Raw genomic sequence first — 72,089 nt, forward strand, 5'->3', positions numbered from 1 at the left:
TTCATTCATTTGAATTAGGTGATAACGGATCCTTCACATTCACCCATCATTACACGATCAAGGGCTAAAATGGCTGACCAAAATGAAATGCGTGATCGTATGTCCGCTGTGGAGACTCAACTCCAACAAGTACTCGCCTCTATACAGCTTGTGATGGATCAACTCCAATTCCTCCAAGCAAATCCAACAACTGCACCCGCTCTTCCTGAAGTGGTTATCCCGAAGCAAGCGAGCAAGATTCAAATGATTGATGATGACATGCCTGGGCTGGAAGATGACCCAGTCATTGTTGGAAAGGCCAAGCTTGACGACGTTCCCAAGACAGATCAGGATGAGCGTGTTGCGAAGCTGGAAGAGAAGTTGAAACAATTGCAGGAGTCACAGAGTTCACTCCCGTTCGACTTGTCTGTGTACGAGAAAGTCAAGATGCCAAAGAAATTCAAAATGCCGGATTTTGAGAAATACGATGGTACTTCCTGCCCAAAAGCTCATTTGCAGATGTACCACGTACGCATGGCCCAGTATGTCAAGAATGAGCCTCTCATGATCCAATCTTTTCATGCAAGTTTGACTGGGCCCGCTCTTAATTGGTATGTGATGAAGAATGTGAACCTCCTCGACACATGGAACGAAGTGGCCGACGCGTTCCTCAAACAGTACAAGTTCAACATGGACATCGCACCTTCTCGAGAATACCTGGAGCGGATGGAAAAGAAAAGGAGCGAATCATTTAAGGAATATGCTGTGAGATGGAGAAACCTGGCGGCTCAAATTACTCCTGAGCCTACCAACAAAGAGCTGATGAAGTTGTTCGTGAAAACCCTCCCGTTCGAGTTTCGTAACAGAATGGCCAGTACATACGTCGAAAGCTTCAATCAGCTTATTCCTGTAGGAGAACAAATCGAGATGGGGATAAGAGAAGGGTGGTTTACTGAGCCATCTAACAAGAGGTTTTCTACCAAGAAGGATAGGGACCCTGAAGCTGAGATTAATATGGCCTACTCTCAACTGAATCATGATACATCCAATCGCGCTCCGGTAATTAAGATTTCTACTGAGCAACAAGGTGGAGGATACCAGTTCTCGGGTCAATGACGTAATGTTAGGAGGCATATTACACCTCTTCCTGGACCCCTATCCAAAGTTTTGCATGTTCTCCAAAAGAAGGGATTACTCTCTACTGAGCCGAAGCGACCAAATCCCGAGCGTTATCCTGCATATAATCCCTCCGAGAAGTGTGACTATCACATGGGAGAGATTGGTCACTCTACCGATGATTGCTATATTTTGAAGCATAAGGTCCAAGACCTCTTGGATACAAAAGCGTTCTCTTTCAGCAGTAATCCGAAAAATCCTTTGCCCAACCATGATGAAGGCGCAAACACTGTCACTAAGTGAATAAGTTCTTATCTCCTAGGATTTCAAGTTTTGTTTAGGATTCTCTGCTTTTTGAAATTTCAATTATCGCTTTTGCTTTTAGGGTTTGGCTTGTTTGCATTTTCCATTCCAATAATGTAATTTATTTGATTCTATGAAATTACAATTTTATTTCAAATTTTGAGGACATGATGGAGTATACCAAACCAGTCCAATGACGATATCCAACCATGAAAAAGAAAAATATCATCCACGGAGAAATCCTGAGGGCTGGACTTTCTCATGCTTCCTCCCAAAAACTTTTTTAAACAAAAGCTTTTCACTGCTAAAAAAAAGGAACAAAAAAAAAAAACATTTTCCCAAAGCTTGTAGCAGATTAAACCTGTTTGTTTGTCTGACTCATTTGCTTTTTATCTTAGTGCATGATTCTATAACTTGTTATGACAAGGGACATCTGAGAATGGCGTATCAAGTTTCAATGATCATAAACTTGACTTGTGATCAACAGGTTTAGAGCGCATTTGTAATGAAAAGATTTGGGGCAAGTAAAAGAGGACCATCATTCCCTGGTGGAAGAGTTGACAAATTGGGGGGCATGATAGGTTTTGGTAGTGACCCGACTGGGATAAAGTCTTCACCCAAGCCAAAATGGATGTGCAATTTGAATTTACTTTGATGTTCCATAGTATCATACTGATGCACATTCTCTTGTGCAGGGGCAAAAGTGGATTTTCAGTCTTGAATGATAAGGACAATCCAAAGACATCAACTACTGAGGCAATTCCCATTGTAGAGGAATCCTTGAATGAATGCTTAAAACCATTTTGCAGTATAGAAATCTGTTTGAAGTTAACATGCTTAAAGCTGTTGAGTTTTTTTTTTTTTTTAAAAAGGGTTTTGCATGATGACTCTTACATGTTTTATCCACCAATTACACTAAAGAACATCAAGGTGATCCGTTGCTTAACCCTTTTGAGCCCATACACTTATGAATATTCTTTTCAAATCACCCCTGTCAAGAATCACCCCACATCGGGGCAACTAAGAGATCAAATGGCACCATGAGGTGAGGAAAATGAATTGAAATTTTCTTGCTCTCACTTGCATCAATCTTCAAGTCATGCTATTACATTGAATTCATGTGTTAATTTAAGTGCCTTAGGATGATGAAGAGCATTCCTTTCTCTATCCCATACACTTATATCCTTTGCATAGCCCACTTGAGCCTGCAATTTCATTTCTTTAAACCCAATTGGTGATCATCCCCCACACTGGGGCAAGGCAAAAGGCAGATGAGAACCTTTGAAAGTTCAAGTGCCATTCAAAGTGTAATTTCTTGACGTACATTGTGCGCAAGAATTGAATTCAAAAGTGAATGAAAACTAGGGGGCATAAAAAGCGGTGTGCCTGGTAAAAGCAAGGCCAATGCCCATAGATAATAATAATAAAAAAAAAAGTCAAGATAGGTGACTGTCAATTGCAAGAATTGAATTCCAATTGAACAAATACTCAAAGAACTCAAATGATGAGTTTTTACCATCAATGGGGCATTTCATGAAGACAATCCCCGATGATGAAAAAGAAAAGTGGTGGCAATGCCAAGATGATCATCAACTCTCACATTTTACACACATTTCGAGCCTAATGATCCTTTCATCTCTCAACTCATGAACCCAACCTACGTTACGTCCCTTACAAAGTCTCTTCAGATTAGGGCATTTGAATTAACGTAAGAGTTCATATGTTTATAAGCATCGCTCGAAGAAGTGCGAGCAAGATTATTTCTTTTTCATTTTGCAGGGTTCTTGACTTGTAAACCCGGAGATGATTACAAGACAGTTCATTCAATAGCTTTGACTCAAAGAGTCCTTTTGTTAAGCCGTTGACCAAGCCCTCATTATGGTCCCTATTAAAGACCTCTCAGATTGGTAAGATCGTACCGCTTGTGAGAATACTCGGACCCATGTCGATATGATAAAATTGAGTGATTCTCATAAAATAGCCATTCTAAATGAGAGTGAGTGAAAGTCCTTTCTAACCGAAAGTCTCTCATTTAGTATTTTTAAGAAATCCATGTCGTGAGTGAAGATTGTCTTGAATGATAATTCTCTCCAGTGGAAATTTGGGTGATACAAATGTCATTATGCATAAACCCTGATTGAGTTGATGAAAACCTCACTGAATTTTGAAATGTGCATTCTAGAGTAGCTTAGATTGTCCATCTCTTTGATGAATGCATATCAGTTTTTGCTCTAAAATCATGTCTGACAGGTAATTCAAGTTCCTTTCAGAATGTTTCATGATATGAAAGACCTCCACAGGATATCTAAATTCCAAAAGACATATCCCCAAGAATTAGAGATATCACCAGGTAAGTATATCTCTACCATACTCTAAAATACTTGTCATTGTGCAGGTATTCTCTCTCAAGTGCATCGACACTTGACTTAGTCAAGCTGTCCAGTTATATTGATCTGGTGTGCTTTCGTAGCCCAGAGTCATTTTTATCGACTCGGCGTGCTTCTGTAGCCCGATGTCCCTTTCTTGACCTGGCGTGCTTTCATAGCCCAGTGTCCCTTTTAATAGACTCGGCGTGCTTCCGTAGCCCGATGTCGCCTTTAATAGACCCGGCGTGCTTCCGTAGCCCGGAGTTCTTGACCTGGCGTGCTTTCGTAGCCCAGAGTCTCTTTCATTAACCCGGCGTGCTTTTGTAGCCCGGTGTCCTTTATATCGACCTGGCGTGCTTTTGTAGCCCAGAGTCCCTTTTAGTCGACACTTGACTGAGTTATCCCCCAAAGATTTTCCTCTAGATTCAATCTGATTAAGGCGACCGAAGAACGGTTCGAGTCATGGTTAGTTGATCTCTATTGCAAGGCTGGGCGACCGAAGAATGGTTCGGGTCCTAGCCAAGCAAAACCCCGTTTAGGCGACCGTAGAATGGTACGGGTCCTAGACAAAACCTATTTCCCTATTCAGGCGACCGTAGAATGGTACGAGTCTTGGAAGGTAAATCCTCGTTTAGGCGATCGTAGAATGGTACGGGTCCTGGAAGGTAAACCCCCATTTAGGCGACCGTAGAAAGGTATGGGTCCTAGACAAAACCTATTTCCCTATTCAGGCGACCGTAGAATGGTACGGGTCCTGGAAGGTAAACCCCCATTTAGGTGACCGTAGAAAGGTACGGGTCCTAGAAAAGTAGTCTCTTCGTTACTATTTTAGGCGACCGTAGAAAGGTACGGGTCCTGAACATGTAACACCAACTATTTTGAATCACTCTACCCTCCTTGAAGGTAAGATATTCCAGGTAAGTTCCTTTACCATTTGCATACAAATTGCATTCCAAAATTTTGACATCTCAGTCTGGATTTGGATGTCTCAATCTATTGCCTGTTACACTTTTCAAGGAACCTGAGTGAGAGTCGGGTACTTGTGGAGTAAATAAGGATTTATCATGTACCTCAAGATGCTTTACTGCACTAATTGGGAAGTAATTGTAGGTACGTTATTTCCTTTGACATCATGCATTTGCATTAGCATTTCCATGCATCATATAAATTGCATTAAAAAATGGAATTCATTTTTCCGACAAAAAAAAAATCATTCAGTGCATTTGCATGGTCGAAATTTAGATCTCAATTTGTCTTTGAATGCAACCTCTTCGAGCTCACCTTCAAAGAGGGGCAGTTGTTGACACTTAAATTTTGGCGATCCATTTAGTCATTTATTGCATAAAAAATTGGGGGTTAATTTTTATCCCTAAAAAAAATATTAATTGCATAGCTACATTTAGTTTGCATATTTTGCATTTTATTTACTGGATCGGTGGCGGATGGGTCGAATTGGTGTTTTTGAGTTTTAAATTGACAGGTCGGACTAAGCTCATGAAGAGTACAAATTGGCCCAAACCCATTTTCTGAAATTGAGATTTGAAATGAGTATTTTCGGAATTTAAGAAAATCGGGGTTATGATCTTGTCTTTAAAAATCAGTAGAAAATATTTAGGAGATAAGGAGAATAAAATATTTTGGTGATTAGGAGGTTATAGACAATCTTTCCGTCAAATGAAATATTCACAAAAGGATTGCATTTTGTCTTGGCCGATAAAAGAGTGTGTACGTAGGGTTTTGAAGGGGGGCTCTTTCTCGGTTTTCGAAGGAAAATTTCACAAAAAGAAGCTAGAGTTTTTGAGCTCTAGAGAGTAGAAAAGTCAAACAGAATTTTTAGGGTTTATGCTGAAAAGCAGAAAAATAAAAGAAAGAGAGAGAGTACGGAGGCAGAGGAGAGTGTGCGGCTGCAGAGGAGAAAAGAAAACAAAACAAAAAGTGAAGAAAAGTGAAAAGGGAAAGGAAAAAGCCAAAGCAGCAGAGGGGAGGAAGTGATTGGACATTTACCGTTCATCTTCTTCCCCACGTTCGCCGCCCCAATCGCCAGTTTCTCTTCACCCGCGCTGCGCTTGCACCGCCGGTCTCCACCAGCCATGGTCGCGCCGACCCACGACGACCCAAGCGCCAACCAATAGCTCGCCCGGCCCACCGTCGGTCCCTGCTTGCGCCTCCACCTCGGCATCCCCGTAGCCGAAGTCCACCGTGCCTGCCGCTCGTCGCAACACCAACAGCCGCGACTCCTGACGCCGTTGCCCTGAGCTCTGTAGTGCCTCGCCTGCAAACTGCACTGATTGAGCCGTCCGCAACTCGTGACGCCTCGGCCTCCGCCTACGCATCCGCTCGGAGCCTGGTGTCGCTGCGCCTCTGCAACCAGCCAGCCCCTGCTCGACGACCGCTGCTGTCCCGATCTCACCGCTCGGGCGTCTAACACCGGCAGATCTGAGCCTGCCTCCACCCGCGATCCGGCAACCTCCACGTCTCTGTGCCCACACCAGCAGCACCGGACGCCAGAAGTCCCGACTCCAACGCCTCTGTTCAGGAAATCTCCATCGCCCGCGACACTGCACCGGGCCCTCTTCCGTGTAGACGCTAAGCCACCCCTGCCAAGCCGCTCCATCCGTTGCTGCCTTTCGCCGGAGCTCCGATCGACGGCAACCCCTTGCCCGGCGCCGACGAATTTGCTACCCCCAATTTTCCTTAGGTTGCCCATTTTTTCTTTTATTTTTATTTTTCTTATTTTATATTATTTTACTTTACTTTTAGTTAGTTTTATTATTATTGTTTAAGTTTGAATATTGTGAGGTGACTTTTAGGTTATGGATATTGTAGCCATTAGTCACAAGAGTTATCCCTAAAATTATTATAATTATTAATTTGACTCGTAAGATGTCGGGTCATTTTTTTAATTATATTAATTCTTAGGGATTTGTTGATAGCGTATTAATTGTTGAATCAATATAATTATTAATTTGATCCGTAATATTTCGGATCAGATTTTTAATTATTTTGATTTCTTATCGTGATGTTCTGGGTTAAAAGTAATCGTTAATTTGACCTGTGAGATAACAGGTTATCTTTTCGTTTATTTTAATCATTTATTTGTTGAATATCTTGTTTGTTTAGATTTAAGGTTTAGTTGATAATCGCTTGTTTTGGAAAACCACTAAGAAAAATCAAAAAAAATATTTGAATTAAGATTCATTTTGTTTTAGAATATTTCTTGTTATATTGCATATCTAGGATAGGGATTTTAGTTCGGAAAATATTAAAAAAAAAAAAAAATGCATTGATTTAGGATTTTAGTTTTTGTTTAATTTAAGTTGCATGTTTAATTACGTGGCAATTTTAAATTTCGAATTTTATAAAAAAAATAAAAAATAAAAAATGTCATTTGCATGTCATGTAAGATTAGATTCATGAAATGCACGTCATTTAGAGGTTGCTATTAGGTTCATTTAATTAAAAATTCCCTGTCATTAGGTTAGGTCATATAATAAATGTCATAGCTTGCATATTAAATTGCATGTTGCATGTCATTTTAGTTGAAATAATTTTGTACGACATTGCATTGCATTCCACGTCATTAGAATGAAGTCATTTTGGTTAATTTAGATTGCATATTTAACAATTGCATGTTCATTAAGATATCACAAAATTTTTATTCATATTTTTTAAGACGTGTTGCCATGCCATATCATTTCATATTAGATTAAAAGCATTGCATTGCATATGGATTATAGTCTCATTAAATAAAGTGAAAACAAAAATTGAGTAATTGTTTGTTAATTAGAAACCGTATTTAGGGTTGTTGATATGGATTTTAATTTAACATTGCAGATGCTTTCGTTGGGTAAGTTCTGCATTATTTAACTGCTTTCTTGAGTGTTAAATTGGTGGTATGCACACACGTATGATCACCTCACATGTTAGGAAGTTAGATTAAAATCAATTCAATTGCCAAACATTTTTTTTGAAAATGAAATAAAAAGGTACCGAAAGGGCACTAGGATAGTCTGGTGTAACCAAGTCCTCGAACTCATGAATCTCTGGTTCGTAGGAGTAAAGTAAATCTCCCATTACTTTACTTGGGTTTCTAATCAACCCACCAAAAATAGATTAGTGGCGACTCCTAGATATTAATCATTTGCATGTTAAATAATTGAACATTAAGTCGCGATTTGGTATGGGCTTGGGAGAGCCTGAGCTAAGTTTAAAAAAACTCAGTAGTCCATTAACCTAGTTTTAGGTGGTGCACCCGAAAAATTTTGGTCGCGACAAACATCATGACATGGAAGAGACGACGTGGGAAACTGAGGACGACATGAGGACCTAGTATCCAGACCATTTTCAAGGAACGGGTAAAGTTCTAAATTTCGAGTAAAAATTTTTTCTAGAGGGGAAGAATTGTGACGCCCCAAATTTCGCCCAACTAATTAATTAGTCATGATGAATCTTATTAGTATAAAGGATTTAATCTAATGGGTGAACTTAGTACCCAAGACAATTAATTTATGCCTCGTATGACTATTTCATGTATCTAAGTTTTACTATAGTACCTAATTTAATCTCTAATGTGCATGAATTTACATGGCCAGCCACCAAGGTCATATTTACGTAAAATTAAGACACATTTACTCATTTAGTTTAATATTGCCGTCCCCCCATAGCCAATTACAAGCCATGCTAAATAGCCTAAAATTAGGGCCCTGATGAAGCGATCTTCCTTCAGCCACTAAGATTTCATGCAAGAAGAGTCTTGGACAAGCTAAGACTCCCCCCTCATCATTTCATATCAGTCGGTAGCCCCCTCTTCTTTGTTTTTTTAATTTTCTTTTCTTCCTCTCTTGTTTCTCTCACTCTCTCGCCGAACATCTCTCTTTCCCTCTCTGCGTTTCTCCCACCTGTAAGCTCTCTTTCTTTCCCATTCCCTCCTTCTCACCGAAGTTAACCAGCAAACTTAGGACCTCCTCCAGCTTACCGTGAGCCTAGGAGGAGGAGATCAAAGTGCTAGGATAAAAAAGCAAGGAGAAACGGTGTTCTCCAACTCCCTTTGATCTTCTTGGGGCTTGGTTTTGATAGAATAGGAAGATTTATTGTTGTTCTTGGTGTTTGCCTGTTTTTGTGGCTTTACATGTGTGCTGTGATGATGACATAGAGATGTTAAGATGCTGTGAAAGTGTGATTTTAAGGAAAGAAAGACATGCATGTTGGCTTTGAGTTCCGGATGGCATTGCATGTGGTTTTGCTGCTTTTGTTTAGCTTGTAGGAGCTTTTTGATGATCTATATGTTGCACATGCTCTGTATTGTCTGCTGTGGTGGTATGGTTGAGCTATGAGTTCGTGGGATCCATGTAGTGCAAGAATCTGTGAACTATAGATTGTTTTTTCTAGAACCGTCGATTTTATGCAGCTTATTGTGTCATAATCTAGGGGAAACTCCCTTCATCAAAGCTGTGCTAAATAGCCTGAACTATAACATATATTTATTTTGGATTTTTCTAGGTTGATATGGTTGGTACGAGGGCATGATTGTTCTGTGATATTAATTGCCAAAATTGTTAAATCGATGACCCCAGTGTGTTCTTGGATTTTTATAAAATTTTTGAGACTGAATCTGGTCATACTTCCTCCATGAAAGTTGTGGAGACATCTTGTAGCACAACATATTAAAATTTCGTAGCAAATTGTGAAGTTTTAGATACTGGTACGTATTCCTCTTGGTATGCGTTGTTTCTAGAAAATAGACTAATCCGTGAGTTTTATTCGTTGAATTACTGCTCTTTGTACAAGTCAAACTAGGCTTAGTGCCCTCCATGAAATTTTTTTGTTAAGATCTTTATAACATATTAAAATTTTAGAATTGCTCAAGTTTAATTACTATGGTTTTGGCTTTGATTCCTTCGACTGCACAAATGTGTTCGTTTATGTCTTTGGTTGGAATTGTATTAAATTCTTTAGGTAGGTGATGGAATCTTGTTTGGTGACCTACTGAGGATAGTAAAGGCATGCAATAGACTTTCACATTGTGTATTTTGATTGCCATGTGATATCATTTACTTGTGGAAATCGAGTTAAAACATAAGAGGACAGAATTTGGAATTTTGGGTTATATGTGGTTCAGTGTACCATGAAGGTAGTGAATCGTGCATGGTGACATAGTGTCCATCCTAGTGTTGTGTGAATTCCATGTCACTACATGAGTATGCTATGCCTACGAAACATGAGATGGATGGTGATATGTGATCCCAAGGCCGATTGACCTTAGATGCCTGACCTTTGCCCGGAGAGGATGTTAGGGGTGAATGACTTGGCTAACAACCCAGATGCCTCGGTTGTAAGTAGGGATGCCTGAACACAAACCCCGGAAGTCTTGACGTTCAACTCAAGAGACCAACGATGGGCCAAGGTGAATGTTGGAGACGAATGCCATGGCTAACAACCAAGATGCCCCGGAGTAGGGATGCCTATGGTATGGGAACTGTGGATGCCCAGTTAGTGAACCGAAAGTCATTGTTAGAGCCACCTACATGGACTGGTAGAACAATTGAAACAGGGTTGGTCCCCAGTGACACTGTTAATGATAAGTGTGAAATGTGATGCATCCATTGCATAATAGTATGATCCGTGTGATTTAATATGATGTGCATTGCATTAAATGCATGCTGACACTATTTGTGAGACTGGAATTGGTCCAAGGTATGTCGTGTGCTCAAACTTGTATGCTTGCTTGCTTGGGTATTAGTTGTGTGATAGGAATCAAGAGTCAATTAAATCGAATGGTTTATGAGTTTATTGTTTCTTCTGCTGAGCATCAGCTCACTCCTGTTGTTATTTTTTAGATTGGTAGCTATGCCACCACTCCCCGCATCCCCATCTCCTGTTATGGAGCACCCATCATGTTAAAGGGTGAGCACCACGAGTTTACGAACCTAAACTTTCTGGGCATGGTCTTTGTTCTGCACAGTTTGTCTTGCAAGTGAATAGAGGATATCCTGATCTGATTACATACCATTTTGTTGCTATATTTGCGCTAGTGGGCGGTCGCTAATAAGACCAATTCCATTCCCGAATGCTCCTAGTGCAGGTGATGGTGGTGAGAGTGATGTAGAGAATTAGGAGCTGGTGTAAGGCAAAGCGCAAAGGAGTCGTGCTTGCATTTTGACACGATCGTAACTTTTTGGGATGTAAGATCATGTAGTCAAGTCAGGTCGGGTGGATTGATAAATGGTGGCGAGGAGTTTAATAGGGTATAGGGAGACAAGCATCTTTTTTATTTCTCCTAGTTATGTTTTCCTTTTGATGTGTAATCCATTACCCGATGAAAATAGAGGCTTGGTAAATAATGGAAGCATGATTCCCTTTACTGTTGGTGTTTTAGAGGCATGTATATAATTTATGTTATAAATGCTAACCTTTAGAAAAGACTTCTGCTTACGTGACAAACTAAAAGCAGAGAAAGAACAAGGATTGGTAAGTGGTGGACTGGACGTTACACCAGAGATCCTTTTTGCCAATTGAATGACCATGTTTGTTCGTTGATTTTAATTGTTTGTTGTGAAATGTGGTGTATCCGTTGTTTGGTTAATACTCTAAGTAGTTCAAGTTTAGATGATGATTTTTGTCGAAGCATTTTAAAGAGGAGATGGTTGATGTCTAATCAAGCCTTTTTGACTTGTATACATTTGATCCCCACATGCCTTGGGTTTTCAATTTAAATTATAATAATACCCAATGGATTGCAGTTTTTTTACTTTTCATGCCCTTAGAGTAGCTTGCTTATTACTTGCTTTGAGTATTTATTTTCTCCAAATTTAATTTCATTACTTGTCTATTTTATTTCATATCAAGTCTTGTATTTTAGATCGCCCGACCGAGCCATCCATGTGTGGTCATTTAGGTAGTGCATGGTAACGCTCATGTTTCTCTCAATTTTTGTTCTTTTGTTCCCCGGGAAAAACAAAGAATAGAAACCTGTTTAGTAAAACATTTGTTCTCGGAACAATTTCTCTAATTTTTTGTTCCCGGGAACAGTTTTGAGAAGCAAAAAAAAGTTGTTTCTTGTTCCCGGGAACAATTTATAGAAATAAGCTGATTTTCTTTTTTTATTTTTCCTTTATTTCTTTTCTTGCCGCGGCCACCATCAACCGCCCGAAGCTATCGCCGGTCGTCGGCCGCCATTGCCGCCGCCGCCGCCGCCGCCCGGCGATGGCGATCCGTAAGCAAGAATAAAAAATGAATAAATACAAAAAAGAAATTGTTGCGTTATCAAACACATTTCTAATCTTTTTCTATTCCAAGAGTAGAAATTTTGTGTAGTTACCAAACAGGTTCTTTTACTTAGAAAGTGTTCCCCGAAATAGAAATAGAAAAGAACTATTTCTGAAAGAAAAAAAAAACTCTTCCTTGGAATAGAAGCGTTGTCATGCATAGCCTTAGTGTTTTTTTAGACTTAAATTTGTATGAAAATGTAAAAATGAATGTATGATTAGCATAGGTAACAACCAAACTCATTCCATACCAAACATACGCTCATAAAAATCATTAGCATAACTTGTGACATCCTGATTTTTCAATTCTATTTTCAATTGAATGAGTTGTGATTTTCATCGATGCGCCTATAGTTCTTTTCTCTGAACTGATCACTCACAAGATAACTAGTCTATCTAGTGAAGCCGTTAAGAGATTTAAATGCAATAAACTTAAGAATTCTACTAGAAATCAATTACTCGACCGTGCTAATCTACAATAGTTAATATGACACTATCAAAATCAATCAGAGATCGGAGATAGGTTGTTTCAATAGAGGTATGTGATTAGAGTGTGGGTGATTCCACCTAATTACAAAATTCTCGTCGAACGGCACTAGACCAATTTTTCTGCCATTTTTGTATCTTATGCCCAAATTTGAAATCTTGAGATTTTTACGACAATCAAGAGTCGCCAATGAGTTGAAGATGCACAATGTGGCTCGAAAATAATCGACTACGGGTTAATTGCACTATAAAAGCTACCCGGTAGGTTAGGTCACGTTAAAATCATGCCCAGTTGAAATTAACCATGAATTTAAACCCAAATTAAGTTATGTCATGTCACAATTCATTTTAGGAATGTCGACTTATCCTCTGAAAATTTTTCTGCAAACCCGAGATTTCAGCGGAAATTCAAAGGCTATTTTGGACTAGGAAAATTAGAGGGCCGTTCTTGCCCGCATTTTTGGCCGATGAGTTGGTTCAATTGATGAGGAAAAATCATGAGATGGATGATGGCACCTTGGCTGATTTTATGGGGGCCAAATTGAGCTCAATTGGAGATGGAATTAAGTCCAATTGGAGGGAAATTGTCCAAAATTCGTAGGCCAAAGGGAGCAACATTTTGGGCTGTTTGAGAAGCTTCTTGAGGAAGCTTGGATGCTGCAAATTGGCTGAGGATGACAGCCAAGGCTAGTGGGGCATGAACTTGAGAGTTATGGATATTTTGGTGGCCCCTCCTTAGCAACTAGCTTCTTCTTCCTCTTCTCCTCTCCTTTATCCATTATTGAAGCCTTTTGTGAGCTCAAAGAACCAAAGAACAACTAGCACTCCCTCCCCCTACCCGTCAACCCCATTTGCTGCCCATTCAACAGCCATCTAGCGCTTGCACACTGCTCGCGAGCCATGCTGTTCCCCCACGCACATGTCCGTCCATCCTCACCATCTTGTGTCGCGTGCCATTTCCACGAGCCCAGCCCACCATCCCAAGCTCACCCCAATCGCTGTCCAACCGCTGGAGCCACCGTTGTTGCCTGCTGCAACCGCTGTCCCCCCACTTGGCCCTTTCCGCGTGAAGTCGAGCCTCGACCAGCCCCCTTCAACCCAAGGATAGAGGCCAAAGTTTAGCAAGAGCTGAGGACTTCTAGGCCCATTTTTAGGCCCGTCCAAACCTTTGTTGGTGTCTCTCTAGTCTTGTTTATCACTCACCTCTACGTCGTCATCGCCGTGGACTCACCAGCCCACTAAACTAGTGAGTTTACTTGCTAAACTCTGCTTATGGAGTTAATGACACTTAATAGATAATTAGTTTAGACTAAGTATGGATTAGGTGGTTAGTTAGTTTAGATTACTAATTTAATTGCTTAATTATGCATGTTAGGTGATTAGAACAAATTAATTAAGGGCTAAATATATTATACTATTTATGTGGATAGGTACATTATTTTTCTAGGCCCGTTTAGGTGTTTAGATTAGCATTTCTAGCCTAGGTTAGCATTTATTGGATTTAATTGCAATATTCAATTATTTTTGTAATTTATTTAATTATTTAATATTTTCTAGAAATTATACCAGATAACCGGTGACCAGAATTTTGTGCTGATTGTAGTGGTGTGCTTTTATGCAATTGAGTGTTATTTTGTGCAAATTGAGTGATGATTGTGATTTTGAGTATTTATTTCAAAATAACAAATTTTTTGTACTTAATTAGAAAATACCAAGTGTTGGGTTTTGAAACCGAAAATGGTTTTAAGTACTATATCAAACAATGAGATTTTAAAAGGAATGATAGTAATTTTTCTAGTTCAAATTGATCATGTATCCACACATAATTATTTTTACCAAGTGTTTTTAATACAAAGAAAATAAGCCAAGCACATTATCTTAATTGAGACATTTGTGTGCAATGCACGGTGTCCTTGGCTGGAATTGAATGATCGTGTGTTGGTTAAGAGAACCCGTCCCCAATGTGCGTCAGGTGGATGTTGCCCTTAAATGGTATGCCCTAGTAATGGATGCCGGATCGCGGTAGAGGCCGGACTGAAGCTCCTTCCGAAATGTCATCCCTGATGTGTGTCGGGTGGATATTGCCGCGCTCAAGGAATGAGGTGAAGCCTGGCTATGCCAGAAGACCGATGTGCGTTAGGTAAAATTGCCTATGCGGGTAGTAATCAATTGGCATGTGTGATTGTTTGAGATAGATGTATCGGATTATGAAACAAAATTGTGTGGCATAAAGTGGGACGTGTCATAACGATTTGACCCTATAATCAGGACCCCTGTGATTGATTGAGATGTTTCAATTGATGTGTGAAATTGCTATATGCATCTGTAATTTGAATTGTACTAACGTGCAAGAAGGAATTGAGGTGAGGTGAGGTGAGTTTTTCTATGATATGTGGTTAAACCACCTCTAGGCGTATTTCCTTCCTAATCGGGGTTTAGGGGGTGAACTTGCCGAGATGTTGTCTCACCCCGTCATGGGCTAAATTCCTTTTAGGTCCATAGATGGCAGTCCCGCTAGTGCGTTTTGGGCAGCCGAGGGGGTTTAGTGAGCAAAGTATGTTTTTCCTTATCCTCGGGACTTCCTAGCTTCGTGAGCTTGTGGTGTCTACGATCTTGGTCGATGAGGGCCTACCTGATTTGTACCTAATCAATTTAGGGTGTGGTATTGTCATGGGCCTAACAGAGAACATGAGGACTGCTTGGATGGTTTTGACGCACCTGCTGTTGAGGGTGGGGAGATGGTTAGTGTAGCACCCCGAACCCTTCGTAGGTTGCCACAAGCACCAATGTTACTCCTTATTACCTTTCCCCTCAGAAGAGGCGTCGTAGTTCACAGGCATTTTTTTTAAGCGGTCCCAGCGCGATTCATTAGCGGAAGCAAAATAAAGCATCACCATCTCTCCCCCTAGCAACCATGATACAAATAGACACCACTAATCATCATGATTTTTATAAACAAGTCACGACACTTTATTTACATATATTTTCAAGATGGGACTTCTTTTGGGTCGATACATCAAAAAGGAAAAGCTAGGACTCAGCCATGTCCAGTTTAAAACCCCAAAAAGAACCCTTGACCCCCTACATCTCACATGCACAACCCCCATCATAAGTGTCGGCTAACTATCCAAAAAAAAAAAAAAACAACTCCTACTCGTCATGCACGGGCCTCACACCCAATCCGGTGCATCAGGCGGTGGCGGTGGCAACATCCCTCTCATCACCCCGTCGCGACGAACGTGGACGGAGACGAACTCTTGGACAATCGAGCCCCCAGCTAGGCCTATGTCGTACATGACAAAACAACGCACACGTATATATGTCAGTCCAGGCACAGAAGGACAGTTGAACTCCTCGCACTCAACCTCGACGTCGGATGGTAAACCGTAAAATGCACCCCGCGCGACGGCAGGAAGCGGCATGCTGCTAATCTGAAATGTTGGTCCCCAAAGGGGTGAGTACAACTACTCAGCAAGTAAATGAATCCAATAACCACTCAATGCATCATACAAATCATACATGCATTGCAGGCGTTACTTACCTTGAAGCCATGCGCATACTATCATGCATCATCACCATAATCATAATACATACATGTGTATCATCAAGTCATACTCATATCATCGTCATCATGACATTACTATATTACACACATGTCATCCTCATCATATACATGACATCATCACACCCTACACATGTCATCATCATCATGGCAATCATCATATCATACATGTCATCATTATCATGGCATCATCATATCATACATGTCATATCATATATCATCACCATCATCATCATGCATCATGCCATATCATATATCATCATCATCATCATATCATCATGCCATATCATATATCATCACCATCATCATCATCATATCATCATGCCATATCATATATCATCACCATCATCATCATGCATCATGCCATATCATATATCATCATCATCATCATCATGCATCATGCCATATCATATATCATCATCATCATCATCATCATCATCATGCATCATGCCATATCATATATCATGGTTTGATTTCCACTTTTAACTTTCAATTTGATCACTACATCATCCTTCCTCGGATCATCAATTTCATCTCATATTATACCCTCGCATCACATGCGAGAAAAACCTCAGGCATTCAACCATTCTAGGCCACCGAGCATCCGACCCCCCACATTCCGGGCATCTCGCATCTCAACTGGCATCACGAGGCATTCCCCTCGGGCAAAGACCTCCGACAGGGCTTCCGGCATTTACACTCCCTGGCCGGGCATCCCTTACCCCAATCCTGGCATCGCGAGGCATTCCTTTCGGGCAAAGACCTCCGACAAGGCTTTCGGCCCCCCCACATTCCAGGCATCCTGAATCTCCCAGGGTCATCCGGCCTTGTATCTCAATACAATCCGGGCATCATCCTCCACCACAACCATCTCCTCATTTAACATTATCCATGTTTACCAATTTCGGTCTTAATTTAGCATGGCATATGATGTGACATCAAACAAGTCATATTCGGCATGGAATTCACACATGCATCTCAATTCAATGTCATGCATACATCAAGACCTCATCATACATACTACATGGTATAATTATCAATGAAATAAAATTTAATGGAATTTATGGTCAATAAAATAATCCATTTTTCATGCCATTTTTAATTTATTTAAATTCCAGCTTTTATCATTTTCAAAAATATTAAATTTAATATCTATAAATTCCCAAAAATTATAAAAATTAAGGCAAGTGATAAACAAGACAATAGAATAATAATTTCATGCAAAACATATGACCAAATAGAATTTCACACAATTTCACAATTCTCACAAAATGGCATGTCATTTTCGGGTGAAATCAGAATGCACAGTTTCTGAAGAAATTCGATTAAAATATTCATACGACCTCCAAAAATTACGAAATTTTACCGAGTTATAGCCAAGACATTAAAGTACATTTTTCATGAGACTTCCAAGTCAGATTCTTTTTAGATAAATTTCTACAGTCTCACGAAGCTTCTGGATCCCTTACCGAATCGTCCAGTGTATGCTTCTCCGAAATACTGAGTTTTCACCTACCTATTCTCTTTCGTTTCCTCTGAAATTTGGATATGTTATACATCAAGATGTTCTCTACAGGTTTCATGAAGAGATCTAAGTCATATAACCAGATTATAGTCGTCATTTAGGTCCATGATGTCTCGGGTGTCCCGTAATACATCTCCAGAATTTCCGTCTTCAAGATCTAGTCTATTTACTAGGTTATACTTGTTAATTTCACTTCAAATTTGAGTATGTTGTATTTTAAGATGTCTCCTACAACTTTCATGAAGAAATCGAAGTCAAAATCGGACACTAAACATGCATGCAAGCTCACACAACATTCTGACTCATACAGATTCAAGCGAAAACATCCCAGATCTAGCATCTCTGTAGGATGAGAGTTTGACCCCCCAAATATCAATCATTGTCCACCAAATTTTAGTATGTTGTAGATTAAGATGTTAGCTACAACTTTCATGAAGATATAGAAGCCAAAATCGGACTCTAAACATGCATGCAAGCTCACACAAAATTCTGATTCAAACTGTTCAAGCGAAAACAGTCACACCACTTAAGAACAAGCCATCCATACTTCGGTTTTCCTCACCTAATCACTCAATTTCGACACTACATCAAACATACATGTAACAAACACACATGCACGAGCAGCTAGAGGACTCCAACTTGCCTCTAGACCGGACGGACGATGGCACACGGCGGCGAACACGTTGGACGGACGGTGGCTCCTCCTCGGCTCCTCCTCTCTCTCGGTCACTCTCCCTCTCTCTCGAAATCTCTCTCTCTCTCTCTCTCTCTCTCTCTCTCTCTCTCTCTCTCTCACTCTCTTGGCCGAATGAACCGGGCACCCCTCTCTCTCTTCCCTTTTATCCCCCCTAATCCTCATCATTAGTAATCATTGTTTGCCTTCAAATTAGCCAATGCATGGCATCCTCCTTTGTGCCACTTGTCTCATTGCATGCATAATGGGCTTGGGCCTTTGGGCTTGGGCTTTGGGCCATCCGGCCACTTCTTGGGCCTCCTCTTGGGCTGGTCGACAACCCACTTGTGGGCTTCAATGGGCCAGCCAACTTGGCCCATTAAAGTTCCACTCTTGGGCTTAAGGCCCAATCAAATTTTTTTACCCCCTTTTTTTTTTGAATTTCTTCTATAAGTTTTTAAATTTTAATTTTCACATGGCCAAAGTCTTGTGACATTTTATTTAATTCATAAGGTGCATGGCCAAGCATAGATTATTATTATTAATCTATCTAATTTAAAATCTCATAATCACAAGCACAAATCACTTAATCTTAAAAGAAGACTAATGGCTAAATCATAAGCCATAGGTAATTTCATTACCTAATTAGAGGCTTTAACACACCTTATAACTTGACTTTGAATTTTGGGATGCCACAGTCAGCCTCGTCGACACCTACATTCCTGACAGTGTCGTGGAAGACCCAGATCCCTCGGAGGTCTCAGAGGTCTCGATTGAGGAGTCATGTGCCTAGTTAGCTGGGTGGCTCTTCTTTTTGGAGTAGACCTTTGTCTATAGACTAGTGTTGTATATAAATTCAACTTGTTTTATGAAAAGTGTTTTGTGAAAATGGTACCCTGCTTTTATATCACATATTTGTGTTGTCTGGGGATTTATTTATTCGCTTCCGCATGTGCATAAAAATGAATAGGTCAGCGATACGTCCTGGGACATCACAATTTTATCGACCACCAAAGGATATGCGCGCACTTGAGGTTCGAGGCGTGACATCCTCGCCCAAAGTGTTATCTGAGCTGGTTCGTGGTTAGAGTGATAAGGTGCAATGGGTTATGGGATAGTTAGTAAGAAATGTCATTTTCTTATACAAATGCATGTGATTGATAGTTATTGGTAGATTATTTTATGGAGATCACTCAATTTCTAATTCTATATGGAATTGGGAACAGATTCTATAGAAAGTCTACCCCATGAGTGATTAGGAGAAGAGGATTCCTAGGAAGAGGATCATTGGAGTAGTGACTCCGGGTAAGACACCGATAGGGGTTGGTACCCAAAGTGGTCGTAGTAGAGCGTAGGCTCAAGCCAGCACTAGTGGAGTAGCCTTTGCTCCAGTCAGTGCTAGAGTAGCAACCCCTCGTGATCTTAGGATAGATGGGATCATTCAGGCGCTTAAGACTCTTGGAGTGTTGATGAGGCAACAGGCCCAGAATCAAGCTGGCGCCATTAACGTCACCGCTACAGTCACTGCTATTGCTGCCGTTGCTACTGCTGTTGTTGCTACACCTGTCGAAGTTCTACCTTGGAATGTGGTTGTTGAGAGAGAGAGAGAGAGGCCGATGCACAAGTTGGTGGAGCAGTTCTTGAAGCTAAACCTGCCAAGGTTCACCGGAGCCGGAGATTCTGAGGCTGCAACCTTCTGGATACAAGACCTAGAGAAGGCCTTTGCACTGCTGATGTGCAATGAGGAGGAGAAGGTTGTCCTTGTAGTATATCAGCTGCAAGGGACCACGAGTACCTGGTAAAGGGCCACCAGAGGCAGAGTAGTTCCTAAAGGTGAGGTTCCAGTGTGGAACACCTTCCTGAGAGCTTTCAATAGAAAGTACTTTTCTAACAGTGCTAGGGAGCAAAAGATGGACGAATTCTAGTGCCTCCGTCAAGGGATGCTGATAGTGGATCAATATGAGGCCAAATTTGTAGAGTTTTATCACAGTATGCTCCCAGACTGGTAGAAGATTTGGAGCAAAGAGCTAGGAGGTTTAGGAATGGCCTACAACCGAAGTTGAAGAATCCCTTTGTACCGCTCAACCTGAAGGACTACGACGACTTATACAAGCGAGCTCAACCAATAGAAAGGAATCTAATTGAGCAAGCTACCACATCTGGGTCAAGATATGGTTCAAGCAAAGATGGAAACCGGTTTAGGAAGGAGCCTTTGACCGGAGGAAGGTAATCTATTCCACCTAACAGGAAAGGTGGGATAAGCAAGTCAGCATTGAATCAGAATGGAGTATGTCGTTTCTATGGGAGATGACATGGATCGGCCTCGTGTTTTCCCAGGACAAGAGTTTGCTATGGGTGTCGCCAACATGGCCACCTGGTCAAAGATTGTCCGCACAGGCCGATGGGATCTTAGCTGCCGCCGCCGCCGCCACCGCCGCCGCCGCCGATGGGATAGAACAGAGGGAATGCGTCACAGAATGCACCATAGATAAGGTGCTACTAGAATGACAAAGGAGATAGGGAGGAACCGAGCCATGCATTAATCATGAGAAGAATAGTTCTGGGATAATTTTATCAAAGTGGCGCAGCAGAATTTTGGTTAAGCTTGTAGAACTTCAGTTTGTTGTAATAAAGTCGTAAAAATGAGAATCGCTGGCTAGAGTTGTATTTGAATATTTTGTTATGTATAACTTTGATGTCATATATAAAAATGTTTGGCTCAAGGAACCTCTTGTTGTATTGAATCGTGTGTTCAAGGAGTATATGGATCCGTTTGTGATAGTGTTTATTGACGATATCCTAGTGTACTCAAGGAGTCCAGAGGAGCATGAAAGACAGTTAAGAACATTGCTTCAGACTCAAGGAGATCATGAACTGTACGTCAAGTTTAGTAAATGCAATTTTTGGTTGACTCGTGTGGCATTCCTAGGTCACGTGATTTCAAGTGAAGGAATCTCCATGGACTCGACCAAGATCGAAGTAGTTATCAACTGGCCAACACCGATAACAGTGACAGAGATCAAAAGTTTCTTGGGTTTAGGAGATTACTACATAAGGTTTGTGGAAGGATTCTCAGCATTAGCCTCACTGTTGACTCAACTACTGTAGAAGGAAGAGAAGTTTGTGTAGACAGACAAGTGTGAGCGTAGTTTCCAAGAGCTTAAGCAGAAGCTGACTACTGCACAAGTGTTGTCAATTCCATCTGGTCCTAAAGGATATGAGATCTATAGTGATGCATCATTTAGAGGATTGGGTTGCGTGATGATGCAACATGGTAGGGTTGTTGCATACATGTTCTGTCAGTTGAGACCTCACGAGCTGAATTATCTAACACATGACTTGGAACTCGCAACAATTATTTTCACTCTATAAATTTGGAGACATTATATGTGTGGAGAAATGTTCCAGATCTTTACGGATCATCAAAGTCTCAAGTATTTATTCTCTCAGAATGAGTTGAATATGAGATGGCGTCGCTGGATGGAACATCTGAAAGACTATGAATGTGATATCTTGTATCACCCTGAAAAAGAGAATAAGGTCGAAGATGCGTTGAGTCGGAAGTCTTCAGTTGCGCAGATGATGGTTAGGGAGTGGATCTTACTCGAGAGAGCTCGAGATTCGATTTTCAAATTTGAGATAGGCCACCTTTCAAAGCTTATGGCCACCCTCAGAATTGAACCGGAAGTACAGATAAGGATCAAGACACTTTAGCTAATAGACCCAAATGTTCGAAGATTCTACAAGAGGATACCGAAAAGAAAAAAGGCTGACTTTCAAATTTCTGAGGACGATTATGTGTACTTGACAATGTAGAGCTTAAGGAGGAGATTTTGTCAGAAGTTCATCATAACAGTTATAACATTCATCTGGGCAGTACAAAGATGTATCAGAATCTACGTCAACATTATTGGTAGACTGGTATGAAGGCGGATATCGCCAAGTATGTCACCAAATGTCTAACGTGTCAACAAGTGAAGGCACAACACTGTAAGCCGGGAGGACTTCTACAACCTATCAAGATTCCTGAGTGGAAATGGGAACACATTACAATGGACTTTTTGATGGGCTTACTAAGGAGTTAGAGGGGTAATGATTCCATTTGGGTTGTGGTCGATAGACTGGCGAAGGCGGCTCACTTTATCGCTATATAAAAGGACCTTGCATTGGACAAATATGCAGAATTGTACGTGCGTCAGATTGTTCATTTGCATGGAGTGCCAATGACAATTACATCTGATAAAGACCCGAGATTTATGGTTGCCTTTTGGAAAAGCTTGCAGATTGCCTTGGGAACAAAGCTACAATTCATTACGGCTTACCATCCGTGGACAGATGGCCAGTCTAAAAGGACAATTCAGACTCTCAAGGACATGTTGAGAGTGTGTGTGCTAGACATTAAAGGAAACTGAGAGAAACAGCTTCATCTCATTGAGTTCGCCTACAATAATAGCTACCAACAGAATATTCAGATGGCACCTTTTGAAGTGTTGTATGGTAGAACATGCAGAATGTCGGTGTGTGGGGATGAGGTCAGAGAACAGAAAATCATAGGCCCAGAGTTAGTCCAATAGTCAGTGGATGTAGTAGCAATTATTAGGGATAGATTAAAGATCGCTCAAAGCCACCATAAAAGATACACAGATAAGCGTCGAAAACCATTAGAATTCCAAGTTGCTGAGCACGTCTTTCTGAAGGTGTCACTGATGAGAGGTACTTCGCGCTTTGGCAAGAAAGGAAAGTTGAGTCCGAGGTACATAGGTCCCTTTGAGATTTTGAAAAGAATAGAGACTCTAGCGTATCGTCTTGCATTATCGCCAAGACTGGCGCAAGTGCATGACGTCTTTCACGTGTAGATGTTGTGAAAGTATGAACCCGAGCCAACCCACGTGCTGAATTTTGAAGAGTTAGACATGGATGATAGAGTGTCATACATGGAGAGACTAGCTCAGATTGAAGATTGGAAGGAGTAGGTTCTGCACACTAAGACAATCTCGTTGGTTATAGTGGTCTGGCAACACCACGGTACAAAAGGAGCAACCTAGGAAAGCAAAGATTCAATGAGATGACAATACCCCCACCTTTTTTGTTTAAAGATTTGTAATGGTTCAAATTTCGAAAACGAAATTTTTATAAGAGGAGAAGAGTTGTGACATCCTGATTTTCCAATGCTATTTTCAATTAAATGAGTTGGGTTTTTTTTCAACACGCTTATAATTCTTTTCTTTGAGTTGGTCACTCACGAGACAACTAGTCTATCTTATGAAGTCGTTAGGGGATTTTAACGCAATAAACTTGAGAATTCAACCAAAAATCGACTACTCGACCGTGCTAATCTGTAATGATCAATACAACACTTTCAAAATTGATCAGAGACCGGAGATAGGTTGTTTCGACAGAGGTATGTGATTAGAGAGTGCGTGATTCCACCTAATTACAAAATTCTCGTCAAACAGCACTAGATTGATTTTTCTGTCATTTTTGTACCGTGTGTCCATATTTGAAACTACGAGATTTTCATGACAATTGAGAGTTGCCAATAAGTCAAAGATACACAATGTGGCTCGAAAATAATTCACCACGGGTTAATTGCACTAAAAATTCCTTAAAGCTATCCGGTTGAAATTAACCGCGATTTTAAACCTAATTTCAGAAATTGAAAGTTCTATCATGTCATAATTCATTTTAAGAATGTTGATTCGTCCTCCGAATATTTTTCTGCAAACCCAAGATTTCAGCGAAAATTCAAAGTAAGGCTATTTTGGACCGAGAAAATTAGAAGGCCATTTTTGCCATATTTTTTGCCATCAAATTGGTTCAATTGATGAGGAAAAATCATGAGATGGACGATGGCTCCTTGGCTGATTTTATGGGGGTCAAATTGAGCTCAATTGGATAAGGAATTGAGTCCAATTGGAGGGAAATTGTCCAAAATTCGTAAGCCAAGGGGGGATCAACATTTTGGGATGTTTAGGAAGCTTCTTGAGGAAGCTTGGATACCGCAAATTGGCTGAGGATGACAGCCAAGGCTGGTGAGGCATGAACTTGAGAGCTTTGGATATTTTGGTGGCCCCTCCTTAGCAGTTGGCTTCTTCTTCCTCTTCTCCTCTCCTTTTATCCATTGTTGAAGCCTTTTGTGAGCTCAAAGAACCAAAGAACAGCCAGCACTCCCTCCCCATGCCTGTTGACACCCTTTGCCGCCCACCCGACCACCGTCTAGCGCTTACACGCCGCCTGGGAGCTGTGCCGTTCCCGTGCATGCACGTGACAGAGGACTTACTCACCTCAGATCCTTCCTACAAGTCAGCACAGTTCATATATTCAACAAATCAATCTAATTCAAATCATCAATCCATCAATCCACTTAGTCAATCAATTCAGTTCGAGACCATCAAAATGATCCGTACTATCTATCAATCAGTACCATATATAATTCAATTCCATCCATCTTTGGCATCCTAAAATTTTATAATGATCTCTAAATGCACTACGACCCATGAATAGGTAATGGAAGCGCGATCGGACTATATTATAGTCATTAGACCAATGGATTACAATTAAACAAGGCCGAGCATTGAATGGACTATTGCTTTGTTGGAAATGTATCATATGCTCTTAAGAGACCGAGATTGTACTATAAGATGGGTTGATAAGAAATTTTTGGCCGTGTACTCTATGAATTGAACTATCCTTGTGTATTGTTGTAATATTTATGGCTGTGCAAATCTTAGTGATTATGTAATTATAAGTGGAGATTAAAGTGAGATATTAAGAGTAGACGTGGGCTGACTTCTTAAGGCCCAAAAAAAAAACGCCTAAACCGGCCCACATTTCTTCTTGGATCAGTTGATAAGGCCCGGCCAAATGAGGCCCTATCAATTGCATGAAATTTGACAAGTGGCAAAGGGACTTCATGAGGTGTCGCCACACCTTGCTTCACTGGAGATCCTCCATGCAAAACCTCATGATTACTAGCTAATCATGAGAGTAAAAGAAAAAGAGGAGGGGGCGGAGTGAATGAGGGAGTGATCGAGAAAGAGAGAGAGAGAGTGAGACCGAGAGAGTTTGAGTGGGTGAGCAAGTGAAAAAGGAAGAGAGTTCGAGTGAGAAACCGAGAGAAAGGGGAGTTCGTGAGGGTGCATCGGTGAGGGGAAGAAGGAGACCAGCCCCGCCATGCGTGCGCCTGCTGCCGCCATCGACGCCACCTAGCTTTGCCGTCGATCGAGCCGCGCCCGAAGCTCTCAAGTCCCTATTTTGCTTGCTATGGTTGCGTTGGACTTAAGGCAAGTGAAATCCATTATCTACACGATACTTGCTGTGGTTGTGTGTGAAGTGTAATAGATTTTGGATGTGCTGGATGTTGGAATTTCGAAAGTATAGGAGTAGCTCTTTAGGCTAGTAAATTGTTTCATGGAAAAACAGCTTGACCTTTGGCGACTCCATGAATTTTATGCAATTATCTATTTTTAATTTGACTTCATGTCGATGAAAGTTGTCGATGATATCTTGAGGAGTAACATACTAAAATTTGAGAAGAAATGGACAAGTATTAGTAGGTGAAACGATTTTTCTTTGAAAGTGTTAAATCTGGAGACTGTTACCGAGGGTTATGGAGAGTTATAGTGATTATAGGTCATGATCTATAATGAATTCAACTTTGAGTATCTCATGAAAATTTTACCTCTAGGTTTTATCTATAACATATCAAAATTTCAGAATTTTCTGAGTTGATTTAGAGGTTATACCGAATTTTTTTATTAAAACTGTGCAATAGTGATGTTTGAAGTTTTATGGCTGTGATGCATGGACCATAGAGACTCGTACAAAGTTTTCTTGACATGGTGTTCTTCATAAAACCTTTATCTCTAGATCTCGTTTATAACATGTTAAATTCTTATAATTTATTAAGATCGTTTACTAATTTTTCTAGAATTTTAATTAAATGAGTGCATTCTGTTTTATCCGAAAATTGTTTTATTTTCAAGAACAAATGAATTACTTTATGAGATGTGATATCTCGGGTTGTTATTTATACAGCATATGTGGTGACATTTAGCATATCATATGACATCAAAAATTGATTGAAACATTTGACATTATTGCATCAAATGCTATTTTTTTTAAAGTGAGACATATATGTATACATTGTGATGTTGATGATACCATCGGACGGCTAAGTCGATGATGCCCCAGGAGTGTCGAGATGCCCGGAGGTGTGTGCCGAATGTCCTCGGGAGTTTCGAGATGCCTGGAGGTGTGTGTCGAAGGCCTCGTGATGCCAGTTGAGGTGCGAGATGCCCGAAGGTGTGTGCCAAAGGTCTCGCGATGCCAGGTTGAGTGCAAGAGTCAGGAGGGATGCAAATATTGGTCCTTGGGAAAAATGAGATCCTTTTGAAAATCAAAATGGGAAATGAATCATGCGCATGTGTGAACATATGGCATGGGACATAAATTGTCTATGAACTTGAGTTAGTACTATTTGGCATTGAAAATGTGGCCATTAAGGCATTGAATGGATCTCATAGGGATATATGCATGATTGCATGGATGATATGTGCATTTCACATGAAATCTTGGTTGTCTTACTTGTTGCATTTTGTAGTTTGATGGATCTTTTACGCTGAGTGGTTGTACTCACCCCTTTTGGAGACTAACATTTCACACTATGAGTTATGTCTCTGTCGCCAGTCACCCAAGATACTTTCTATGGTATACTGACCGACGTCGAGTGCGAGTGTACGGAGCATCGTCACCCCGAGATACAGGAGTTAGTTTTTGTTTGTGTGCGGGTTTTGGTTTTGTACGACGTTGGATCACCCACCGGCCCTGTCATTCAAGAGTTCTTGTCCGTGCATGTCCGTCGCGACGGGGTTATGCTAGGGATGCTGCCATCATCGCCAGCTGACCGACTAGGTTGGGTGTGACTGAGTGCGATGGAGGGAGGGTGAAGCTAAAATAGACAATCAACACTTTTACAAGCTTATATATATATATTCATAGCTCTCACAAACTAATATAGCTAGATAGTAGCTCACTTAAGCTGATATATAGATCATGCTCCCACAAGCTGATAAACGATCATAGTTCACACAAGCTGATAAGGTATAACGTTCTCACAAACTGACGTATCAAAGCACATAAGCCGATACAATATACTGCTCTCATAAGCTGACATGCAAAGGGTCTCTCACAAGCTAACGATAAATGCTCACACAAGCTAACATGCAATAAGGCTCTCACAAGCTGACAAATCACCAAGTTAAAAATAACCTCGATAAAAATAATCGTGTGTAAGGTACACGATCGACCAGAGCCAAAATTGCAATATCTTTCTTTTAGAAAATCCCACTAATTATAATAGTCCACAAAGACATTTTTGGCGTTGTAAACCGACACCTGGTATTTTCTGATTAAAATACCAAAATTATTCAATTTTGGAATAAATACCCAAAATTACAATTTCCACTCAATTTGCACAAACTAGCACTCAATTAAATAAACCAAGCATACCATTGCAATCAGCACGAAGTTCTAGTCACTGGTTATCCCAATATAATTTACGAAAAATAATAAATAATGAAAAATTACCAAAATTAATTAAATAAATACAATTAAATGCCAAAAAATAGAAACTTAGGGCGGAAAAGCATAATTAAACACCGAGACGGGTCCGAAAAATTTCTGAACCAATCTTGATAAATAATACAGTCTATCTAATCTATAATTAAGCCGTTCTAATCACCTAACATGCATAAGCGAATATTTAAATCGCTAATCTATTCTAACTAACCACCTAAACCATACTTAGCCTAAACTAATCAACCCTTAAGCATCGATAACTCCCTAAATAGAGTTTAGTGAGTAAACTCACCGGTTTTGCGATCCGATGAGTTCATGGCAACGGTGTCGCGGAGACAGGCGACAAACCTCCTAGCAGTGAAGCCAAGCGAGGCCCAGAAGAGGTCTGAAACGGGCCTAACAGTACATAGCTGGGCTAAGGGCCTCTCAGTTCTGTTCTTGGGCCGAGAGAGCTGGAACAGAAGTCAGTTGGTGTGGGAACGATGAGAGACGGGTGGACGAGCTACAGTAGTGAACGACGGGCGACAGTAGTTGCTTCGACAACCCGGATGACGGTTTAAGGAGCTCAACATGGCTTGAGGAGGCTCAAGAGGAGCGGCACGGCGACGGAACAGGCGGGACGAGCGACAGGCTAGCGTGGGTTTGCGTGGGGCTCGTAGGCAGCGTGTTGAGGCGCGACGATAGTAGGTGGGAGTGTGACAAGCAAGGGCGGTGGCTAGCTCAATTTTCTGGTTCTTTGGAAGCTCAAACACACTAAATATGGAGAAAGCAAGCTCTGAAGAAGAAGATGAAGCCGGCTGCCCAAATGGAGGGACCCCTTGGCCAAAATATCCTCTATTTGATCATTAGATGGCCCCCCACCATGTCTGCCCTATCCTCAGCCAAATTACAGCCAACAAGCTTCTCTAGCAAGCCAAGGAAGTGGTCCAAAAGTCCCTCCTCCCATGGCCTACGAATTTGTAACATTTTTCCTCCAAATTGAGCCAAATTCCTCTCCAATTAAATTCAATTCAGTCCTCATAAATTCCACCAAGGTGTCCTCAACCAAATTAACATTTTTCCTCACCAATAGAACCAACTTGCATCCAAAAATGCAATAAAAAACGATCTTCTGAATTTTCCGGACAAAAACAGCCTTATATTGAATTTTCGCCAAAAAATCTCGATTTGCAGAGAAATCTTCAGAGGATGAGTTAACAATTCTAAAATAAATTGTGACATGATAGAACTTTCAATTTCTATAATTGGAATTAAATTCGCGGTTAATTTCAATCTACCACGATTTTAGTGTGACATAGCCTATTGGGTAGCTTTTAGAAATTTTTAGTGCAATTGACCCATGGTCAATTATTTTCGAGCCACAATGTACATCATTGACACATTGGCGACTTTTGGTTGTTATGAAAATCTCAAGATTTCAAATAAGGACATAGGGCAGCAAAACGACAGAAAAATCGGCCTAATGCCGATCGATGAGAATTTTGCAATCTAGTGAAATCACCAACACTTTGATCACACATCTCAGTCGAATCGACCTATCTATAATCTTTGATCGATTTTTAACTGTGCCGTAATGACCCTTGCAAACTAGTACGGTCGAGCAATTGATTTCTGATCGAATTCTCAAATCTATTACGTTAGAATCCCTTAACGGCTTCCTTAGATAGACTAGTTATCCTGTGAGTGATCAGCTTAGAGAATATAACTATAGGCATGTCGATGAAAAGTACAATTCATTCAATTGAAAGCAGAACTGGAATTTCATGATGTCACACCATCTGACAGGCCTGTCAAAGTTACAGCAATAACACAGCAGCAGTAGCTATTTCAGGTAACTTGCAAATGTTATAGAAAAAAATTGTATGGGCAGTTCTATCCTTGGATAACAACACCAATGGATATCTAATTGCTTCTCACTTCTACAAGACATCTCGAACGGGAAGATTGAATATTGTTATATAAGAGAAGATCCGTGACACCAAAATGTTAGAGACACATACAAACTCTCAAATCTGTTAAAAGGCGTGTTCAAGGCTAAAAGCTCTTATTTGTCTATTACCTTCACTGTTGTAATCTTGCTACTTTGTAATCGTGCAAAAGATCAAGTGTACAAGAGTTAAGAGCAATAGCTGATTCTTGATGGTATAATCTATCATCTGAAAAGGATCAATACTGGCCAATTGTAACTTATTGAGCAAATTATCGGTTTCTCTTGCTCTTACTTGCATTATAACACAACTTAATTCACGTTAATTGAAATATCTACTTAACCTAATCTTTGCAAAAGTTGCTAATACTTTCAGGTTGTATTGTTAATCCCAACAAAATCAAGTTTGCATTACATGCATTGCATATAGCATAATTCTCATTATGTGATAAATAAAAAGCCAAAGAAAAAATTAATTAATTTGCATTGTTTAAAGTTTATTCTTTCTTGCAATTTATTTATTTTGTTATTTGATTATTGAGTGTTATTTTAATCTTTGCTTACAAGCATGATATAATCATTCTAAGTTGCATGCAAAATATATTTTAAAATAAAAGAGAAAGATATCAAACGGGTGTTAGAATAATCTAGCATAATCAAATCTCCGAATCCATTGAATATATGATTCGTAAAAGTAATGTACTCTCCCATACTTTATTTGGATTTCTAATCGACCGACTAAAAAATTATTAATGCCGACTCTTGAATAGATTAAATGTGAAACTAAATCTAAGTTGCGAATTGGTATGAGCTTGGAAGAGTTCAAAATAGGTGTAAGCTTAATAATCCATTGGCCATTTTTCTCGGAAAGCGAAGGTCGTGACATTACTAGTAATTGATAAATTCTTCTTTCTCAATATAAGCTACAGTAATTTCGGTTCTTTAGTCTTATTATTACTATTAAGGTAGAAACTCTCAGATTGTCTTTATTCGCTTCGCTTACCTCAGAGCACTTGCCATTTCAAGAACTTATCATATCCAGTTTATAATTTTTTTTTTTTTTAAATACACCTTATGAATTTATTCTCCAATATATTTCAGAACTAAATGGGTGCATTTGATTATTTGCTGACATTTTTCTTATATAGATTTCTCTATGACAGAAAAACACGAAAATAATCACGCATGCGCGGTGGTGGGTTAATAATAATCGAAGTGCCGTCTAGACCAAATATACTGATGTCTTCCGTGAAGGGACAGAGAAATCTCGTACACATAAGATTCATTATACGTAAATTACATGTTTTCGAAAGAGAACACAAATGCACCCTCTTCGTAATTGAAAAGCAGATGATACTTTGACAGATTGTGTTTCTTATAATGATTATCTCACCCTCCCAAATTTAGACATAGAGATGAAGAGGAAGGCGCGGAGTCAGAATCACTTCTAGAGGAGTAACTCTAGGGCTGGTGACTCCCATACCTGCCGTCATATCTACCGGTCCATCCGATGCGGTCTCAATCTCAAAACTATGCAACACAGTCGCAAGCACAATGTGCAACGCTTGAAGAGCAAAGGACACTGCGGGGCACATCCTTCTGCCACTTCCGAAGGGCAAATACTCGAAATTCTGACCCCGAACGTCCAAATCCTTGTGAGTGGTCAGGAATCTCTCGGGCCGAAACTCGAGAGGAGCGGGCCAGACCAGCGGATTCTTGTGGAGCTTCGAGATGTTGAGCAGGAGCCGAGTGCCTGCAGGGACACGATAGCCGCCGATCGTGCAGTCCTCAACGGACTCATGGGGCACGGAGAGGGGCGCGGCAGGATAGAGACGCAGTGTCTCTTTGATGATCGCTTGGAGGTACACTAAGTTCTTGACGTCGGACTCGGTCACTTGTCTCTCTCGTCCAATTTGAGAGTCTAGTTCTTGTTGAGCCTTCTTTAGTACATGGCGATTGTTGAGTAGAAGGGACAGAGCCCATGTCAATGTGACCGCCGTGGTGTCTGTGCCTCCCGATATAAGTGCCTACGAATATATATACATAGTTTTTCTTTATACTTGTCATTATTGAAGTAAATATACAACTCATGCAACTTAACTGACAATTTCTAATACATGTAAACATAATTTAGTTAGAGTAAGGATGACGTTTTTTTCCTGTAAAAGTCGTACCTTCTTTTTCACAACTTGAATCATATATAAATTTCTTTTATTCACATTGGACACCTAACATGAATCTAGAAATGATCTTTGACGGCAATATTAAATATTGTCATCTTTTGGCTCTTTGTCAGAAATACAAACGACAATGACTTCCATAAATAACTTATAAAAGTAATCGACAAAAGCAATCGACGTCAATGAATTGGATAATACCTATCTTCTTGATCCAACGTTGGCATTTTTAACGTTGGACCGAAAGACAGGCCCTAAAGAATAATTTTTCCTGAAAGTTTAGGAATAATCAACTCAAAAACGTCAGATTAGACGGGAGTTAGTGGGTAGTTGAGATGTCTGAGACTTTAAAATAATTTCCTTTGGCTTTGTCGTCCATTTGAACTTCCGGTCCAAAGATGCCTCTAATTAGATAGACGATTCTTTTAATGTGATTGTTTAGTACGTCAACAAATACAAACGAATTACTGTGCAAACACAATAATGACCACTGTAAAATCATATAAGATGAATGGCTTCGATTTGCAGGATAAGTATGGTTACGTCCTGTAGACTTAATTACACATAATATTTCGTGTTTAGGAGATTTACACTTTGGAACGTGTGATTTGTCTACAAACAACGCTTTCCATTATAAACGGCGCAGCCTCATTATATTGCCGTTATTTCCTTTCTTTCCTATTGGTCTTTCTTTCGTCAATAGAAGAAATGTGTTTCACTCAATTATTTTAAACATAAATTTTTCCTTGATAATGCCCTTCGGTCGAATGAACAACTAGACCAGCTACAATATGGAGTAAAAGGTTTATAAAATAATTAGTGAAAACCAATTCGCTTACTTCATTTATCACATCGTTTTTTTTAATCAACAACCCTTCTTAATACCAACTCGCAAGTACAAATTTATGAAAGAACAAGACAAACTGATTTGAGAAACTTAAATCACTAATATTAATTGAAAAAATCGTCGTAAAACGATACTCGCAGCAAAACATAAGGTTTTCATTCTCTCTCTCCTCTTTGCTATATTTGTCTTTGGCTTTTTCATTTTCTGATTTTCCCAGTGCTACGATAAAAATCTTCAATCCTCCACGAACTTAAAATGAAAGCTTAGAAATGTAATTCAGATTAGATTAATAGAGATAGTAACAGTATGAATATATTTGAGTTGCCAAAGTTATGATTGTTGATAGAATAATACTATGGATGCCGAATCTAATTATGAAACTGGCTACTGATCTATTGATGAGCCAGTTGTTCAAACTTCAAATACCCAATCATAATCAATTTCATCATTTAGTAAATCAATTTCATAAATTTAGTATTAACATTTCAAACATTTATTCGTAACTTTATGTTGTACCCTTGGCCTATATGGCAATTTTCATTGCTGAATGACCAAAAGCCACATGCAAAAAGAAGGAAAAAGCTACGGTGGCTCCTGATTCCTTGAATTGGAAACCCGCCTTCTCCTTCCAACAAAGAGAACCTCCATTGCTAAAACAACGAGCGCCCAAGTCAATTTGAATTAGCTTAGATAAGCATGCTTAAATTACCAAAAAAGTTATAAAATTATTGCACTTGTGCCAACTCAGTCCTAAACATTTTAATTTGGCCAATTTAGTTTTAAACATTTTTAAAAATTGCTAATGTAGTCCATCCGACCAATTTTGATTAGAAATCGTTGACGTGTGCACTAGTTATCCTACATGGCACAATCGGTATTAATGTAGACAAACTTATTAATTTTTAATTTTTCTTCGAAATTTTCTTATTGATTTTTTGTACTTTTCTCTCCTTTTTTTTTTCCCTTTTCCTCTATTGGCCTCGGTGATGGCCCACAATCGGTCAAAGGAAACTATCAGCAAGAAGCCAACTTGTTGTCCTTGGGCAAGGGCTGACCTCACTAGCTCCAATCAAACTTGTCCTTGCCGGCGTTAAGCAACGCCAACCCTCCCTCGATGCTTGTGAGGCTGACCCTCACTAGAGGCCAACATGGGTCGCCCTCACTATAGGCCAGTAAGGGGAGACCTCAGGCGAGGCTGAATTTAAGCTAGCGAGGTCGAGTAATTGTCGACCACTGCCAAGGTTAGAGATCAGTGGAGGAAAGAGAAAAAAAAGAAAAAGAATAGAATAGAAAAGTATCCATACAGGACGGCTAGCATCCACATCAGTGATTTCTAACTATAATTAGTTGGATAAACTAATTAACAAAATGTGAAAATATTTAAGATTAAATTAATATGATTAAAAGGTTTTTGAGGACTAAATTAAACAAGTGCAACAAATTTAAGACTTTTTCAATAACTATCCTCATTAAAAAATTATCGTTTTGCAGAAAAAAATTACCGGAATATGGTAAATCTGATAAGATAAATAGACCATTCCATTTGGTGAGATCTATGTGGGATCCATATATGGTTATCGTATTTAATAGTTCAAATTTACTTCTAACATATGTAAGTTCATGTAATGATTTCTTCAAATTAGGAAAACTCACCAAACAAGTGGCTTTATTGATAGTATCAGCATCATAACTGGGCAGCTCGTCCGCAGTACCAAGAATGGAAAGCATCACGTCCATGAAATCTCGGTCACCTTCGGCCTCCCCACAAGCCCTCTTGCGCTTGTGCTCATCCAGCCACCCTTCGACCACATCGTCCAATTCCTTGGCCGTTCTCTTCATCGCCTTAACATAACCTCCAACGTCGAACCACCTCAAATATGGCAAGACATCGGACGCGACAAATTGGCCACTCAACACAAAGAAGCTCTTTAGCGCGATCCGACACCTGTCGTTCTGGTCCTTGTCCTCCTCTGATGCCGTCGTCCCATCGGACTGCTTCCCCCCCACCATCTTGAAGATAACATTGAAGGTTAGGGCGTGAAACCAACTCTTCATCTCGATCGGCGTGTTTCCTTGCGCGTTCGACCGTTCGTAAGCCTCCTTTATGGAGGCTCTTACCACAGCTTCCCGCACGTGCCGCAGTTTCTCGAGGGTGTGGTTCGAGAGGAGCTCTAGAGTGGCGATCTTGCGCACATGCCGCCAGTACGGGCCGTACGGGCTGAACCCGAGCATGGCGTAGTTGTAGCCAAGGAGCTCGGCGGCAAGGTATTTGGGGCGGTTGCAGAACGCCTTGTCGTTGGTGGTGAAGCACTCTTTGGCCAACTCCGAGCCGCTCACCACTATGGCCTGATGCGAGCCAAGCTTGATGGCAAAGATCGGGCCGTACTTGTCGGCCATTTGGCCCAAGGTTATGTGGGGTGGATCCGGACCTCCGAGAAGATGGAGGTGGCCTGTTATGGGCCACGCGCCGGCGGCAGATGGTGGTGGTTGATCTCCGGTGGTCCGTTTTTTCCGAAGGATTCTTGTTATCAAGAAAGAGAGGAAGGTGACTAAGGCAAAGAGGCCAGCTATGGCCGCTTTTGGTGAAGTGTGATATTGAAGGAGTTGCATGGTTCTAGCTGAGTAAAACTGTGGGTTGGAGGAGGACACCTATTTATAGAGGGATTACGAGGAGAATATGCCTAGATTGCTTCTTTATTATTCATATCTTTTCTTACTATAGAACTCCATTTTCCGGTAAAAAGTTGGAGAGAGATGAACGACGTATTTTCCTTCTTTTTAACATTATAATAATAATGATGCGCCCATAACGGAGTATCTAATTTGAGTTCCGTTTTTCCTTTTTTTGGATTGTAAATATTTCTTAGAACATGGAGTATGAATCAAACTTATGTTTAAATTGAAATTAAAATATTGATACAAGTTCTTCCCTTCTAAATTAGATAGATTCATATGTTAAAGAGGTTGACAATAAGTTCTTTCAAAATTGACTATTTGTCCCTCTGTTAGAGGTGTTCCAAAAATGTTTGCAATCAAGTAAATAGCTTTATGAACTAATGGATCGGATCAAATTGCAAAATGAAAAAATTTGTACAAATTAGCCCAAAGGTTCAAGATTGACTAGGAGCACCGACACGCGACACGCAACACGCAACACGACACGACACGACATGTGACACGCCATTTCTCAAAAAGTAGAGAATTCCCACACGTTCCGACACGTTAAATATTAAATAAATATTTTTATATATACATGATTAATTATTATATTTAAATTAATTTATTCAAATTCATAAATAAAAAAACAATAAAAAGAGCCTATAATAAATCTATACTAATAACATTAATAAATTTATTCATAAAAAATTGAAAAGACATTTTTTTTACTTTAACAAAAGTTATCGATGAAATAATTAACTAATGAAAGATTAGAGTTAAAATAAATTTATATTTTTCTATGATGATCTAAATTTATCATTATTTAATATCTAGTGCTTTTATTTTTGAAATAACTTTTTAACCTGTCTATTCATTTATTTTTTAGCCTTATCATGTATTAATAAAGTTATTTGATGTTTCATACTTCTTTTTAGGATTTAAATGGGTCCCACCCATTTATTTCAGCACATGTTTTCTTCCCCCACCCTCACCCACCCCTGCGCCTGTTGCTTCCCCTGCACGAGGCTTTCTTTTCCCCAGAAGCCGTCGACACCTCGTCTCTCTCCTTTCTCTTCTCCCTAAAAACAGCCCAAAGGGCAAAAACCCTAGCAATCACCATATTTTTCCTCTCCTTTGCTCGGTTTGACGTCTCCACCTCTCTCGCCGCTGCCTCGCCTCCATTCTTACCTTTGCCGTCGAAGCCTCACGTCCAGCCCTCCATTGCAGTGTTGCGGTTTTTCATCTCAGTGTTGCAATTGGCGGTCGCAGCCGACCAAGACAATCAAGAAGGCTTCTCGGCACAGTCGGCAGTCGCAGCCTTCTCCGGCATTGCAATCGGTGGTCGCAGCCCTCCCTCGCGTGAGCGACGGCTCCCTCACCCTTGCCTCCACCCTCCATCACCTTCTTCCTTCGCACTTGCAGATCCGCCATCCGGACACGCTCCGACGCGCGTGTCGAAAAAAGTTGACCACGTGTCGGAAACTCCGACACGCGTTGACCGCGTGTCCGAACGTGTCCGAGCATGTCGGACACGTGTCGGGGTGTCCGACACGACATGGAGGCCTTTTGAACATGTCCATGCTACCTAGCCTATATCTATCCAATCAGCATGCCAGAATTCAAATGGTCTCTCCATAGTCGAAGGTTCATCACTTTTAAAATGACTCAAACTTGTGATTTCATAGAAGACAATGCAATCATTTTACCACTAGGTTACCATGCTCCGTGGTTTAAATCGGTGTACGTATTCCTACAAACGATTGCAATTCAACGACAAGTTCTTCAACGAAAAACAAAAACCAACAAGTTCGCAGAATAATAAGTGATTATCTATACAAAACAGTATTTCCACCTTAAATGTTCAATGTATTAGACGGATGTTATGTATGTATACGATTTCAGGTAAACACCGTTATGCAAAATAGGAGGCAAGATTGATGAAAATTCACATGCTAAACAAAATATTTCACGTGACATGGACACATCCACAAACATGTATACGTTCCAATCTTTTTTTTTGTTTTTTGGGATAATTCATCCATTGTGCACGTTTTAATCTTAACTACCGCCTGCGGAAAACATTGCCTATTTTTTTGTTTATTTTATTTTATTTTATAGAAGTCTTTTTTCTATGAACCGATGACCTTCTAAGAATTTTCTCTTGTTGCAACAAATACGTATGAATTGGCATACTGACTCTTAATAAGTTAAGAAATATTTGGTCTTCGACAGCTGGTAAGTTTAAATAAAAAAACCATACTTTTCTCGGGGATGATATAAATCGCTTATTATAGATCGATGTGAGTTGAGAATCAAAAATCGCACAAGGTTATAGCACTGGTGTAAGAGCTAGTTATTGAAATATGGGTGATTCCACTTCAGCCATATTTAAGTACGGCTCTTTTGGCCTTATTTAATAATCTAATTGTAAATCAACTACTCTTGTCCTATTTGGGATGAGTTTTTGTCCTATTTGTAAAGCCATAACTCTTTTTTCAATATTTTCTTTTGGCTTTCAATTAGTCATATTAGTTTCGACCAAAAAAAAAAAAGTCTTATTAATTGGGTAGTGCTCTATTGTTTTTCTTGTTTAAGGATATTGTTAGAGTAATTGAAACGGGTCACGAATTCACCCGAATAATTGGGGTTAAATTAACGAGATTCCTCGTTGGCCATACTTGATTAAAATAATATCTTTATATTAAATAGAATAAAGACAAATAAGACGAGATAAACAGTGTATTAAAAGTAAAAATCATTTTTTAGGTCTTATTAACAAAGGGACCACTTGCTAACAAAATTCATACAGAGACAAGGCAATGTTTCGGTGACATAGAATAATTGGATTAACCATAAGAAAAGGAGCAATGATGGCTAACCAGAGGTGATTAATTATGTTATATGTCTGATTAGGAATTACTTATGTTATCTGTCTAATCAGTACATTACCCAATGATGTGCCCAAATATGATCCACGTCTCGCGGAGCTTAGGTCGATTATAGAACATTAAATGATGGTCCTAGCACTAGTATTCACTTTCCTATCTGGACAGGGCTTATCTAATGCCGCGCTTTGTGAAATTTCTTTAGGTTGATTTTACCTATTTATCCACTTTCCTATCTACACCAAGCTTATCTAACGCTACTCTTTGTTAAGCTTTCAAGGAGGAACAGTTCAGTTTTCCAAATGATCAATCGCAATTTAAATATACATTGAGCCAAGCATCATCATATTGAATCGGCACATTTTGATTGGTCGATTACCTAATGACTGCCTAAGGACAGTCCTTAATAATGTCTACTTTATAATCAAGATACATGATAATCACTTATATTTTCAAGACATCGAATTAACTAGAGTAAAATAAACCTTGAAGATTTTCGTTAGGGCTCATTAAATGTAATTAGAAAATACAAATACGAAGGCTTCCTTCATCGCTATTTTCTAACTAAAGGAATAGTATTCGACTAAAACGAAGTAGAAATTTTTGGAATTGCTCAATCACCGGCCTATTTAGGATTCTGTGCACCCTTTATACTTAATTCTGGAAAAATAAACATAAAATCTAATCTTATGTTTATGTTCATTAGCGAATAGGAATCGTAGTTGACCAAACATAATGAAATACTATAGAAGTTTCCCGCTAAACGACACAAGCCAAAACTTTTTTATAGGACGGCGAGGACAGACTAGCAGTAATAACTCTCATTATCAATTTCCAGAAAACTCATACTTCTCATTCAATATGTTCAGATTGAATCATAACCATTAAAATACTATTTATGATTTAGAGACATGAGGTTTACAAGATGCAACATCATTAGCGTGTCAGCAGATTGTGATATATCGGCATACGGGTGGATAGGAAAAAAAAAAGTGACCATTTTATACTTGGAACTTAAAATATGGCCGGCCTTAAACAAGGACCGCAAGAAACATTGAGCAAATGACACTCGCCGGAGACACAACCCGAACTTAAAGGAAAGATAATCTCGCTTAGAATTGCTAGCGTTAAACCCTCCCTCCCTCCCTCTCTCTCTCTCTCTCTCTTTCTCTCTCTCTCTCTCTCATAATTGAATGATATTCTGTCCAATCACGCCTTAGATCCGATAGGTTATCGATATAGACATCACGATCATGTAAGTGTTACTGAAAATAAGTATGGCCATCTCCCAGAATTGTAATTTCTCAATAATAAAATTGATTGAGAAAAATATTAGCCCATCTTATACATATATTATTTTCATCTAGGGGTAGTTAGGGGTAGTTATGAATAGTTTCTATATGAGAACTTATTGTCATCATTCAAACATATCAAGGTAAATACTAGAGCTTATTAAGTATCTCACATCATTTACCCAAGGGGTTCATATGTTTTTCACATGCATATGGTCTCCATTCACTTATAAGTTTAAATCTTTAGTTTGGATACTCTAACATAATATCATAATAGATTATGCTCCAATAATTTCATGTGTGTGGCCCCATTTATCAAATTCCATATGTCATTTCTAATCCGGTTTACACATAAGAGGGGATATTAAAGTATCGCACATAATTTATTTAAGAGTTAATATGTTTTTTGTATAGACTCTCTAAAGGTTGTTTGTGGAAGACAAAAAGAGGCTTTTCCCTAGCCGTGTTTGATGGAATAAGTCCTTGCATCAACGTCCGTGAACAAGTACTTTGATGGACAATGAAATGGCGTGGTATCATAGTTCATGCAGTGCTCAACCATAATAAGCCGAGGATGGCTACGTAATCACCTCACCTAATTAGCTAGTCAACATCCAGAACCGGCCCACATGAATCAAATCAACCCGAGATGTTAATCATGTAAGTCTCGCATGAATTTCAATTATAGAATTGGAGTCATTTATCAGTCATCCAGCGTGATTGGATCAAGTGTTTCCCCAATCATTTTTTTTTGCTTAAAATTTTGGGATCCTCGTCCTGATTTGGTATATTTTTTAGTTTAGCTTAGCTAAGCTCATCTTTCATGCATGCTGGACTTGGTGGGTTCGCGCACAGCCGTAACGCGCCGATTGACGGGCCGATTGACTTGTAGCGAGTTTATATAAATGAAAGAATAGAAAGGGATGATCGTGATGGAGTAGCGGCTCCGTTGAAGAGAAAACGAGTCTCTCTCTTTTCCACCGAATACCCACGATCCACCCGGAAGCAAGACGCAATGATTTGACATATTAGGTTTCTAAATCTGAAGATGTCAAATCCTTGTTATTTTTCTTCCATTTGCCTTGGACGAAAAACATGAGATAGGAAAAATAACGAAAAAGTCGGTATCCGAAGGACGTCTTTTTTTGTTTTTTGTTTTTTTGTTTTGGTTGGTAAAGGACATAATTGAGACATGACCATAGAGGGGTTGAAATAGAGTTGTCGCATAGGTTTTACTAATATAACAGTTTTTCAGTTATTGTGAGTATAACAGCTTCTTGTGATGCATAAATTCTTGAAAAAGTGGGCCTACAATAATTTATAATTATTTTTTATATATTTTCTTCATAAGTAAGTTCTCCATGAGTGAAGACAAAGTAAGACATGAGACTAGGACATTTAAGTTTCTACTTCTTACTTGGAGTCCAATCTTAACTTACTTACACATTTTGATCAAACAATGCATTTTATGAAATCTTTGTGTTATTGATTGTTTCTGGAAAGGTCGGTTTATATTGTGTGCATAGTTCGTGAGAAATTGTCAACCTAACTTGGTTGCAAGAAGTTTTGTCTAATAATTCTCTGATAAGCTCAAAATTGACATGTCAACCTAGCCAAACCTTCGGCCCAGATAAAAGAAGGAAAGTGGTCTAGTGGATTAGATTGAATATGGGCGAGCTCCTCTTTTTTCTTCTAGGAGAATTTGAAAGATGATTTTCGTTCAAAGAAGCCCGATAATTTTTTCCAGTCTAGTTGTTTGGGCCCTCGTTAGACGGCTCGATTCATTTTGTGGTAACCTACACGTCACATATGGAAAGCCTAGCATAACATAGGCCCATCAGTAACTTACCCACATGAATTCGCTTTTAAGGTGGTAAGTTATGAGAAAAGTAATTAGGCAAAAGAACGCTTCAAGTGCCATAATTTTGGCCAAATTGACACTTAAGTGCCATAACTTACGAAAAGTACAATTAAGTGCCACATTCGAAAAAAAAACAGATCACTTGAGTGCCACTCCGGCCAAATTCTGGCCAAAACGCCAACGTGGCGTTTTTCCGGCGAAGCGCGCCCAAAACGACGTCGTTTTGGACGCTGATGTGGCCAAAACGGCGTCGTTTTGGGCTAACGTGGTAAACAAAATTAAAAATTAATTAAATTTAATTAAATTTAAATTTAGTTAAAATATTAAAAAATAAAATTTAGTTAAAATATTTTTAAAATAATAATTTTAAAATTTTAAAAACATTAAAAAAAAAATTAAAAAAAATTAAAAAAATTTAAAAAATTTAAAAAAATTTAAAAAAAAAAAAAGGAACGGGGGAGGTGGTGAGAGCCTTAGCCGCCACCGCCGCCGCCCCGCCGCTACCGGGAAGGGCCGGCGGCGGGGGGGAGGGTTGGCTAGGGTCGCCGGGCCTTGGCTAGGGGTCGGTGACGGTGACCCTCGCCGATCTAGGGCGGGTCGCGCCCTCGCCTGAGGGCTCGCGAGCCCTCGCCCGATCTAGGGCGAGGGTCGCAGCCCTCGCCCAAATCCGGCGGTGAGGGCTCGCGAGCCCTCACTGCCGGGTCGGCCGAGGTCGTCGACCCCAGCCGGGGGCCCACGACCCCGGCCAACCCTCCCCCGCCGTCGCCGGCCCTTCCCGGCGGTGGTGGGGCGCAGCGGCTGAGGGCCCTCAGCCGCCTACCCCGTGTTGCCTTTTTTTTTTTTTTTTTTTTTTTTTAATTTTTTTAATTTTTTTTAATTTTAATTATTTTTTAATATTTTGACTAAATTTAATTTTAAAATTATTATTTTTTAATATTTTAACTAAATTTAATTTAATTTATTTTTTTCCACGTCAATCCAAAATGACGCCGTTTTGGCCACGTTAGCATGCAAAACGGCGTCGTTTTGGGCGCGCTTCGCCGGAAAAACGCCACGTTGGCGTTTTGACCGGATTTTGGCCGGAGTGGCACTCAAGTGATCCATTTTACTCCGATTTTGGCACTTAAGTGTACCTTTCGTAAGTTATGGCACTTAAGTGTCCATTTGGCCAAAGTTTTGGCACTTGAGGGGTCCGCACGTCAAAGTAATGAATATACAACTTCAAGCGGCGGACAAGTTATCTATTTATATACAAATTCACAACTCCAAACTACTGATTCTATGCGTTTTGACGAGAACAAATGCATCGCTTCCCAGTGATGTTTTCCAATTATGTCTTCGAGCTAGCCCATTTTTTTTTTTTAAAGAGCAAGGTAATGTGGAAGATTAGGTGGTACTATTAGAAACATCGGCAAACCTGGTTTTCACGCTTATTTAGCCTTTAGTGAATCTTTATAAAAGCTGCAAAAAGACCGGGAGAGTACAGGTGCGGACCGTTGTGGCCAGGAGAGTATTTGGCCCAATTCATTATGTGGATCGTTGGGTGATTGGAAGTCTCAACTGTCGAAAAAATAGCCATTTGGAATGTATCCAATATCTTGTTTTGTTTTAGTACATTTAGACCTCTGGGGTCTTTGGGGCGTAAGATCCCACATTGTATTACATATCTAAGCGTGAAAAGTCTCTTGTACTCAAATTTGCTATTGTAAATGACAAATGAAGGGAGGGATACACTTTCATGTGGTGTAAAGCCTTTAAGGCTTCGGATCGGACTTGTTTTTTGGAGAGTCAGCCACAGATCAACCAACCTTTGTACTTAAGATTAGATTAGTGGATTTTTGGAAATCTCGAGCGAATTCAGGGAATGAAGTTGGCGGGGGGTGGACCACTACAAATCACCCGAACAACTCTCTATCTTTTAACTATTTTACTTTCGACAAGTGTTGGAATGAGTTGTCAATTAAAACTAATTGGAGAAATTGTAGGGTTGATTAGTTGCAAAAGTTGTATCGTAAAATGTCCTTATTTTGAGGATCAACCATATTCTTAGTCTAAGATAGTGAACCTCACGTATCATTGATTCTACAAGTGGAAAGTAATTCAACTACTTGCAATAATAAAGGTAATCGTGGCTATGCATTGCAAAGTTCTAACCAAGAGAATTCTAATGACTAGATTGTTGACTCAAGGGCAACTTACCACATAACTTTCAATTCAAATGAATTTGTCAGTACTACCCAACCAAGATGAACTAGTGTCGCCATTGCTAATGGGGTCATATACTCTGTTACAGGAGCTGGGAATGTTGCTTTCTCACTCTCTTTCTCTTTACCTAATACTTTGACAGTTTCGTCTTTCTCAAATAAATTGATGTGTATAGACCAAGTCACTGAAGAACTTAATTTTGCGCAAATCCATCCTACTTTTTGTCTCTTTTTGGGTATTTTCAAAAAGAATATCATTGGGCGTACTACTAAGAGAGGGGTTCTACTACATGAATGATTTCCAACCCGCTAAAACAAATAACATGCAGCATTCAACTGGTAACAGAGAGAGATTGATTTGGCTATGGCTTCGTCATTTGGGATATCCGTCATTCAGTTTATGGAGTGCCTATTTCTTGAGTTATCTTCCAACTTACAGAATTCAGCTTTTAAATATGAAATTTGTATTTCAGCTAAAAGTAATCGTGCGCCTTTCCCAATAAGCTTGCATAAAAGTGATATTATATTTACCTTAATTCATTCTAATGTTTGCAGACCTTCTTCACTTACCACTATTTCTATCGTTGGTTTGTGACATTTATTGATGATTGTACTTAAATGACTTGGTTATACTTGCCAAAGCATAAAGATGATGTGTTGGGTGTTTTTTGAAAATTTATCATGCTAGATTCAAACTCAATTTTTAGTTAAAGCTCATATTCTACATATTAACAATGGTGGAGATTATGACAATCGAGAATTTCAAAATTACTTTAGAATCACGGTCTTTTTTTATGAAACCTCCTGTACTCAAACACCACAATAGAATGCAATTGTCAAACAAAAAAAAAGACATTTTAGAAATTGCTCGTGCAATTTTGATTAGCACACATGTGTCAAATAGATACTTGGATAATGCTATGATCACAACTATATATATATATATATATTGAACCATATGCCTTGAAAGGTTTTGAATTTCAAGATTCCATTACAAGTTCTTTCCAACCATGTTTCTCTACTCACTATTTTGTTGATTCCTTTTCTTGTGTTTAGATGTGTTGCTTTTATTCATCTCCATAAAATTCAACGTACTAAGCCTTGTGCAATTCGTTGTATTTGTTTGTGTGTATGGAACACAAAAAAAAAGGATATCAACATTACAATCCTCCTACCAGGCATACCTATGTTGCCATGGATGTGACATTCGTGGAGTCTAAAAGTGGAATCAATTGACAAAAGAAATAGAGGCTCTACAAATAATAATAATAATAATAATAATAATAATAATAATAATAATAATAATAATAAAACATGGATCTTCTTCCACTACCAAAAGGGAAAAGGATGATTGGCTGCAAATGGGTTTTCTCAGTAAAAGAATATAGATCTATTAAGAGATACAAGACGAGACTTGTGGCAAATTGATATATACACATATGACATAGACTATGGATAGACCTTTTCACCGGTAATGAACTTATACACTATCCATGTGACAATTTGATTCTTGAGTCTGTTTTTGATTAAATGAATTGGACTTTCCATCGATGTGCCTATAGTTCTTTTCCCTGAACTGATCACTTATGGAATAACTAGTCTATCAGGTGAAGCTATAAGGAATCTAAACGCAATAGTTTGAGAATTCGATCAAAAATCGACTACTCGATCATGCTAATCTACAAGAGTCAATACAGCACTGTCAAAATCGATCAGAGACCGGAGATAGGTCAATTCGACAGAGATATGTGATTAAAGTGTGGGTGATTTCACCTTATTGCAAAAATTTTGTTGAACGGCACTAAACCGATTTTTTTGTCATTTCTGTACCTTGTACCCGTATTTGAAACCTCTAGATTTTCACGACAACCGAGAGTCGCCAATGAGTCGATGATGTACAATGTGGCTTGAAAATAATCGACCACGAGTTAAATGCACTAAAAATTTTAAAAGCTACTCGGTAGATTAAGTCACGCTAAAATCGCGTCCAGTTGAAATTAACCACGAAATTGGACCTGATTTCAGAAATTGAAAGTTCTATCATGTCATGATTTATTTTAGGAGCATCAACTCATCCTCTGAGAATTTTTCTGCAAACTCGAGTTTTCGGCGAAAATTCAAGTTTAGGCGATTTTGGACCGGGAAAATAAGAGGGCTGTTTTTGTGTAGATTTTTGGTGTTCAAGTAGGATCAAATGGCAAATGGCGAGGGAATTGCAAGGATTTGATGTGGATACCTTGGCTAGAATTTTTAGGCATCAATCAAATTGTTTTGGAGAGAAATTGAGTTGGAATTGAAGAGGAAATTTACAAAATTCGTACGTCCATGGGGCTACAACATTGGATCATTTAGATGGCTTGTTGGAGAAGCTTTGGTGAAGAAATGGCTGAGGATTGAGGCAGCAACAAGTGGGGCCTTGAACTTGAGTGATTTGGATATTTTAGAAGACTATGTGGCATTTTGGTGGTCCCCCTTCAAGCTGCAGCCTTCTTCTTCTTCCCCGCACTTCAGCAAGAAAGGGAAGCTGAGTTTGAGGTACGTAGGTCCATTTGAGATTCTAGAAAGGATAGGGACCCTGGCATATCGTTTCACATTGCCACAGAGACTGACGCAAGTGCACGATGTCTTCCACGTGTCAATGTTGAGAAAGTATGAGCCTGACCCAACCCACGTGCTAAATTTTGAAGAGTTAGACGTGGATGATAGAGTGTCTTTGTGACATCCCGATTTTTCACAATTCTATTTTTAGTCAATTGAGTCGGACAATTCGTCTGTGCATGTAGTTCATCTCTCAGAGTTGGCCACTCATGAGGGAACTAATTTATTGAGTAAAGCAATTAAGGAATTTTACCGCGTCAGACTTGGAGACTGATCACCCTTGGGTCGGATGCAAGAAAAATTTCCCCAAAGCTACTCAGTGGATTAGGCGCGCTGAAATCGCACCAGATTGAATTTAACCATGAAAATTGAGAAGGAATTTAGAAATTGGAAGCCCGGTTATGTCACATGCCTTATTAAGATCATGGGATAATTTTGTGGACTTTAATTGGACTCAATTAGAAGATAATTGAATGAAAAAATTGAAGAAATTGGATGTACAAGAATTGGACCTCGGCGGAATTTGAAGTGCAACCATTAAAGAAGTTATGGAGGAAGTTAAGTTAGTGGATGATGACATCATGGGATGATGTCATGGTGGGTGGCCAAAGTGAGGGAGATCTTGACAAGTGGAGGGCCAAGATTTGCCCCCACACCCATCAACATCATCTTCCTCCTTGGTTTTTGGATTTTGTTTTTGAACGAAGAAAAAAAAAAGGAAATTGAGAGAAGAGGAGGGGGAGGAAGAGCTCAATGGAAGCAACTCACCGACGCCGCATCTCCGTCCGTCGTCGCCCGTTGGAGGCACTGTCACCGTTCACTGCGCCACTGCTCCGCCATGCCGCTGCCTCGTCGTGCCGTGTGCCGCCTGTTCTTCTCTTGGTCAAGCACCGTCGTCCACCGCCTGGAAGTCGCCTCCGTTGCTGCCGTGGCCGGACTGCAACGGTGAGCTGCCGCCCAGCTCACCGAGAAGCCACCTCGAGTCACCGCCGTCCTCCTTCGTCCGTTTTGCGCATCCCCAACCCTCTGTTGCCCCCACGGCCAACCAAGGTCAGCTGCTGGTTTTGTGGGTTTCTCAGCCCCTTCTTGGGCCGTTTTAGTTGTCTTCCCGGCTCCGGAAGCTAGGCTCGCCTTTGGAAAAGTCGATCCCGGTATCACCCTCGTCATTTTGGTCCAAGCGACAAGTTAATCAAGTGAGTTTACCTCACTAAACCTTGATTAGAGTGTTAATAATGCCCTAAGTGTGTTTAGTTTGAATTAAGTGAGTTTAGGTGGGTAGATTAGTATATTTAATTATAAATTGGGTTAAGAGGTTGGTTTATATTAAAGTGTGTTTAATTAAGGTTAAAAGAAGTTATTTAATGTTAAGCCTTGATGGGACATAATAGGATTTTAGTTTTGAATTATTTAATTGCTTCGAAATTCTGGAAAGTATAAATTATATTATAATATGAAATTATTAAAATATTATTATTTAAAAAAAAACGGAAAAATTATTTTTGACCCCAATTGCTTAGAATTTCATGCCGATTGCTGCTGTGTACTTAGAATTTAAAATTGATGATTGATTATTGCAAATTAAGTGTGATTGCGATAATTAGGGATTCTTTATAAAATCTCAAATGTCGAAATTGATGGGAGATTGGCTGTGATTGACCACCTATTAGAGGTTGTGCCCAATGGAGCCATGATTGACCACCTATTAGAGGTTGTGCCCAATGGGGCTGTGATGGACCACCTATAAGAGGTCGTGCCCAATAGGGCCGTGATTGACCACCTATTAGAGGTCGTGCCCATCGAGTCGAGATCTACCACCTAATTAAAGGCCGTGCCGAGTGGGGCCATGATTGCCACTGGTTGTTAAACCTTCCTATAGTGTCGTGATTGGAAGCAGTAATTGATTTGCTAGAATGAAATGTAATCAGCCGAGTCGATTGATCGCTGAGACGATCCAAGTGATTGAATTGTTCTGATAATGTGATTGTGCTACAATTGTTTGGTTATCAGAATTGCACGTGGTTGAATTATATAAACTATGCTAACCTACAGATAAATGCTAATGCGAGGTAAGTCTTCTTGATGTCGTGGCTAGGCCACTCTGTGGCGTATTTACTTTCTAATAGGGGTTTAGGAGAGGTGAACTTACTGAGACAAAGTCTCATCCCGGTTTGGGGAAAATATTATAGGGCCGCAGATGGCGGCACCCTCGGAGAAGAGTGGCATGCCGATGAAGATTCACCAGATGACGCAAAATGCTCCTGACCCTAGAAGTCCTTGGGTCTATCAGTTGGTTAGGTCCATTGTCTGGGTCCAAGTGACCGTGGATGTTAGAGTACCTTATATGTTTAGGGCTTGGTTTCGTTCTGGGGCCAATGGCGTTAGGGTTGGCCCACTGGATAGCATGGACATTCCGTTGACCGTGATGGACGCTATTTTGGGTGAAGGCGTGGCGGATCTTCTTGATGGTGGAGTGATCAACGCATCGCCTCCGGTCTCTTGGGTGTCAAAACCTGAGGATGTGGGATCAATGAATGGGTCCGACTAGTATAATAGGATTGTTCTCTTTTTTGTGGACCGATCCCTTGTGAGTAGACTGACCCTTTTTGATGCACTTAGTCTCTGACCCATTTTGGTTGTATGTAAACCCTGATTAACAATATGAAAGTATGATGGTTTATATTTGAATTGTTTTTCTTCCTGCTGTCCTATCCCGTAATTTATTTGTTAGGGATTTCTTAATTCGTTCCACATGCGCATAATAAAAATACTCAATGGGGTCGGTTACACTGCCTGGGAATGTCGCATTTATATGACCATGGTAGGTTGTTCACGTGTCTCGGGGCTCGGGGCGTGACAACCCCGTTTAAGTGGTATCAGAGCATGGTTTGTGTATAGAGTGATAAGGGCGATGAGTCATGGAATAGTTAGTAGGAAGAACTTTTCATATCCTAATGCATGTGATTGCTAGTTGTTTGTTAGTATGGTTGGAAGGTTACTCAAATTCTAATATGGTATTGGAATTCGCCAATAGGCGTCTGTATTGAGCCTGTAGCATGAGTGACCGAGTGCTGAGAGCTGCTAGGAAGAGAGCAGCAGGCCCCGTGTTTCGGGGTGGGTCTTCGTTAAGGGGCGGTGCCTGTGGTGCCCTGAGAGGAGCGCAGGCCGGGACCAGTGCAAGTGGTGCAGCTTTGCCTCCAGACGGTGCAACAGCCCTAGAGGATCCAAGGTTTATTAAAATCATGCATATGCTTGAGGTGATGAGAGACAGGATGGATCAACAAGCCGCTGCTATCGCCACCGCAATGAACACCGCCAATGCCACTGCTACTACCGCCGCACCGGTTGCCGAGCCAAAAGAGGAACCTGATGAAATTCCACCTGAGGATGTGGCCGCTAGGAGGCCTAGACAGAAATTGGTACAGCATTTTTTAAGATTGAATCCGCCAACGTTCTCGGGAGTAGGAGACCCCAAAGCTGCAGCATTATGGATCCTGGAGTTAGAGAATGCCTTTGAGTTGTTGTTGTGCACTAAAGTAGAAAAAGTCGTCCTGGCAGCCTATCAGTTGAGGGGGATCACAGCTACATGGTGGAAGACTAACAAAATGATAGTGTTCCTTGAAGGTGTGGTTCCAGAGTGGAATGCTTTTCTTGAAGTCTTCAATGAGAAGTACTTTTCTGATTGTGCCAGAGAGGTGAAGATGGTGGACTTTCAGCGCCTTCGTCAAGATACCATGTCAGTCGATCAGTATGACAGGCGGAGGATGCGCCTAATGTGGTCACGGGTATGGTCTTACTAAACGACCAACCTGCTTATGCTTTATTTGATCTTGGAGCTTCGCATTCGTTTATAGTTAAAAGATTTGTTAAGTTGGTAGAATTAATTCCTGAATTGTTGGAGTCTGTGATTAGCATATCTACTCCGTTGAAAGATAAGGTGTTAGCTACCGTAGGTTGCCTTGATTGCAAGCTTGTGATTGGTGAGCAAGAGGGGAGGATAGACTTGATAGTCCTAGCCATGTATGATTTTGATGTGATAATTGGCATGCACTGGCTCACCAAGCAACGAGCTAAGATGGACTGTTATCGCAAGGTGATTCAGTTTAACCCATTAGAGGGTGAGAGTTTCGAATTCATTGGGAGTCGAGGAGGACCCTCGATTTCCTTAATCTCATCGCTCGAGGCAGCCCGCTTGCTAGGCAAGGGTTGCCAAGGTTACCTAGCGATTGTCATCGACATGACAGTAGAGGAGTCGAAGATAGAAGACATTCCAGTGGTGCAAGAGTTCCTAGATGTGTTCCCGAAAGAATTACTGGGTTTGCCACCGGAAAGAGAGATAGAATTTGTAATTGAGTTAGCTCCCGAGACCGAGCCTATCTCCAAAGCTCCTTACCGGATGGCCTTGTCAGAGCTTAAAGAACTAAAGGTGCAAATGCAAGAGTTGTTGGATAAATGATTTATACGTCCGAGTGCATTACCTTGGGGAGCACCGGTGTTGTTTGTGAAGAAGAAGGATGGTTCATTACGCTTGTGCATCGACTACCAACAGCTCAACCAGGTGACAATTAAGAACAAGTATCCATTGCCAAGGATTGATGATTTGTTTGATTAGCTTCAAGGAGCGTCGATATTTTCTAAGATCGACTTGAGGACGGGGTATCATCAGTTAAGAATCAAGAACGAAGATATACCGAAGTCGGCATTTCGCACTTGATACAGCCATTACGAGTTTACTGTGATGCCATTTGGGTTGACAAAAGCCCCAGCTGCTTTCATGGACTTGATGAACCAGGTGTTCAGAGAGTATTTAGATCAGTTCGTAATTGTCTTCATCGACGACATCCTGGTGTATTCAAGGAGTACTGAGGATCATGAAAGGCACTTAAGAATAGTGCTTCAGACTTTGAGAGATCATGAGTTGTACGCTAAGTTCAGTAAGTGTGAGTTTTGACTAACTCATGTGGCTTTCCTAGGTCATGTTATCTTTGGAGAAGGAATCTCAGTGGACCCAGCCAAGATTGAAGCAGTGATCAACTAGCCGAAACCGACTACAGTGACAAATCAGAAGTTTTCTGGGTTTAGTAGGGTATTACAGACGGTTTGTATAAGGGTTTTCAATGTTAGCATCGCCGATAACGAGACTGCTAAAGAAGGAATAAAAGTTTGTATGGTCAGATAAGTGCAAGCGTAGTTTCCAAGAGCTTAAGCAAAAGCTAACTACCACACCTGTACTTACTATTCCATCTAGTCCAAGAGGATTTGAAATCTACAACGATGCATCGTTTAAAGGATTGGGTTGCATATTGATGAAGCATGGTAGGGTTGCTGCGTATTCGTCCCGTCAGTTGAGACCTCATGAGTTGAATTATCCGATGCATGACTTGGAACTTACAGCGATCATCTTTGCCCTTAAGATTTGGAGGCACTACCTATGCGGATCTTCACTAACCACCAGAGTCTTAAGTACTTATTCTCTCAGAATAAGTTGAATATGAGACAGCACCGATGGATGGAACTCCTAAAGGACTATGACTGTGAGATTTTGTATCATCCCGGAAGGGAGAACAGGGTCGCCGATGCATTGAGCAAGAAGTCTTTAGTTGCACAGATGGTACTCAAGGAATGGAGTCTACTCGAGGGAGCACGAGATTCGGGTTTCAAGTTTGAAGTAGGCCACCTTTCGAACCTTATGGCCACCCTTAGAATTGAGTCGGAAGTATAGGTCAGGATTTTGATACTTTAGCAGACAGATCTAGATATTCAGATAATCGTACAAGAGGATACATAGAAGAGGAAAGCTAACTTCCAAATTTCTGAAGATGGAATGTTGAGGTTCCAAGGATGGTTGGTTGTACCTGACAATGTGGAGCTTAGGGAGGAGATTTTATCAGAAGCACATCGTAGCAGTTACAGCATTCATCCTGGTAGTACCAAGATGTATCAGAATCTGCGTCAACACTACTGGTGGTATGGCATGAAGGCGGATATCGCCAAGCATGTCGCCAAGTGTTTGACGTGTTAGCAGGTGAAAGCTCAGCATTGCAAACCGGGGGGACTTCTGCAACCCCTTGAGATCCTATAATGGAAATGGGAGCATATCACGATGGACTTCGTGACGGAACTACCGAGGAGCCAGAAAGGAAATGATTCAATTTGGGTAGTAGTTGACAGACTGACAAAATCGGCTCACTTCATTGCAGTTCGAAGGGACTTGAGTTTGGATATACTCGCAAATCTGTACATACGTCAGATAGTTCGTATGCATGGAGTTTCAGTTACAATTACTTCAGACAGAGACCCAAGGTTCACCGCCGCTTTTTGGAAGAGCTTACAATCCACTTTAGGAACGAAGCTGCAGTACAGTACGGCCTATCACCCACAGACTGATGGCCAGTCTGAGAGGACAATTCAGACTCTTGAGGACATGCTGCGAGCCTGTGTCTTGGACTTCAAGGGAAGTTGGGAGGAACGGCTTCATCTGGTCGAGTTTACCTACAACAATAGTTACCAGCAGAGTATTCAGATGACTCCTTTTGAAGCGTTGTATGGCAGAGCATGCAAAACACCAGTGTGTTGGGATGAGGTCGGAGAAAGAAAGATCACCGGTCCAGAGTTAGTTCAGCAGTCAGTGGAAGCAGTTGCAGTTATCAGAGACCGACTAAAGACCGCTCAAAGTCGCCAGAAAAGTTATGCCAATAAGCGTCGAAGGCCATTGGAATTCCAAGTTGGTGAACACGTCTTCTTGAAGGTGTCACCGGTGAGAGGTACTTCCTGCTTTGGCAAAAAGGGGAAACTGAGTCTGAGGTACGTAGGTCCCTTCGAGATTTTGGAAAGAATAGGGACTCTAGCATATCGTTTTGCACTGCCGCCGAAGTTGTCACAGGTGCACAACGTCTTTCACGTGTCGATGTTGAGGAAGTATGAACCTGACCCGACTCACGTTCTAAATTTCGAGGAATTAGACGTGGACGACAGAGTGTCGTACGTTGAAAGCCTGGTTCAGATTGTGGATTGCAAAGAACAAGTTCTGCGCACCAGGACTATCCCAATGGTCAAAGTGGTCTGGCAAAATCACGGCACTAAAGGAGTAACTTGGGAGACCGGAGAGTCGATAAGACAATTGTACCCCTACCTTCTTGTTTAAAGATCTGTAATGGTTTAAATTTCGTGGATGAAATTTTATAAGAGGGGAAGAATTGTGACATCCCGATTTTTCTCAATTCTATTTTCAGTCAATTGAGTCGAACGATTCGTATGTGCATGTAGTTCATCTCTCAGAGTTGGCCACTCACGAGGGAACTAAGCCACTCACGAGGGAACTAATCTATTGAGTAAAGTAATTAAGGAATTTTACCGCGTTAGACTTGGGGACTGATCACCCTCGGGTCGGATTTAAGAAAAATTTCCCCAAAAGCTACTCAGTGGATTAGGCGCACTGAAATCGCACCAGATTGAATTTAACCGTGAAAATTGGGATGGAATTTAGAAATTGGAAGCCTGGTTATGTCACATACCTTATTAAGATCATGGGATAATTTGTGGACTTTAAATGGACTCAATTAGAAGATAATTGAATGAAAAAATTGAAGTAATTGGATGTACAAGAATTGGACCCCGGCGGAATTTGAAGTGCAACCATTAAAGAAGTTATGGAGGAAGTTAAGTTAGTGGATGATGACATCATGGGAGATGTCATGGTGGGTGGCCAAAGTGAGGGAGATCTTGACAAGTGGAGGGCCAAGATTTGCCCCCACACCCATCAACATCATCTTCCTCCTCGGTTTTTGGATTTTGTTTTTGAAAGAAGAAAAAAAAAAAAAGGAAATTGAGAGAAGAGGAGGGGGAGGAAGAGCTCGATGGAAGCAACTCGCCGACACCACATCTCTGTCCGTTATCGCCCGCCGAAGGGTCTGTCGCCTTTCGCCGCGCCACTGCTCCGCCGTGCCGCTGCCTCCCTTGCCGCCTGTTCTTCTCTCGGTCAGGCACCATCGTCCACCATTTGGAAGCCGCCTCCGTTGCTGTTGTGGCCGGACTGCAGTGGTGAGCCGCCGCCCAGCTCACCGGGAAGCCACCTCGAGTCACCACCGTCCTCCTTCGCCCGTTTTGCCCGCCCCCAACCCTCCGTCACCCCCACGGCCAGCCAAGGTCAGCTGCTGGTTTTGTGGGTTTCTCAGCCCTTTCTTAGGCCATTTTGGTTGTCTTTTCGGCCCGGAAGCTAGGCCCGCCTTTGGAAAAGTCGATCCCGACGTCGCCCTCGTCGTTTTGGCCCAAGCGGCGAGTTAATCAAGTGGGTTTACCTCACTAAACCTTGATTAGAGTGTTAATAATGCCCTAAGTGTGTTTAGTTTGAATTAAGTGAGTTTATGTGGGTAAATTAGTATATTTAATAATAAATTAGGTTAAAAGGTTGGTTTATATTAAAATGTGTTTAATTAAGGTTAAAAGAAGTTATTTAATGTTAAGCCTTGATGGGACATAATAGGATTTTAGTTTTGAATTATTTAATTGCTTCGAAATTCTGGAAAGTATAATATTATATTATAATCTGAAATTATTAAAATATTATTATTTAAAAAAAAAAAAGAAAAATTATTTTTGACCCCGATTGCTCAAAATTTCGTGCGGATCGTTGCTATGTATTTAGAATTTAAAATTGATGATTGATTATGGCAAATTGAGTGTGATTGCGATAATTAGGGATTCTTTATAAAATCACAAGTGTCGAAATTGATGAGAGATTGGCCGTGATTGACCACCTATTAGAGGTTGTGCCCAATGGGGCCGTGATTGACCACCTATTAGAGGTTGTGCTCAATGGGGCCGTGATTGACCACCTATTAGAGGTCGTGCCCAATGGGGCCGTGATGGACCACCTATGAGAGGTCGTGCCCAATGGGGCCGTGATTGACCACCTATTAGAGGTCGTGACCATCGGGCCGAGATCTACCACCTAATTAAAGGTCGTGTTGAGTGGGGCCGTGATTGCCATTGGTTGTTAAACCTTCCTATAGGGTCGTGATTGAAAGCAGTACTTGATTTGCTAGAATGCCATGTAAATTGTGCTATGTAAATTGTGCTAACCTGCAAACCTTCCTATAGGACCGATTGATCGCTAAGACGATCCAAGTGATTGAATTGTTCTGATAATGTGATTGTGCCACAGTTGTTTGGTTATCAGAATTGCACGCGGTTGAATTATATAAATTGTGCTAACCTGCAAATGAAGGCTAATGCGAGGTAAGTCTCCCAGGCACCCTCAGAGAAGAGTGACATGCCGACGGAGATTCACTAGACGACGCGGAGTGCTCCTGACCCTGGAAGTCCTTGGGTCTATCAGTTGGTTAAGTCCATTGTCTGGGTCCAGGTGACCGTGGATGTCAGAGTACCTTATATTTTTAGGGCTTGGTTTTGTTCTGGGGCCGATGGCGTTAGGGTTGGTCCACTGGATAGCATGGACATTCTGTTGACCGTGATGGACGCAATTTTGGGTGAAGGCGTGGCGGATCTTCCTAATGGTGGAGTGATCAATGCATCGCGTCCAATCTCTTGGGTGTCAGAACTTGAGGATGTGGGATCGACAAACAGGTCCGACTAGTTGTCATAGGACTGTTCTCTTTTTTGTGGACCGATCCCTAGTGTGCAGACTGACCCTTTTTGATGCACTTAGTCTCTGACCTATATTGGTTGTATGTAAACCCTAATTGACAATATGAAAGTATGATGGTTTATATTTTAATTGTTTTTCTTTATGCTGTCCTATCCCGTAATTTATTTGTTAGTGATTTCTTAATTCGTTCCGCATGTGCATAATAAAAATAATCAATGGTGTCGGCGACACTGCCTGTGAATGCCGCATTTATACAACCATGGTGGGTTGTTCACGTGTATCAGGGCTCGGGGCGTAACAGTTGTACGTGGAGAGATCGGTTAAGATTGTAGATCGGAAGGAACAGGTTCTGCGCACCAAAACAATCCCGTTAGTTAAATTTGTCTGGCAACACCACAAGACAAAAGGAGCAACCTGAGAAAGTGAAGATTCAATGAGACGAAAATACCCCCACCTTTTTGTTTAAAGATTTGTAATGGTTTAGATTTTGAGGACAAAATTTTTATAAGATGAGAAAAGTTGTGGCATCCCGATTTTCCAATTTTATTTTCGATTGAATGAGTTGGGCTTTTCATCGACGCGCCTATAGTTATTTTCCCTTAGCTGTTTATCAGATGAAGTCGTTAAGGGGTTTTTAACACAATAGACTTGAGAATTCAATCAGAAATCGACTGCTCAACCGTGCTAATCTGCAAGAGTCAATACGGCACCGTCAAAATCAATCAAAGGTTGGAGATATGTCAGTTCAACTGAGGTATGTGATTAAAGTGTGGGTGATTCCACCTAATTGCAAAATTCTCGTCGAACGTCACTAAATTGATTTTTCTATCATTTTTGTACCCTACGCCCGTATTTGAAATCTTGAGATTTTTACAACAATTGAGAGTCGCCAATGAGTCGAAAATGTATAATGTGACTAAAAAATAATTGATCACGGATCAATTGCACTAAAAATTCCTAAAAACTACCCGATAGGTTAGGTCACGCTAAAATTGCGTCCAATTGAAATTAATCGCAAAATTGAAAAGTTCTGTCATGTCACGATTTATTTTAGGAATGTTGACTCATCCTTCGAAGATTTTTTAGCAAACCCGAGTTTTCAGTGAAATTTCAAAGTTCGACTATTTTGGACCGGGAAAATTAGAGGACCGTTTTGTTGTATTTTTGGCATTCATGTTGGACTAATTGATAAGGAAAAATGTGGAATTAAATGTGGACACCTTGGCTGAATTTTTGGGACATCAATTGGATTAATTTGGAGAGGAATTGAGCTCAAATTGGATGGGGAATGTCCAAAATTCGTAAGACCATGGGGTAGCAACATTTTGGACCATTTGGGAAGCTTGTTTGGGAAGCCTTGGAAGGGAAAATGGCTGAGGATGACAGCCATGGACTATGGGGGCAAGTGATGAGTATTTAGGATATTTGTGAAGGCATTGAAGGCTTGTGGCCCCCCTTTTACAGTAGCTCTCTTCCATCTTCTTCCTCAGCCTTAGTTCTTCCATTGTTACTATTTTGAGAGCCAAGACCAACAGAAAACCAAGCCAGCCAGCCTTGCCGTCAATCGCCTTTGCCGCCGAAGCCGCATGCTCGCGCCGTCCGCTCGAGCCGTCACCAACCTCCCGCTCGCATACCTTCTCCCGCACCGTCGTCCGCGCATCCAGACCATCCCGGTCGCCATCTTGAAGCTCCTAGCCATCGTCACAGCTTGCCTGGCTGTTCGTCCAAGCCGCCAAAGCCCCCGCCTTATCTCACAGCTGCCGTCTGCCACTCGCCGCCCGTGTGGTAATTTCCACGCCAAGTTGCCGCTCGATCCAACTCCTCAACCCAATAGCAGAAGTCAAATCTCACAGCCTAGCTGTGAGCTTCGTGGGCTTTTCCAGGCCCGTCTAGACCTCGTTTGGTGTCGTTGCAGGCTTGTTTGTCGCTCACCTTCATGTCGCCGTGGCCGTGAACTCATCGGCCCACAAAATCGATAAGTTTACTTGTTAAACTATGCTTAAGGAGTTAATGACATTTAGTAGGTAATTAGATTAGGCTAAGTATGGTTTAGGTGGTTAGTTAGTTTTGATTAGTGATTTAATTGCTTAATTATGATTGTTAGGTGGTTAGAATAGATTCATCAAAGGCTAAATAGATTGTACTATTTATGTGGATAAGTGCATTAATTTTCTAGGCTCGTCTAGGTGGTTAGATTAGCATTTCCGGTCTAGGTTTGCATTTATTGGAATTAATTGCATTTATTTAATTAATTTTATAATTTATTTAATTATTTAATATTTTTTTGAAAATTATATCGGGATAGCAGGTGACTAGAATTTCATGTAGATTGTAGTGGTATGCTTAGTTTATACAATTGAATATTAATTTGTGCAAATTGAGTGATGATTGTAATTTTGAGTATTTAATTCAAATTTTGGAAATTTTGGTATTTAATTGAAAAATATCGAGTGTCGGGTTTTGACACCGTAAATGGTTTTTAATACTATATCAAATAGTGGGATTTTAAAAGGAACTATATTAATTTTTAAAGTTCAATCTGACCATGTACCCACACACGATTATTTGCACTAGGTGTTTTTTATACGAAGAAAAGAGGCCAAGCATCTTAATGAGGTATTCAAGTGCAAAGCACAATGTCTTTGGTTGGAATTGATTGATTGTGTGATGGTTAAGTGAACCCCTCCTTGATGTGCGTTGGAAGGACGATGCCCCTATATGAGATGCCCTTGGACAACGGATGCCGATCGCTGTAAATTTTGGACGGAAGCTCCTTCAAGAATGCCGTCCCCTGATGTGCGTCAAGTGGACGTTATTGTGCTCAAGGAATGAGACGAAGTCTGGCTACGCTAGTGGACCAATGTGTGTCGGGTAAAACTGCCTGTGCAGGTAGTAGTCAATTGGAATGTGTGATTGATTGAGATAGATGCGTCGGATTATGGGACAAAATTGTGTAACACGGAATGGAACGTGTCATAACAATTTGGCACTATAATCATACCCCTGTGATTGATTGAAACGTTCCAATTGATGTGTGCATCTATTATATGCATTGAGTATGAACTGTACCGATGTGCAATTAGGAACTAAAGCGAGGTAAGTCTCATTGATTGTGTTGTTAGGCCATCTCTCGATGTATTACCTTCCTAGTCAGGGTTTAGGGGGTGAACTTGCTAAGACGGTGTTTCACCCGGTCGTGGGCTTAACTTTTTAGGTTTTTAGATGATGGTCTCTCCGGAATGTTTTGGTCAGCCTCGGGGGATTTTCGAGTGGAGCATAGACGTCCCTGTCCCCGGGAGTCATTGGGTCTATGAGCTTGTGTAACCATTGTCTAGGTCGATGAGGGCCTACCTCAAAGGGTACCTCATCGATTCAAGGCGTAATTTTGCCATGAACTTAATGGGTATAAGGTAGGTCCCCTTCAAGGTTTTAATATTCCCACCGTTGCGGTCAACACCACTCTAGGTGAGGGTGCAACTGACCCTCTTAATGGGGTTGAGGAGACCCAAAGCCTTTGAAGCTTATCAAAATGGAGTCTGAATGATTGGCGAATATGTCCGACTAGTGGGTCATAGGACTACTTCATTTTTAGAGTCGATCTTTTTGTAGACTTTTGTATATAAACCAATGTGTTTATAAAAAGCTTTGGCCATTTGCTCCCTCTCGGATTACTGTTCACAGATGCTCCCAAGACAGGCAATTTTGCACTGTTCCTACGAGTTGGTTCATGGTTGTATCCTGGAGCTTTGACTGGTGGTTGAGGCTGATCCTTGGTGGAAATGGGCGTCTGTTAGCTCTCTTCAAAACCCCTTAACAACTAGCCTTTGTACGTTTCTTCCTTGGGCCAAGATGAGCAAGTTCAGTTAAGGTTTGCCTCGCCTTTGTGCTGTTTGTTTCGCGTTTTATGTTCTGCGATGGCTTTTGAGTCGGTTTAGGCCCACAACACAGGGAAGGGCCTAGTGATCAAACCCCCCCGCCATTCTTGGCCTTCCGCCTCAAGTTGGTTTGAAGGAGGATTTAAGAAACGAGTCAAATTTCTTTTCCTTTTAGAAATGGAAATTCATGCGTAGATTAGTTGATCAATTGGATCATTCAGCCCTGTGCTGTAAATGCCACTCCGGCATTAGATGGGCTATCAATAGGTTTAATTCCACTATTGATAGAAGATGAGTTTGGTTTTTAGCTTTTTAGGCAAGTGTTTCGGGCTTTGCCCCTTTTCTCAACAAAAAAAAAAAACCGAAAAAGAAGAAGAAGGCCTCAAGGAGAAGACTGAGTCAATGAGCTGCCTCTCCATGCCAACTAAGTTTAAACTACATAAGGTATAATCTAAAGGTATAGTAAATGACTTATTATAGACTTAGCATAGATCTCCATGTTCTTCCATGCCGGCCAACTCTGGAGCTTACTAATATGGAGTGCAGTTTTGACTTCAAAAGTACGTGTACTTCAACCAAAATCGAGAGGGTAGTGTCATGACAAATTGAAAATCCAACCCGGATTATGTTTTCCTCATGTTTGATCGAAGGGAATTTCCTCCAGCCTTACTTGTGCTCTATAAGTTATATATTAATGTGTGAGCATCAGGTTAAAAGGAAAGAATTATCAAACCTAACTCATATTTGATTGATTGATCTGACTCAATTATCATTTACGCAGGCAAAAACAAATTTCGACCAGAACTTGATCCCGGTTGTCTAAGGTTGAAGTTATCAATTTTATGGTTGGCGATCAACTACCCATTTGTTGATTTACAAGACTAGTTGTCAATTTCGTGGCTCTTGAGGCCATTCTGATTGATTTCCATCACAGTCGGTTGATCTTCCAAGTGGCTATTCGACTTCCAAAGCTGGTGGGACGAATTTGGAGTGTAATATTAGTTACTATGCATCTAATCTTAGTTAAATGCATTTAGTTCTAGTTATTAATTGTCTTAATAGCGTTGTAGTTTATAATTCTTAGTTTTTATGACTCTTAAATAAGTTGATAGTTTCAAGAGTCTCTACGTAACGGTCTAAGAGTCACTATGGTTATAGAATTCCAACAGTAACTTTTGTCTGCTTAATGGAGTCCTTCCATAAATAGATGCGCAAACTTGAATTTTATGGATACACGAGATTTCTTTCAAGTTAGTGTATTTCTATATTTGGTTCTTATCCAAATTCCTTTAGTGAGTGGTTCCTTTGGTGGGTGGTGAATTTTATCTATGTTGAAATCTTTTGTACTTGGTGAGTGCCTTGTTTTGCTATGCTTAATTGGTGAACTTCACCTAAAGTTCTTTATCCTAGGCTAGTGACATATTCCTTTACGTAATGGTGGTGACTTTCATCTATCCCAACTTCATTTTCCATTCATACACATCCATTTTGAACCTTTCCATAACCCATTTCCAGAAAAACCTAACCATACACTATACACTTATTCCAGAAAAAAAAAAAAAAAACAATTTTCTTGATCTCTTAATCTCATCAACATACAATTTAATTATATTAAATATGAATGATGTTAATGTTTGTAAATGACAAACTAGAAGTATGATTAAAGGAAATTTTTGAAATAAAAAATGCCGAAAAACAAAAACTCATTACCATATATAAGTTAGTTTTAATCGGTACTGTAAAGAGGAGAATGTCCTTAACTGCATCACGTTGCGGCATTGCAAAAAAAAATGGTGGTTACCATCTAATCATTAGTAAACAGATTCGCTTGACTCCTTATCTACATCAAGTGAGTGCATCAAGAATAGTAAACCTTTGGACTAAAACAAATCTTTTAACCCTTTCGGCGGGCGAGCAATCAATCGGAGGCAACCTCTCTCCAATATCATTGTCGCGGTTTTGTCCGAAGTGGAGGGGAAAGTGGTTCTCTCAGGCAGGATTACCCGACGTACATGCACGAAAGCTGAAGAGACTCCGGACAATTCAGAGTTTTTGGGGTTGTCCCAATGGAGGACGCATTTTCTTGCTCCCCCCATCGTGATATTTAATCATATTATTCGGTGAGAAAAGATTCTCGACGAAACCGAAAGTACGTACTTTTTATCTTTTGGGTTTCTAAAAATCTTCCACACGAGGTTTGGTCCACTTTTTCAATATGAACTTTGTCACGCCCCGAACTTCGAACGTGCACACATCCCTTGGTGGTTGATAAAATTGCGACGTCCCATAACGTGTCGCCGACCCAATTCATTTTATTGCACATGCGGAAGTGAATAAATAAATCCCCAGACAACACAAATATGGGATAGAAAAACAGAATAAAATTTTCACAAAACACTTTTTATAAACACATTGATGTTTTTTTTTTTTTTTTTTTTTTTTTGGTAAAGGTAATAATATATATTGAGCTTTGGATAACTATACAAAATTTGACGCCAAAAACTTACACTCAAAATGCAATAGCAAAATGAGTGGAAGGGAGCCGAAGTAAAAAGCCATAAGGCAACAAGAAGAAGACTAAACAGCCAACAACAGCCAAAAGGGAACAAAACACCACAAGACCACAACCACAAAACCTCAACGAAGAACCTCAATCAGAACCAGAACAAGGGACGAATCGCCGAGGAGATTGAAGCTTTATAACGAAGAGGTCACCAGCCACGAGCGAAACTAAGTAGGAGTAAAGCTTCCGAAGAAAATGGAGAAATCAAAACCCCAACCTCTCTGGAGTCTCTTGTTCTTGGAATATCGGGCACACTGGTGAAGGTGAGAGCCTTATCCTTGACAACCTTGATAGGATGATTTTTCAACGCCAAGACCACCAAGGGTTCCCCCGGAAGATGATGCTGTTCGTTTTCTTCCAGATTAAGTGACATAAGGCTCCAAAAGAAAACGGTGCAATACAATGAAAAAATTCCTTACCAGATAGGAACTTTAAAGCCCAAAGGAGATTTCTTGCCCAAGACCTATTATGCCAAGGGAGATTGCACCTGGAAGCCCAAAAATAAGCAAGTGTTGTCGAAATGTGATAGTCAAAGAACAAATGGTCGATAGAATCCGGCGTGGCATTACAAAAAATACATATTGCATAATCAATCTTGCCATAAGAAAGTAGAAACACTTGAGTAGGTAAACGATTCTTAATAATCAACCAGAGGTTAAATTGGAATCTTGGAGCTATGGCGTTGTTCCAGATAAACGAGGCCTAAGGGACATGGTTCTTCTTGGTCCTTACGGTTTCCTAGGCTGAGGCCACCGAGAAAGAACCGGAGGAGCTCCAATGCCAAGAAAACCGGCCAGGGACAAAGGAAAGAACCGGAAGGGAGAAACCCCAACACTCCAAAAGAGTTATGAGGGCGCGGCCCAAAGAGAAAAAGAGATTCGCCACCTTTGCTTGCCTAGAAAGGCCAAAGCTATTAATAAGAGTATCCGATACCAACAAATTCAGAGGGCCTTCCTTGTGCTAGTGATTGAACCATAAGGACACTGAAAGTCCATTGCCAACTTTCCAAAGGAAAGACAACCGAAATTCCCTTCTTAATTGCAAAATCTTCTTCCAAGCCCAGGAACACACTAAAGGTTTGGAAGATATCCATAAATTTTCCTTCTTTAAGAAATTGGTGTGAATCCAACGACACCACAAGGATTCTTTATCTTTGAACAAAATCCAAATGTACTTAAGCATTGATGCTTTATTACAATCTCTCAACTTGCGGATGCTGAGACCACCCTCCTCCTTAGGGAGACAGACTTCATCCCATGAGACTTTAGGCCCTCCCCGACCAAGAGTGGTGCCATTCCAAAGGAATTGTCTCAAAATGTGCTCAATACTGTCTAAAATTGAAGCCAGCAATGTAAAGACACTAGCCTAAAATGCTTGGATCGAGTGTAAGATTGACCTGATCAGTTGAAGTCTCCCCGTGAAAGACAAAAATCGTTGAGCTCAAGATTGGACCCTGGCAGTGATATGGTCAACCAAGGCGATACAATCCGCTTTTCCAAGCTTGGAAGAAATAATAGGCACACCTAAGTAACGCACCGGGAGCTTCCCTTCTTGAAAACCAAAAACCATCAGGATATAGTTCCGCAAGGAAGAAGACCCACCCGAAAGGAAGACCTCACTTTTGCTCTTGTTCGGAAGCAACCCACTCCAAGAAGAAAAAATATCCAATCCTCTTTTAAGCAGGGACACCAACGCCCAATCAACCCGACAGAAAAGAAACACATTGTGGCATCCCAAAATTCATGACGACCTCTAGCTACATTAAATTCTATGAATAGGTGATGGAAGTACCATCAAGTTATGGCCATTTAATCCATAATTTGCAATAAGATATATGGCCAAGCTTTTAAGGGATAATTATGTGATAGGAAAGAAAATTCTATCATTGGCCATGTGCATCATAAATTGGAATTTATGGATTTGTGACTATAAGTTTAATGGCCTTATTATTTACGCAATTAGATATTATTTAAATGATGATTAAGATATATTATAAATAAAATAGAATAAAATAAACTTGGGCCATTTAAGTTTGGGCTTTAGGTCCAAGTGAGATGGGCCTAAAGTGGGCCATAAGCCCGGCCCATTGTCGCATGGAGGGGAGCCGCATGGCTTCCTCCAAGTGTCTTCAACCAAGGAGACACTTGTCTCCTTCTTAGGGACAAGTGTCCCCCATGCAAAGAGGGGGTGCATGCAAATATATAAGCATCCAAAAGAGAGAGAGAGAAGGAGAGAGAGAGAGTGGCTGGTGGAGGATTCGGCCAAAGGGAGAGAGTTGCCGAGAGAGAGTGAGGAACCGAGAGAGAAAGCGAGAAGCCGCACGGGGGAGGAGGTCCGTTCGTCCGTCGCCGGTGTGCCGTCCGTATGCTCGTATTTGCTCGGTCTTAGAGGCAAGTTGGGACTGATTTCCACCCCTTGCATGTGTGCCTTGCATGTGTGGTTGAATTTTGGATGTTTAGAGGTTAGAAATCGAAGTACATGAGGTTTGTTCTTGAGAATGTTTGATGTTTTCGTGTGAACTGCTCGACCCAGAATCTTGTGAGAGCTTGCATGCATGTTTTGAGTTTGATTTTGACTTTGATCTCTTCATGAAAGTTGTATCTAACATCTTAAACTACAACATACTAAAATTTGGTACAAAATGATGGAGATTTGAGGGGTCAAACTCTCATCTTACGGAGATGTCAGATCTGGAATGTTTTCCCATGAATCCGCTTGAGTCAGAATGTTGTGTGAGCTTGCATGCATGTTTAGAGTAAGATTTTGGCTTCGATTTCTTCATGAAATTTTAGCTAACATCTTAAACTACAACATACTAAAATTTGGTGGAAAATGATTGAGATTTAAGGGGTTAAACTCTCATTCTACGGAGACCTCAGATCTGGAACGATTTCACTGACATCTTGATGAATTTGTGGTTGCATGATGATTTTTGCTAAGAATATCTCTTCTATTTCTTCATGAAAGTTGTAGGGGACATCTTAAACTACAACATACTAAAATTTTAAGTGAAATTAACAATTATAGCCTAGTAAATCGACTAGATCTTGAAAACGGTAATTCTGGAGATGTATTTTGGGACACCCGAGACTTCATGGACCTAAATGACGATCATAATCTGGTTATTTGACTTAGATATCTTGATGAAACTTGTAGAGGACATCTTGATGTATAACATATCCAAATTTCAGAGGAAAATAAAGATAATAGGTAGGTGAAATCTCAGTATTTCGGAGACGCATACACTGGACGATGCGGTAATGGATCTAGAAGCTTCGTGAGACTGTATAAATTAATCTAAAAAGAATATGGCTTGGAAGTCTTCATGAAAGATATACGAAAATGTCTTGGCTATAACTTGGTAAAATTTCGTAATTTTTGGAGGTCGTATGTATATTTTAATCAAATTATTTCGAAAACTGTGCATTATGATTTCATCCGAAAATTATATGCTGTTTTGTGAAAATTGTGAAATTGTGTGAAATTCTATTTGGCCATGTATTTTACATGAAATTATCATCCTATTGTCTTGTTTATCACTTGCCTTAATTTTTATAATTTTTGGGAATTTATAGATATTAAATTTAATATTTTTGAAAATGGCACAAGCTGGAATTTAACTAAAATATAAAAAGGGGCATGATAAATGGATTATTTTAATTGGCATAAATTCCATGAATTTTATTGCACCATGTAGTATGTGTGATGAGGTCTGGATGTATGCATTAAGATGCATGTGTGAATTCAAATGCTGAACATGATTGTTGATTTGCCAATACATCATATGCCATGCTAAATAAAGACCGAAATTGGTGAATATGAATAATGTTAAATGAGGAGATTTTTGTGGTGGATGATGATACCCGGTGGCTTAGTGGCGTAATTCCGGAGATTCCCCGGGAGTGTCGGGATGCCCGGTGGTATACGGTACGTAATTCCAGGGGAGGCCTGGTGGTATGTCGGTACATAATTCCGGAAGCCCTGTCGGAGGTTTCTGCCCGAAGGGAATGCCTCGTGATGCCAGTTGGGATGCGAGATGCCCGGAATGTGGGGGGCCGGATGCTCGGTGGCCTGAAATGGCTGAATGCCGGAAGCCTCGGAGGTCTTTGCCCGAGAGGATGATGAAATTGATGATAAGAGGAATGGGTGATGTGGTGATCAAATTGAAAGTTAAAAGTGGAAATTAAACCATGGCATGATGATATGCATGATGATGATGATAATATGTGATGTGATATGATGATGATCACCCATGGCATGATGATATGCATGATGATGATGATGATGATACATGATATGGCACGATGACATGTAAGATATGATGATGCCATGATAATGATGACATGCGTGATGTGATGAGGCCACGATGATGATGATGATGATATATGATATGGCATGATGACATGTGTGATGTGATGATGCCATGATGATGATGACATGTGTGATGTGATGATGTCGTGATGATGATGACATGTGTATAATATGATGATGATGACATGTGTGATGTGATGATGTCATGATGATGATGACATGTGTATGATATGATGATGATGGCATGTATGGTATGATGATATCACATATATGATGATGATGACATGTGTGTAATATAATAATGTCATGATGACGACTATATGAGTATGACATGATGATACACATGTATGTGTTATGATTGCGGTGATAATGCATGATGATATACGCATGGCTTCAAGGTAAGTAATGCCTGAAATGCATGTATGATTTGTATGATGCATTGAGTGGTTTATTGGTCCTTTACCTGCTGAGTGGTTGTACTCACCCCTTTTGCAGACCAACATTTTAGATTAGTAGATGGATTGAGCGGTTGGATATGACCGTGAAGAGGAGGATAGCAAAGGAATGAGCTTTTAGACGCAGACACTGATCGATAGACTTTAAGTGTACAACTGTTGGAGGAGATGTCGGTGATCCTTTGAAGTATAGCCATGCATAGGAAACTATGGCATTGCGATGTACCGACTAAAGATGTCCATCTGCTTTATGTAAATAAAAGTGTTCGACTTTAAACTTATATAAGATGTTTAGTAGGTGTGCATCGTTTTCTGAATATAGGGAAGGGAGTTTGTTGGATGTGCTTCCGTATATGAATTGCGCAAGGGACCTATAAAAAAAAGAAGTGTAAACCCCCTATGTTGTATGGACCCGCTGCAATTGAAATGGTATCAGAGTGACATGTTATTAGGAAAGTAAATGGTAAGCGAACTGTGGCGACCCAAATTGGATCGGGGGCCGTAGAGGGGTGCCACACACATCATCGGCGAAGCACAAGTGAGAGAGCTTCACAGCTCTGCACCTCCAAAAATACTTGAAATCCTTGAGGGAAGTGCGAGCATTCAAAATCCCAGAGAATACCTCCATCATCAGGGTAAAGAGATACGGTGACATTGGGTCCCCCTACCGGAGGCCTCGCCCACCAGGAAAGAATCCATGAAGCTCACCATTGATCGAGATAGAATATTTCGAAGTGCGAACATAGACCATAATGAGCTGAATCAGCCAAATAGGGAAGCTGAAAGCCGAAAGAGTAAGCTCTAGGAAATCCCAATTGACAGTATCATATGTCTTTTGGAAGTCCACCTTCATTGCGCATTTAGCAAGATAAGGTTTAAGATGGAAACCAACAAATAGCTCCCCGGGCCATAAGAATATTATCCATAATCCTTCTACCCTTAACAAAGGCATTTTGGGAAGGACTTATCAAGTTGTTCAGGACGGCAGCCAAGCGATTAGCCAAAATTTTGGTAATAACCTTATAGATAGTATTGGAATAAGCAATGGGCTTGAAATTAGAAATAGCACAGGCATTGGGAACCTTAGGCACCAAAGCAAGGATAGTGTTATTTACCTCCCTGAGCAGACGGCCTGAGGAGAAGAAGTCCTTCACCGCTTCAACAACTAATGGTCCCACAATCCCCCAATTACTCTTGTAGAACTCTACTAAAAAACCATTCCCGCCAGGAGTTTTCCCTCTAACAAGGGAAAAGAAAGTGTCCCGAATTTCCGAATCAAGAATCGGACAAGCAAGTTTGCGAACCTGATCATTTGAAAGCGATTACTGAATGAACTCCTTCAACTCTTGCAGCAAAGGCTTAGAGAGGGCAGCGTGGGGTGTCAGAAGGTTTGAAAAGAACGACACAAAAACTTGCGGCACCAAATCAGGGTCCATGACCATGAAGCTTGACGGATCCTTAACAGAGAGGATCCTATTCCTGAGTTGTCTCCTATTTATGGAATGATGAAAAAAACTTGGTATTCCTGTCACCTTCTTGTAGCCACTTGACTCTTGACTTATGTTGATAAAAGGATTCTTCATGACTATGCAAGTGCACAAAGAGCTAGCGTTGAGACTTCTCAAAATCTGCAAGGTTAGCATTATTTGGGTCTAATTCGAGATCAACCTGGGTAAGACGAAGGGCCTCTCTTGCTTCCGCAGTCCTCACTGATATATTTGAAAAAGCCTCTTTATTAAGCTGTTTGAGATGGCTTTTCAAAACCTTCAGCTTAGAAACCAGTCTAAACATTGGAACCCTTTCCACAAGACTATCCTAGACTTGTTACACAATGGAGAGGAAATCTGGATGATCTGACCAAAAATCAAAAACTTGAAAGGCTTCCTTCTGATGATCGGGTTGATAACTCTAATAATCATAGGGGTATGATTAGAGATTACCAGGTTTAGAAAGGAAGCTTCCGAAAAGGAGAAGTCCTGGTTCCACTTAGTGTTCACCAAAACCCGATCAATCTTTTTCATTTTCCTGTTAGCTCCAGTAGAAGTAGACCAAGTGAAACGAAGGCCAACATACCTGAGATACACCAACTTTGTTTGAGCCAAGTAAAGACTAAACTCATCGAAGTAAGAGACCCAAGTATTCGAACTCCTAACTTGGTTAGAAGGGTCTTTAATGGCGTTGAAATCCCCAACAACTAGCCAAGCTGTGTCCTGGAAGAGATTGTTCAAATGGAGAAGATTCGCCCACAGGGGCCTATAGCGAACAAAGGTATGCTCTCCATAAATGACAGACACATAGCACACCAAACCAAACAAGGTAAACTTTAGGTATCCATGCATAGCCTAATCGTTAATATCCAAAGTTTCATAGTTTACGCAATCCGAGTTCCAACCAACCCAAATTCTACCATGAGGGGAAAACTCATAGTTGGCAACCCAATTCCACCCCTTTAGCAAGCTAGAGGAGATAGAAGCATATAAAGACTCAGGAACCTTAATCTCGATAAGTCCAACAAGGCACAGATTGTTTGATGAGACAAACCTCCTGACTTCAGCTTGCCTAATGGGGTTAAGAAGGCCCATGATATTCTAAAAACCTATGTACATATTTACAAAGGAAGAGAAGAAGGATTACCTCTTCTTAGTCGACCTACATTGATTGGGAGCCAATATAGGTAAAACAGAAGAGGGTGGATTAAGGAATAACTTCAATAGCTTATCTTGCATGGTCTCAGACCCTACAGGAGTAGGAAGAGCTCTCGGAGAAGAGGGGCAAATGGACAATAAAATCATCCAAACCAGCGTACACATTGGAGTGAGCAATTTCATCCCTTGAGCTGTCTTGAGGCGCCACAAAACTGGGGGGGACCACTCTCTCTTCAACCAAAAAAGAACGGCTTTCACTTTTCTTTGAGGCAACCTTAAAGGTTCCTTGAGTCTTACAAGGTGAGGAAGTAGGCTAAACTTTCTCAGGAGCATAATCCTTTAGCTTCAAAGATAGTCCCCCTTTGCTAGGAGGAGCCACAGTAAACGGCGCAGCAATCTTACCAGTAGGTGGCTTCTTGTTCTTCCCTTTCACCTGCTTCCAACCCGAATCAGCTACCGGGAGTGGAAAAGTAGCAGCAGGAACTACCTCCATAACCAACGATTGAGCTTAAGCTCCTTCAGAAACAAAGCACCCAACAATAGCCAAAGAAACCTATGAAAACTAACTTCGGGACCGCAACCTTCTTCAAACCAGGGGACTTCTCACCAGCAGCAAGCTGGCCAGCATCAGACCCATTACCAGTCAGGGAAGGGTCATCTGTCCTATCCACCACCTGTCTTCACTAGTCCTCAATAACAGCAAGGGTTGTGATAGGCGCAGGAGAGACAGGGGTCGAAGGCATAACTTGTGGAGCAGAGGTCGCAACGATCAGGACTTGCTAAGTAGTAGCTACTGCCGTAGGTCGAGCAGGGACAGGGTTGCATTTGAGGCCGAAGATGCCATAACTGGAGCAAGCTACAGGTCTCCATTCATATTCTACGCCCACCAAACAAGACTCGCCATTGAGGAAGACTTCTACCTCCTCGCACGTGGGCTATTTCACTGTAATCTCAACGCATACTCTGTCAAATGCAAACATCTTTATATGTTCTGTCCTCTAGTCTACATATAGCGGCTTGCCCACCGCGCTTGCAACCTGACCAATCCCTTAAGCAGACCAGAAGGCTAAAGGAAAGTTTTTAAGCCTAACCCACATAGACACGGTCAAGTGGGTATCTTTCTTTAGCTCCAAGGTCGGTCTCCATTGTTGCAACACCAACAACACTCTAGCAACTATAATATCCCCCCTTCAAGGGCCTTCCTATGGAATTCTCTATGATGTATGATGGGGTGAGTGATTCAAGAACGGATATTTTTTAGAGGGGATTTTTGTGGTTAAGTGTGTGGAGTAGTGTATACGGTGAAGAAACAAAAAGGAATAAGAAAAGATAGAACAATCGCCTTCTAAGGTATAAAGGCCACGCCACTAAACGAGGATGAGGATCGAGATCTACGAAGCTCACCACCAATGATTAAAGCTTCCACCAGCCAAGGATAAAGGACAAGCTCACCACCAAGGCCTAAAGATTCCACCAGCCAAGGATAAAGGGCTTCTTGGCTCACCACTAAGGAGTGATCTACGCTCCAAGGATAAAGAAACCGAAAGGAGTTATCCACTCTCCTAAGATGTTCACTCAAGCAGAGGAAATCTCACCATTTTCATTTATAAAATTCGTATCTCCCCTACATTGGATAGTTTCCCCTATTTATAAGAGGATTTTAGCCTTAGGAAATATTAAAAACAAACTTTAATGACCTAGGAACTTAAATGTTCGATCTTGAGCTACATAAAAATAAAAACACCTAGAAACTTAATAAAAGCCTTTATTAACACGAGAACTAAATGCCTTTAATCTTCAGCCTTCCGCATTCTCGAACCGTTAGCTTTCCATGACCTTTGGCTTTACATATTCTTGAACCGCATTCGTGAACCTTTTAGCCTTCCCAAAATTCGAGCTCCTCCCTTGACCAGAAAATAATCCTCCTGAAACTTCATCAATTGGTCATACAAGACATCTAAAATGACATCCCATTGATAGTTATCGATATACCACAAAGTATCGATAAGTAATTAACATTATTCATTCAAAATGATCCAACGAAGCACATAATGCCCAACTTCTTTATTGGCTTGGATAAGCATTGATGGTTCTGAGTTGGTCGATGGAGCTATGTTGGATGCTCTCGCATCATTCTCCCCGGTTTGTTTGAGATTTTTCCTCAAATCTAGAAGGTTTTCATCCTCCAAGTAAGGAGAAAGGTCTCCCACGTTGAATGTTGCTGAAACTCCAAACTCTCCTGGAAGGTCAATCTTGTAAGCATTGTCACCAAGTCACTCAATAACTTTAAAGGGGCCATCAGCTCTAGGCATGAGCTTGTTCTTTCGTCGAAAT

At 40.6% G+C, this 72,089-nt stretch overlaps 1 protein-coding gene across 1 annotated transcript; it reads right to left on the reverse strand.

Annotated features, from left to right (window-relative positions):
• Positions 1 to 31,100: 31,100 nt before the first annotated feature.
• Positions 31,101 to 35,414, reverse strand: LOC104451878 (cytochrome P450 CYP82D47). Its single transcript, XM_010066441.2, has 2 exons — positions 34,458 to 35,414; positions 31,101 to 31,807 (listed from the first exon to the last, which is right to left on the reverse strand). Exons 1-2 carry the CDS (start codon positions 35,412 to 35,414, stop codon positions 31,184 to 31,186), a joined length of 1,581 nt encoding a protein of 526 aa, XP_010064743.1. The 3' UTR covers positions 31,101 to 31,183.
• Positions 35,415 to 72,089: the final 36,675 nt, after the last annotated feature.

The sequence above is a fragment of the Eucalyptus grandis genome, chromosome 6 (assembly GCF_016545825.1).
Source record: "Eucalyptus grandis isolate ANBG69807.140 chromosome 6, ASM1654582v1, whole genome shotgun sequence".
Taxonomy (NCBI): Eukaryota; Viridiplantae; Streptophyta; class Magnoliopsida; order Myrtales; family Myrtaceae; genus Eucalyptus; species Eucalyptus grandis.

What these genes read in the sequence shown, in the direction of transcription:
- LOC104451878 (XM_010066441.2), bottom strand. Translation starts at nt 35,414, where the DNA reads ATGCAACTCCTTCAATATCACACTTCACCAAAAGCGGCCATAGCTGGC. An exon ending in TCAATAAAGCCACTTGTTTG is followed by an intron (nt 31,808 to 34,457) that starts GTGAGTTTTCCT and finishes ATATATTCGTAG; the next exon opens with GCACTTATATCGGGAGGCAC.